This window comes from Carex rostrata, chromosome 8 (assembly GCF_964058835.1).
Source record: "Carex rostrata chromosome 8, lpCarRost1.2, whole genome shotgun sequence".
Classification (NCBI taxonomy): Eukaryota; Viridiplantae; Streptophyta; class Magnoliopsida; order Poales; family Cyperaceae; genus Carex; species Carex rostrata.
Window position 1 is genome coordinate 12,627,995 of NC_135925.1, and position 69,781 is coordinate 12,697,775.

Sequence of the window (69,781 nt, forward strand, 5' to 3'; positions counted from 1 at the left end):
CAAAGGTTTGGATTCGACATTTGATGTCGATCTCATATACTTTTGAAGTTGTGCTCACCAAACTCTCTTGATGAACACATCACACCATAGCTTTACTCTAAGTAAAGATTAGTTTCTGTTATCTAAACATGTAAAATAAGAGTAAAATCTATTTCGTATTCGTTATTCGATCAGGTATTATAGAAAAAATTATACATATATAAATTATATATGTTAATAAGTATTGAAAATAGTACTTTAATTAATTTACTTGCATTTAATATGATTATATTTTTTTCAATAAAGTATTATTTATGTGTGAAATGAATGTGTATGTTTTAATATTTTATTTAATAAGTAATACAAATAATTATTATATTAGTATTATACATTATTTACCCGCTATTGTTTTGTTATCCAACAACTATAACGGGTAAGGTAAGGATACGGGTAAGATAATTAATCTGTAACAGATAAAAGTATGATACGGATAAGGACATATAACAGGTACGGGTATGAAAATGCTTCCAACTGATCCTTACCGTACCTGTTGACATTCCTTGTTTTAACGGCCTCAGGTAAGGGTGTTCAAATGGTTCGGTATAATTGGTTTTGGACCGAACCAACTTAGTTCGGTTTAAACAGTTCAGTTATTTCGGTTTATTGGATCAGTTCGGTTGGTTTTCAAAACTGAATAATAAGTTTGGTTCGGTTCGATTTTAAAAATTTCAAAACCGAATATACTAAACCGACCGAAGTTATTACCCTAGCCCAATCCAATCCCCTGGCCCCTACGATGTTTCACTTAAGTCATAACCCTATACGACACTCTAGCCGCACAACACTCGATAACCTACCTCTCCCACGCTTGTGCAGTACACCACGAGAACCTGACCCCGTCCTCTCTGGAGTAGTCGCGCACGTGACAGCGGCACCGACGTACCAAACCCCTCTCTGCACTATCAAATCGCCGAACTCCTCTCTCTCACGGTTTCACCAATCCCTATCAAATCACTGCGATGTCCTCTACTCCTCTCTCGCACGCTTTTTCAACGGTTCAATCTTTCTTATTAGATAAGTTTTCATCTCTCTCAATCTCTGAACAAGGAACTCAAGCTGAACAAGGGTCTCAAGCTGCCCTAATTGAAAGCAGTACGATAGACAAACAAGGGACTCAAGCTACCGAAATTGAGAGCTCTAAATGCAAAAGGAAGAGGAAATCAATATAATCAAGGTCTCAGGTATGGACAAAATTCACTAAGTTTAAGGATCAAAAGGGTAATGAAATTGGATTGGAAATTCACTAAGTTTAAGGATCAAAAGGGTAATGAAATTGGATTGGAGAATGCAACAGCTCCAACTAATAATTAGAATTTTCTGAATTTAGACTTGCTTTTGGTTTAAGTCTATATTTTTATGCTAAAACTGAAATTAGCAAGGTGTGATATGAAGTTTAGACTTTCTTTTGGTTTGTAGTAATCTATATTTCTATGCTAAAACTCAAATTAGCTAGGTGTGATATGAAGTTAAGACTATGGTGTGATCTGATTATGCTTTACCAACAATTAGGTGTGATATGATGAATCATGATATGCTCCACAGCTCACTTACAAGTATATATTCTTTTCCTTTACTTTGTAATTTATTATTTTTGCAATTGTACGTATGATAAATACTAATCAGGTTTTTAACTCTGCCTATGTTATATTGGACATAGCCGGTCCCAAGCTCAGAAAAAAAAGAGGAGGATTTACGTAAAAAACTTAAAATATTGATTTCTTCTCATATTCAATTACTCACAGATTTTTAGTTTTTAATTCACTTGTTCTTTTCAATTATATGTTGATGAAATGCTTCATGCATGTTTTCTTTTTAGAGTTTTTGGTACCATGCTGGTACGAGGTACAATGAATAGCTTTAGAAAAAATTGCTTTGATTATGTATGATTTACTTACCCTCTGTTTGGATAATATATGGTATGTATTATGATTGCTTTGATTATGTACTATGCGTTTTTATTGTTTTTATGTTTCGTTTCCGAATACTTATGCTAATTGCTGGTACTACTGGCAATTTCTTCAACTTATGGTCATTGATCTGTACTATGTTTGGATAATATATGGTATGAATTATAATTGGATAAGATATGTTGGCTATGCAACATTTTTGTTATGCTGGTTAACTTGATATATATTTCTATTCGGTTCTGTAATATATGGTATGTACTAAGGTCAATTTCTTAAAAACAATAAGTCAATTGCTTAAAAAAATATGTGTATATATATGTACTTCGGTTTGAACCGAACTAATAAAACAAACCAAAATAAAACTACGGTTTGGTCCGGTTGATAGGTTAAAACGTACGGTTCAGTTCGGTTGTATTTTTGAAACCGAAATTAAACTATAGTTTGCTTAGTTCGGTTCGGTTTCAACCAAACCGAACCGATGAACACCCCTAGCCTCAGGGGCGTCAATGCAAATTATGCAATTGAGTTTTTTTACCAATAATTATTATGGAGTCCGCCTAGTATGACATCGGTGTCATATGACACTAACTCCAAAATTTATTAAATAGATTTCAAACGACAAATCCAAACAATTCAAATCGATTTTCTATATGAGTGATGTGTTTACATCAGAAGTTTATATTTTATTTCGAGTTATTTTAGTACCAAATCAAGTGTCAAAAATATTGAAATGAATGCATTAAAATGAACTTAAAATCTCCCACATACACATTTAACTACTTGACTTTATACTAAATATAAAATGAAATTTGAAAAATCTATCGAATTGACTTAAAACGGTGAATTCAAACTATTCAAACAGATCTACTTCATTAGTTATGCGTTCACATACAAAATTTATAATTTATCGAAAGTATTTAGTATATATCAAGTTATGCGGTCAAATATGGGAGTTTTAAAGTTAATTTTAAGGAGTAAAACTAGGGTGTGACGTGCTCACCAAGAAAGTTTGGTGAGCATAATTCCAAAGGTATATCGGATCGACGTCAAATGCTGAATCCAAACTGTTGAAATCTATGTACTTCATGAGTGATGCATATACATGCAAAATTTTGAAAGTTTCGAGTTTATTTGCTACACGGTCAAGTGGTCAAAGAAATAATAAAAATTAAATATATAAAATAACTTATAAATTAACTTATAAAATATTTATTTCTTGACCGTGTAGCAAATAAACTCGAAACTTTTAAAATTTTGCATGTATATGCATCACTCATGAAGTACATAGATTTCAACGGTTTGGATTTGACATTTGACGTCGATCCGATATACTTTTGGAGTTATGCTCACCAAACTTTCTTGGTGAGCATGTCACACCCTAGCTTTACTCAATTTTAAGACATTCATTTTTTAATATTTTTTATCGCGTGACTTGATACTAAAATAACTCGAAAAAATAAATATTTTGCATGTAAATACATCACTCATAAAATAAATTGGTTTGAACGGTTTGAATTAGTTATTTGAAATCTATCCAATAAGTTTTGAAGTTGATGTCATATGACACCAATATTATATTAGTCGGACTCATCAGTAATAGACTAATAGTTATTTCATATCAGTTAACTGTACGGTAAAAGTAAATATAATAATATATATATTCATAATTTGCACCTGTTTATAATAAAAAAAATTATAAACTAGGATTTCTGCAGTATATATGTTTAAGAGTTTGAAATATACAATTAATTTGAATGCACATTTTGCTCGTCCTATCCCAACACACTGTAAAAACCTCATTTCTTTAAAATAATCTATCAATCATAAATTCATAATCATCAGTGAAATTAGTTATTAAACGACCAGAGAATTAATTTTTAGTCTTCGACCTTATCAGAGAGTACTGCTAACTGCATGTTTGAAATTTGTATGGAACGCTAGCTCTTATAGTATTTAAAAATGATCAGTTTAGTCCATCTCTAGCTTAAAAAAACAGCTGAGTACGTAGCGCTTTAAAATCTATATACACGAATCTTAAAATGTATCGGACGACTCCAATACCTATCAAATCTATCAAACCTACACCTTTTTTTTAGTAAAAGTTGAAGATCAAACATTTTTTTAGTAAAAGTTGGATTGTCCCTTCCGGATTTCAAACCTGCGACCTTTCATATGAAGAGCATTGCATTTGTCACTAGAACAAAGGTTGTTCTCCAAATCTACACTTTTTTCCTTGACACGAAACAATTTATAAACATTTAATGTTTTATTTTTCTTTTTGTAAGGTGTAAGTGCAAAGTTTTGCAGCTGAGTAATGCTTTTAAATTGTTTGTAGGATAGTTGTGACATGTGACCGGGTTTTACTGGCAGCCCGGAAACTAGCATTGTAGTTGGCGGGTGTCATTAAATCTGAAATTTTTACTAATAAAAAAATATTAATAATGGAGAAGGAATTCGAGAAAATTCGACATAGAAGAAAAACGTGATTGTCTGTAACGTTGAGAGGACGTTATAGATCAAAATGTCTAGATTAGCAAAATCAAATTACCACTAATTAACAAAACTGCAGACTCTGAACGTTTTGGTGTACCACGTCCAGAAATTAAAAAAAAAAAAAAATTATCTTAACGTTGGTTTGTACAACGTCCTCATTTTTTCTGTATAATAAACCAAACATTTCCACCAAAAATCATGTACAACCTGTGGCCTTTCCTATATAAATGGTACAACTTAGTATAGAACAATTATTCTGCTACTTTTGGGCTTTCCCGTAAACCAGACATTGCGAAGTTTCCATATATTTTATCTTTTTTTTTAAAGAGATCAGGACGTTGTACAAACCAATGTCCCGATAAAAAAATAAAAAAATAAAAAATTCAAAATGTCTGGACGTGGTAGACCAAAACGTTCAGAATCCACGGTTTCGTTAATTAGTGATTTATGTGATTTTGCTAATCTGAACATTTTGGTCTATAACATTCTCTGAACGTTACAGACAATCAGTGGCGTAATTAGGATTTTTATCAGGAGTAGGCAGAAAAATATATATTAGAAAAATAGTTATTATTTTTAACCATTCTTTTAATAAAAAAATAAAATTGTCAATCCACGCTTGCTTAAAAATGAATTTCTTTTATTTCTAAACAATTTATTTAAAAATGGTCATGTTAACAATTTTTTTTTTTCAGTACTTTGTAATTAAGATAATTTTAGTGATAGTTTAAAAATAAATATATTCACTATATGTTAAAATTGTCAAATAACAAGGCATAATGGTATGGATTGAATGTTAAGTCTCAAGTCTCAAATAATTTTTAGATGCTCCTGATTCTCTGTTAAGCAATCATTATTCTTTTTTTTTATACTTAATAGAGCAATACATCAAGTCTATTTAGAAAGAATTATCTAATTATCTTTGTTCTCCAAAGAGCCCTTATTCACTTTCTTCCCAAATCAACAACACTCATTTTTGTTAAATTCAAAATTGGCACAAAAAAAGACCGAATAAAGCCACAACTAGAAGAGAATCGCGGCAATGACCTAATTTTATAAACATTTATAGGTAATTTTCAAAATGCAAGGGTAGGCGGTTGCCTACTCCTGATCCATGCTAGTTCCGCCACTACAGACAATCATGTTTTTCTTATATATCGAATTTCTCCAAATCTCTTCTCCATTGTCGATATTTTTTAATTTATTTTCTATTAATACAAATTTCGGTCATTAAATTCTGTTTCTATTATCTGATATGGACAAGTTGCTTGCCAGTCTGGAAGAAAGAAAAAGAAAAATGAAAGAAATTAAAACGCACATAGCATATATATATATATATATATATATATATAGAGTTAGGCTGGGGTGCTATGGATAGCATAGTGGCCTCTATGCTACGGCTCAATATTCGAGTTTTCAAAATCCAAACGGTCGATCCGAACCGTTCATCTTATTCTCCATATTAATATCTGCTTGGAGACCAAATTTTACATTTTTCTGAATTTTTTTACTATTTATTAAGTATTTTACAAAATTGTTGATCCAACGGTGGCTGCACAAAACAGTAAAACCGTTGGATTAGCGATTTTCAAAGTGGCTTAATAAATAGTAAAAAAATTCAGAAAATTATAAAATTTGGTCTCCAAGCAGATATTAATATGGAGAATAAGATGAACGGTTCGGATCGACCGTTTGGATTTTGAAAACTCGAATATTGAGCCATAGCATAGAGGCCACTATGCTATCCATAGCACCCCAGCCTAACTCTATATATATATATATATATATATATATATATATATATTCCTACTATTGTGTTGTCTGAATTGTCTTTCTCTTTCGGTCATAAACATTTAATGAGCCATGTATACTTTAGGACCACAATAGCAGTTTCTTCAAACTTTAGGGACTATTCGGATAAAATTTAATCGTCAATTTATTTTTGTCATAGATCTACTCGGTCTCTCCAAATAAATAAACAATCTACTCAAGTCTTAAAAAAAAAAATTAGCTGGAAACAGGCAGTTTTATTGATAGAAAAAATTATAAAATAGCTGTTACATAGGATACAACCGTGAAAAAATATATAGCTCAATAAAATTAAAAACACACAAGGGTATGTGCATCCTGTGGACGCAAATTAATCATCCTTACTTGATTAGAGTGATATGAGTCTAGTGATGGTTTCGTCAGTACGTATATCATGGGCGAGAAGGCATTGAATCCAAACCAGACCGGAAACTGAATTGATTGGACATGGACAGTCACCCATCAGCAGAGAAGGCATTGAATCAAACCAGATTGGAAACTGAATCAATCAGTCTAGAACAATCACCTCTAAACAAAAAAAGAGAAAGAAAATCATAGGAAGAGGCAGAAAGCAGCACAAAACAACACACAACATCATCATCACAAAAATTAAACATTTATTTTCTAATTTACAGAAAGTAAATAAAGAAAAGTAGTGCTAAGTAGCGCCATTGTTTCAAGAGGCCGAGCAGCTGACGAAGCGGAGCAAGCAGCACAAGAGCGGGTGTAGGCGACAGAGCAAGGTCTTCAAATTGCTATGACAGAGATCTATGAGGTTCTAACATTTTAACCTCCATATTTAACTTTGGCAATTGTAAATAATTCAAAACAGAATTGTTTAAAATACAATATGATTCGTATGTGTGTGTTTTGGGATTTAAAACCCTGAATTTAATAATTTCAGAGATATACCTAATTAAGCAAAATAAAATTAATTCGGAAACGATACTAAATTGGATTATTTTATCATAACGAGTATGCATTTCAACAGCCATCAACAGGTATTTAGTGCGAGACTGTAAAAAGGTATATCTGGTATCAATATCATTGACTGACAAAATTGCAATACAAGCTACTTGAATGAACTGCAGAGGATTTAATAATATTAATGCTCTTTTTTTAAACAAAAATCTCTATAACAATATTCATCTATTTGATCACTAAATTAAGATTATTACATATAAAAAAAAATTAAAAAAAAAATTAATATAAGTTTATATGAAAAACAAGGTTCTGAATTGGATAGTAACTAGTTTAATTAAGAAGTTGTAGGAATTGGTAGCTAGATGATAAATTTGTTCTGCTAAAGAAAAAGTTACATCTGTAAAATAACTCTTTCATGAATATATATCCTGAAAGTGTGAAATGCATTTAAATATTTACTGCAAAGCAACTTAATAAAGTTCAAGTCCAGTGGTAACTTTGCGTGCGTCATTCAGAGACAATCAATTTACTGATAAAAAAAAAAATCACAATCACCATGACTTTACCTTTTACATTCTAGTACCCTTCAATACCCTTTATTGTAAACCCCACCAAAATTTCCAAGGAAAGAATTCTTGGATAAGTTGCTCTTTTCACTGAAAAGCACATGCATCAGGACCCAGCATGTGGACCTCTCTCTCTAGCTAGCTAGTCTTCATATAAACTGCTCTACATCTTATACATCTTCAGAGGAGCTAGCGCGCGTGCACACACACACACACCGCCCAAGCACACACGCAAAGAAGCTGGTTACCGACACCGATTTCACAGGGAACAAGGTACTATATATGACCTTTTTATTAATTTCTAGCTAGCATTTCTTGGTTTTAATTTGAGGCTGTTCCCCATAATATATAGTGTTTGGTCATAATTTCTCTAACAATAAATTTAGTCTCAAAGTAGCCACCAGTCACTGAGCTCCATGGAGTTGACTCCTTATTGTTACAGAAACAACAATTATGAAACTCTCTATTAAAAACAAAAAAACAATTATGAAACTCTCTGAAGAGTGCACAGAAGTACAAACCCAATCTTGATCAATTTAGTTTTACCAGAAAATCAGAGAGTGCACAGAAGTACAGATGCAATATTATCCTCCCTTTTTCTTTTCTTTTTTTCCGGTTACTATGCTTGAAAGTACACATTTATAACATATATAACAGAGTTAATAAACTTCCTTTTGTTTATATTATCATACTAGCGCTGTTCAAAGAGAAGCTTGAAATTTAAAAGTAGATGTTTCTGTTAATTTCAAATGTTTACAGCTTGGTATCAGAATACTTTTTTGTCTATCTGGTTTTATAAATAATAGGAACAATGTTCCTATTTCTCAAAAATAGTAGAACTACGCCTAAAATCTGAGAACATGTGTTTAAAGTGTTATATATGAATACGAGGAGGGTTCAAATGCACAATTATTTTGGTGCTCCAATATGCTCCACGACTCCATGTTCTTTATTTTCATTTTCAAAGTCCGAACAATCGATCCGAACCGCTCAACATGATCTTCATAATAAAATATACTTGGAGACCAAATTTTATATTTTTTAGAATTCTTTTACTATTTTTCTAGATGGAGGATGTTAATTTTCATTTTCCCGACCTAAAATTCCCGCCCAAATTTATTCAACTTTTACTTTAATCAATTCCATGACAGAGAGAAAAATTGCTTTGTATTATAGGTAGCCCCTTCAATCTTTTACTTTAAAAAGGCCATGCAGTAGGCCACTAGAGAACTGGAAAAACACCTTTGATTTGTAAATTGTTGAACGCAAAAATATAAGAAAAGAGTTTCCGCCTTGATCCAGCCCATAATTTCAACTGGGCTTTGGCCTTTATTAAATTCAGAAGTTGAATTTTTGAAGACTTCTTGCTGGAAAAATTACTTCATTATAAAATTAAGAAAGTGATAAAAAAATAATAAAATAATGGAAAGCAAAGATTAATAGAATTTAGTAGTGGTTTAGTGGTGAAGCTATCCTATATAATATAATTTCTCGAGTCCAATGAATTTGAAATTTTCAGCTTTTTACATGGATTTTTTGCTACATATTGAACTACTTGCTACATATTGAACATAAATGTTCTTCATATAAAAAACTTTAATACAAGATAAAACTTAGTACCTTCTGATTTTACGATCCTAAAACATGATAAGCGATTATATCATAGATATATAGCCGTTGTTTTAATTGAAATCAGTGTTTTTTATATGGCCGTAGTTTTAATTGAAATCAGTGTTTTTCTTAATTTTTTATTATTTTTTTATTTTAAAAAATCACTGATTTTGAAAAATTCTAAGAAAATAGTAAAAAAATTCAAAAATAAAAAAAATAAAATTTGGTCTCCAATATGAAGAACATGTTGAGAACTTTAAAACTAGAAATATGAGCGCAAATTAAAACACCCACTTTAATTTGATAGCTTATCTCTGTATATATTTCTTATATGTAAAAAGAGGAGGGTTCAAATGCCTCCATGTTTTTGTGCCTCCATCATGCCCCCATCTCTCTCCATCATTTTCAAAGTTCAAACAGTCGATCCGAACCGCTCAACCTAATCTCCATACTAAAATATGTTTGGATACCAAATTTTATATTTTTAGGAATTTTTTTACTATTTTTTTAGATAGGTAAGAAAATATTGTTTTTAGATGGTTCAGATTTATTGATTTTGTACCTATCTAAGAAAATAGTAAAAAAATTTCTAAAAATATAAAATTTGGTCTCCAAACATATTTTAGTATGGAGGCTAGATTGAACAGTTCGGATCGACTGTTTGAACTTTGAAAATGATGAAGAGAGATGGAGGCACAAAAACATGGAGGCATTTGAACCCTCGTGTAAAAATTATATAAAAGATGATCAATCTTAAGGGAAAAGAATAAAACAGAGATGACCGAGCGAGGCTTCAAGAATACTACTTAATTATTACCAATCATATAAAGTATTTATTTAACAATAGTATAATTGTTGATAAACATTCTCCCACGTTCTTCCAGCTAATACAAATTAAATGGTAGTATGGTACAGACTACAGACTATATAGAGTTGTTTCCTGGCCCCACTTAAAAAAGTTCAAACCCTTTTTCATTTTTTTAAACCACCAAACCATATATGTTTGTGATCCTACAATAAAATAAAATATAGTATATATACAGGTAGATGGTGTCTTTTTTGTCAACGAAAAACGATTTGGATCTCCGTTTTCTTTAGAGATTGGATTGGATGTTTTCTGAGATTGAATGTATAATATTGATTTTAGCATGAGTATATTATTTGTAATTGGTTCATACGAGGTGAAGGAGAAAAGGGTTACAAATAGGAAGAGAGATCAACATATTTTTAATCCAACTAAGTAAAAATTAATTAAGAATTTTTTTCCTCTCCTGTTGTCCTCTTCCTTCCTCTATACTCTCAATCCAAACAAGATGTAAAAGATATTTTCATAAACTTCTAAAACTAATTTGTATTTGAATGTTGCCGAAATTTTTATTAATAGTATAATAATAAAAAAAAACATTCTCAAAATTGGAGAATTTCACGTTTACCTGGCCCGCCAAGTCAATCAACAATCTATTTATGGGAGCACAGATTGGCTTGGTGGCCCCCTAAAAACCCAGAAAATACACTGTAATATTGAATATACTACAGTTTTTAGAGACCTCTGAGCTTGCTTCAAAATTAGTGCGTAGTTCACTCTTCAAATTTACAAAATTCTTCCTTTTTCAAAACAGAATTTTTCGTCACTGTTTATTTAATGTCAAAAATATAATTTATAGACTGCTATATTTTCTTAATGTGTGTCATAAAAAATACTAATCCTCATATTACTTTTCCCAATCTGTAAATAGATATATTAGAGGTGCACAGTTGGAGCTGCTTATTAATTAATAATTATCATCCCTCTGATAAGTATTTTAGGTTCACCTGAGAATTAATTCAAACACATTAAATATGAATGCAAACTCATCTCACCGAATCTTGAAATTCTGTCCCAAGTTTGAAATTTCTCAAAAAATGCAAACGATACCCTTTTTTGGACATGTATATATAATCGTGCACATCTTGCATAAAATACAAAAAAATCATGCATTTTGCAGCTAATTTACTTAGTCTACTACTTTGAAAGCTTAATTGTCAGTGCCTTTGGTTGATAGGAGTGAATATTCTCTGCAGTATCTGACCGCATGAAGTTAATCAAAGATAAACTATTAGAAATTATAAATTATTCAAGATATAGGAGTTGACTTTAAAATTCATGCAAATTTATGTTAAATGGGTTGGATTTAACTTGACGGGCCGTTCGGCAACAAAGGATTAGACTTCCTTAAGGCTTAATCCGCTTTCTTTAGCTTCCTTAGCCGCTTAATTCTACTGAACACCAGTTCCTTAGTGTGGATTAAGAATACCTCCTTTATCTTTATTTTGCCCGGACTTTAAGGCACCCATACCCATTCCTTTAACTTCCTTAGCTTTTATCCACGGATTAAGACAACCGAACATCGGTTTCTCAGCGCTCCTTAAGCTCTTAATCCTTTGTTGTTGCCGAACATCTAGAGAAGGAGAAAAAAAATAATATGAGAATTAATCGAATTTAAACCCGTTAACTAATTAGATACTCGATAAAAAATAATGCTTTAACTTATACTTTCCAATACTTTGATTTGTAATTTCTGATTCTCTAACATATAATTATAATTACTAATCATAATTCAAGAAATTTATTTTAATTTTAACTCTAAATTTAACAAGAATTATAAATCAAACATCTAGAGAGAGACAAACAAAAGTTCAGGAGAAGACAAAGTCGATCGGAACGTCCAAATCTGTACTAAAACTCGAAATCCAGAGGCATTACATGGGTCCGCCCCTGCTTATATAATCTGAATTCGGCTTAGAAAGCATGACATATTATGTCAGAATTATTAGCTGAATGCATACAAGACAGCGCCCAAATGTCATGCATAATTTTTGTTATTCTTTTTTTCGAAAACAATTACATTATTAATTTATACATACAGAATTCGGGTGTAAAATATTTTTTTTCCAACGGACTAGGTTTTGGACACAGTAAAATATAAATTTAAAACAATTGAATTTTTAGTTGTTGATTGTTTTTCATAACGCGCTCTATCATGGAAGCACGTTAATGCCAGATGCATTAATTAATTAGTGGTCATATGGTTATTGAGAATTTGAGATTAATATATAATACTATCAAGTTTGTCAAACTTTTTAATTATAAATCGGTCGATTAAAATATAATTTTCTCCCGACTCACCTCCATTTCCTTGGACAGTCGAACTATATATGTTGTGGTTATAGGTACATTTGTCATTTGGAATATTAAGAATAATATACATACTGGAATAAGAAATGAATACCTCAGAATAAAAAACAATAAAATATACTTTGAAAATCTTATTTTTGGTAAAGGAGTTCAATGCAATTTGCAACATTTTCACTTCTTTTTTTTTTTCTTCTGTCTTTTTGCATCTCACAATTTACATCTGACAATAAATAGTTTTTTTAAGCATAAAATGAGAATCAGAGTCTAGTATGAATGTTTTTTTTTTAAAGCATAAAGATTATATTACAAGATATAACATGTATACATACAAACATAAAAATTGATACATATGGTATGAATACTGAATTTCTAAACTGTAATTTTTAGCACGAAGAACAATGTTTTAGTCACTTAGGTCCGTTTGTCTGACAAACAAGATATAGTTGTACTTTAAAATAACACTTAAGACATAATTTATTTTACAATAAATTCAATAAGTTGGCTGAAGATTATGTCACAATTTTTGGTTTAAATAATTAAAAATATTTAAATCTGTATAACATGCAACTAACAATTCCACATCCAATACTAACAAGTAAGATTTAAAAAAAAAAAAAAAATAGAACCAAATTTAATATTTTTAATAAAACAAACACCATTGATTTGGATTCTACAAAACACAACTCCACCGGTACGCAGGATCAGTGGTCGGTGGAGACACAAACATGTTTGCTCCATCGATCTGCTAGATCGGTTGAGCCATTTTATCACTCATCTATACAATATGACCATATAAATCAAACATGTTTATGTCTCCACAAGTAAAAATTAATGGAGCTGTTTTTTTTATAAAAGATAAAAAATAAATTATCATAGAGCTTGTTATGTTATTATGGAATTTGATCGGTGGAGCTGTTTTTTATAAAAATCAAATAAACGATGCTTGTTATGTTAAAATATTTAAAAAAAAAAATCAACAAGTAACAATAAACAAAGAGTGAGTTTATGGTACTATGCATATTACTATTTGGCACCGTGCTACGGCTCTATATTCGAGTTTTCAAATCCTAACGATCGATCCGAACCGTTCATCTTGGTCTCCATATTAATATGTGTTTGGAGACCAAATTTTATATTTTTTGAAATTTTTTTACTATTTTTTTAGATTTATTGAAAATCACTGTTTTTGGATGGTCCAGAATTTTCAGATCAAGTGATTTTCTAAATATCTAAAAAAATAGTAAAAAAAATTTCAAAAAATGTAAAATTTGGTCTCCAAACACATATTAATTTGGAGCTGTTTTTTATAAAAATCAAATAAACGATCCTTGTTATGTTAAAATATTTAAAATTAGTTATATTAAAAAAGAAAATCAAAGCAGCTCAACAAGGGACGTAGTTGTCCTTTAGAAAAGATAAAAAAGTGAATAAAGAGAAAGGAAGTTGGACCGAATTTCAACGAGCCATACGCAAGGCAAGTATTTTTTAGGAAAGAAGCAAAGTCCCATAACGGATCTCCATCTTCCTTTTTTTTTATTAAGTTTATTTTTTAGACTTTATTTCGGATAAAAATATGTATTGTAAAATTTTTAATTGACATAACTACTATTATATAATATGCAAGATAAAAAATATATAGTTTATTTTTAATAAATTATCATAGAATTTGATCAATTTCATACATGAAATTAGATATATCTCACAGAGAAATATTAAAATATTTTAACTTCATGATTAAAGTTATATATAATTAATAATTAAATTCAACGAAAATATCAAATATCCTTCTAGGTTTGGAAAAAAGTAAAAGAAAAGAAAACTAAAAAAGGAAAAAGCAAAAAAAAGGAAGCAAAATGAACTGTCACCTTCCTCCTGTTACGATCCTCTATAAACCGTGAGTTGAAATATCTGTGTGTGTTCATGTAGCTAGATCATCTATGCCTCCAAATTGAACTGCTACATGATTTTTATAAAGAAGTACTTCGCAGAGAAACTTAAGTTCAAAACAAAGTGTCTTCTCTCTCTTGCGCATTTTCAGTTAGAACTTGTGACTGTTGTCTAATGTGGGTGCGTATCCTCTGAGATATCTCAACTTTTGCGTGACCGACGTGTCCGGTGCCTATTCGGGGGTGATGTAGGGGGTCAGTATTATGTGTACTTTGAGATTCGTGTATAACGTATTTAAACAGTTGAGATTTTCCATAATGTCACGCAAAGTTTGAGATATCTCAGAGGATACGAATTCGTCTAATGTCTAGTATGACGGGAAAAGAGCGTTGCACAATACGGCATAGAACTATCAAACGGACACGGCGTACGCGTACCCGTATATACTCGTTTTGAAACCTATTTGCCTTAAACGGATACGGCGTCCGTGTAATTCTGAACATATTGCATACATCTAAAATGATAATTTTCAATAATTACCATAAAATTGTATCAAATTCTGTGATCTACAGATCTATGTATTCAATGCACAGTATTTCTTTCTATACACTGATACAATAGTTGATAAAAATACCCTATTTTACTTAAATAAAAAAGAAACATACTAGGTATCTCAAATTTAAATTTAGCAATAAAATTTAGGTAATGGAATGATTCTATAAATATAGCAATAATAAAATTATATTTATTAAAATAGGAAAAAAAAGAAAAAGATAAAGTGTACCAAAGTGTTAAAATTATAAATTATTCCACGCCACCTTCTCACGCCTTCGGCATTCTCATTTCTCTCTCTTGAGCAAACCAGTTGGTGCTCTCTCTCTGCTTTCTGCCTTTTCATTTGTCTTTGTTTTGTTTTACATTCTACATTACTAAGTTAATTCGACGGCGCAGATTCAGGCGAAGCGGGTGTCATCTCTCCTGCGACAATGGAGAAAATGGAGGCATCGCCGCTGCGGAAGCAGGATTCACAGGCGTCCGTCGAAACGATAGCAATCCAAGAGACCGCCCGAGCTGAGGACGATACCTTTGATATACCTCCCAAGGGGGCTTCCATTGAAAGGCTTCGCCGATGGAGGGTAAGTCTGTTATTTCTCTCTTAGATTTTGCTCATGTACCATCATTGTTTTTGAAAATTTCTCTGGAGGACCTGGAGGTCTTTTTTGCATATTCACTGAAAGGCGCATGCGTTTGGTACTATTTGGGAATTTTGGTTTGAATTTTAAATGCTGGTGTGGACTCTTGACTGTTTTAAGAGCGCATTTTATTATTATCTTTTTTTTTTTTTTTTTTTTTTTTTAAAAAGAAAAAGAGCGCATTTATGTTTTGAAAAGAGAATGCACTGTTTGTTTTAGAGTAATGTAAATTTGATGATGTTTGGCAAGCTTCACTATTTATTTTTAGGTCAAGATAAGGTTATCCGAGTTTTAATTTGGAAAAAAAGTGCAATATCTCTGGGTTGCATATTAGATGATATGTTTTTTTTTTTTTTCAAGTAATGTTGTAAATTTTAGCTGTGCGAATTATCTGATATTATGTTATATAATCTAGAAGAATTTGGACATGGAGATGCCTATGATTAATGATACAGAATCCAAACATTTTAACGAGATTGAATGTTTTGTTAGTTTTAGAAATTGCATGAATTTTCTCTCATTTTCTTAATTAAGAGAGCTCCCAACATTGGCAACTTTGTATGTAGTGTGAAAATTACTAAAATGACAAACAACTTTTGATTTCTTATGGTATCTCGACAACATTTCAATATGCATTGGTTTTTTCTTTTCTTCATATTTTTTTTGAGTGCATACAGTGTACAATCTGAATTTGCTGATTGCATATTTTTAGCTCACTGTTATTACGCTAATGTACTTTTGAAACATTTTTTTTTTCTTTTCAGCAAGCGGTGCTAGTTCTTAATGCCTCAAGGAGGTTTAGATATACACTGGATTTGAAACAGGAGGAAGAAAAAGAGAGAATCAGGAGGAAACTTCGTGCTCATGCCCAAGTTATACGTGTATGTGAATTTAGGACATGTAATTGTTTTCATGTTGAAAAAGGGACCAGGGATATTCCTCATGAAATTGTATTTTCATTACTAGGCTGCATTACTTTTCAAACAAGCAGGGGAAAGACCTTTTCAAACAACAGAATTACCAGGTACTACCCTTAACCAATGAAAAAAAAAATCAACCAAAGCAGCAATTTCTTATGTTCCTATCCAAAGGTGCAAAGTAGCATGTATATCCCTCCAATACGGGAAACACTATGTGCATATTTCTAAAGGACATTGAAAGTATCTTGACATTCTGTGTTTCCATCTTTCCCATTTACTTGGACACAAGTCAGATGAATCGTTTTCTCATAACATGCCTTTATATTAAATATAGAAGATAAAAGGCAATCAGGGTACTTTTGAAGTAAATAAAATACAATGGCATTGGTAATAAGTGCATATATAATATTTTTGGTTTTCAGATGTAAGCATATATATGATGTTTTGTAGGGATGTATATGAACTCACTTTAATAAAGATGTAATATGAAAAATAACAAATAATATTAGTGTTACCAACTTATTTGAAATGACATAGATACCAAATATGAAATTCATCATTGAAAAGGACCATTTCAATAATATATGGTGAAGTTCAAATACATACTATTCTTTTAATTTGTTATTCTTATTGTGGTTCTTTATTCTATGAAGAGGTTCTGCCATGCGGTTATCGAATTGGAGTAAAAGAGCTGACGGACATGACAAGAGATCATAATTATTCTGCTTTGCAAGACTATGGAGGGGCAAGTATAATTTCACAGCATTTAGGAAGGAGTTCCATTTTTACAATTTAACCCAGCAGAACCTCAAAATATCACATCCGATCCTACAAAAAATAATAGTATAGCATTGTCTAACCTTATGTGCCTCTGCAAAACATTAGAAATGTCTTTTTCACCTTTGATCCTTAATTTTTCCTAAACGAAAGCTCGACTATTTTTGTACCATCTTTTATTGAATAAGGTGTGGTTACTTTTTTTGGAAGAACGACGGTGTTCTGTGTAATATATATTATGCCTTTAGGAGTATACGACTGTATTTATGATTTTTTCGTACATCAGAAGCCCTTTACTGAAGATGTCCAAATATTTTTTTTAGGTGAATGGTGTTGCTAAGTTTCTAAAAACAAACATAGATGGGGGCATCACTGAAGATGATGCTGAGATAATTAGTAGGCGTAATGCATTTGGATCAAATACATATCCTCTCAAGAAAGGAAAGAGCTTTTGGGTCTGTTTCTTTCTTCCTTTTTATCAACTTTTAGTTTCTGTTAATGGTAGATTAATGTACATCAATCATGGTCATGCCTATTCCATTTGTTTGATGACTTGTTGGAGTTTCCAATTGATTCAACAACATCTACTTCTCATACCCCACTCTATGTATTGTTGTCATATATTGTTTTAATAGAGCAAATGGGCCGTTTTCATCCTTTGTCATCTCCAAACTGTATGTTTAACCAAATCTTGTTGCAACTCTTGACTAATATATGCAAGATAAAATTACCAAAATTTGTCGGGCATGTATTTTTATTAGTGGTGTAAATGAAGCATGGCGCTGCTTCTTTCTTTTTCTGACTGTTTGTCAGATTGACTCTTGTTGGAGTTGCAACTAATTGGTGCATTCAGGTTGGTAATTAAGCATATGCCTGATGAATCTACTTCTGTCCATGTACACCAACAACACATCAAATATATGTTAACATCTATTGTTTGTACTGTTTTGACAAACTTCTACTTGTCTGTGATAAAAAGGGTTTTCTGTGGGAGGCTTGTCAAGACTTAACACTAATCATACTTATGGTGGCTGCTGCTCTATCTCTCGGACTCGGTATAAAGACTGAGGTAAAACATTTTTATACATAAAAATTACCGAAATTTATGCCCCTTTGCAACATTTTCTAAGGGGTGAACTTATTCTTTTATTTGTGTTTGTGAAAGTAAATATGTTAATTTCATGTAGGGCATCAAAGAGGGGTGGTATGATGGGGGAAGCATTGCTTTTGCTGTTTGTCTTGTCATTGTTGTGACTGGTATGACACTCCTATTGTATTTAGTTATCTACTTAGCAAGAAATATGCATCCACCAAGGAATGTACTGGAACTTACTAGTGGTGACCTATGGCTTTATGTCTTGACGTGTTTGTTTCAGAAAAGAATGTTTTTATTGATTATGAGTTAACTCAATTCTATTCTAGTACTTCATGATCTGCGAATTAGAGGTTCGTTTCATTTATTGATTACTAACTATTTTCTTTATGCTTTATCATAGCTATAAGTGATTACAAACAATCCCTCCAGTTCAGGCACCTTAATGAGGAGAAGCAAAACATCCGCATTGAGGTTTTGTTTTTGTATTTTAGCTAACAATTTGTTATTTATGTGAAAAAACATCAGCAATTTTTTCATCAAAAAATATAAAACAAAATTAAAAAATAAATTAAGGGGAACAGATGGACAATTGGTTAAAGCTAGTTAATCTGAAATATTCTCTCTCTTCTGATCCTTTGTGTTTTTTCTCTCTCCATATATTAGGTTATCAGAAATGGTAAAAGAATAAGCATATCAATATTTGATCTAGTGGTGGGTGATGTGGTCCCTCTCAAAATTGGTGATCAGGTAAGACAAAGTTTCTATCACCTGTAAATATTAATTAATATTAATTTTGGTTTCTGACACAGCTTATTGGACATTTTTGTTTAGGTCCCTGCTGATGGTTTGTTAATTAGTGGCCAATCACTTGCCATTGACGAATCTAGCATGACAGGAGAGAGCAAAATTGTAATATCAACAGAAATGAAAAATTCTTTCCCATTATTTCATAGCTTCTTTGGTCTTTAATTGCATATTTTGGGGGTTTAGACGAGGCAAATTGCATAGCTAATGGGAGCTATCTTTTTTCCATCAATCATGATAGCATTGATTATTAGTAACAAGGTGATAATTCAATGCAGGTTCATAAAGATCCGAAGTCACCATTTTTGATGTCGGGTTGTAAAGTTGCTGATGGTTATGGTATTATGTTGGTATGTTGTTTCACTGAGCTGTTGTAGCTTATTTATAACAACAAACTTTATTTTGTTTGCATGTTTTTTTATTTCTTTTGCTATGAAACTGTTTGCAACATAAATGCTTTAGTTTTAATCACATTAAAATTACTTGCTTCTTGCTTTCACGCTATATCAGAATTAGCTTTATTTATGAGAAAATATGTTAGATGCCCTCTCCAAAAATGAAATGGTGAGAGAGTGTAATGGAAAATTAGGGAGGAGTATTTTGTGGTAGTTATGCCTGTGTTATAGTTTACAAATGCTTCCAGATATACTTATTTCTTGTTTATGTTACCTTTTTCAGGTAACAGCTGTTGGGATGAATACTGAGTGGGGCTTACTCATGGCCACCATATCAGAGGATAATAATGAAGAAACACCCCTGCAGGTTCTGTATTCTACTTCATTTATTTGTGGCCTGTATGTACCGCTAGCCAGCTTTTAATATGGTACAGTCCAGAAGTCACCATTTCAAAATAGCTTGAATAAGTGACTACGGAATTAATAATCATCTCCAACAGAGGGTCAGTACAGTTGTGTTGTACTGTTACCAGAGCTAATACTTATATAAGAATCTGTATTCTTATCCTTGATTGATCTGGTAGTTAGGCCAAGTGTAGATAAACAATATCCAGAGGAGGTTGTAGTGTACAATAGTGGGCTGCGTATTATATAGCTCATTGGTCTGAAAAAATATGATTTGTATGTGGCAGGTGCGTCTGAATGGTGTTGCCACTATGATCGGAATGGTTGGTCTGGCTGTTGCCGGTGTAGTCCTAGTTGTTCTTTTGGCAAGGTATGTTTCCATTTTTGTCTTTCATTTATTCTTTTCTTTAAAATAATAAACTATATATTTTCCCCAAAAGCAACAATATGCCAAGTGAACCCTTACAAAAAGGTGAAGCCTTCCTGCAACCTTAGATTGCATTAGAACTATTCTTGTTACCACTCTCCCTTTGGAATTTTGTTTATAATGCCTAAACTACCCTCTCTTTCCTCATTGATATATAAAAAAAATTTGTGAGGAAAAGTAGATTTTTGGGTATCTTTTGAAGAAAATAAGGTAACCCAGGAGCTGCAGTTGATCACATTTATTTACTCGTTACTTTGTTTTCTAGGCTTATAATTGAAATTAGACATTCTTATAAGATTCAGTGTTCTTCGACGTTCTTAGTTTCTGTTTCAATCTGTACTTCTGTGACCATTTTTCTATAGATATTTTACTGGAAAAACAACCAATGCTGATGGAGTGGTGCAATTCATAAAAGGACAAACAAGTGTGAAGTCTGCTATTGATGGTGTCATCAAAATTTTTACTGTTGCGGTATGTGTTCTTTACATTTTAGTGATGCTTCTCCAGGGTGTCTTCTTTTAAATTTAAATATTAAATATCAAATCATAACATGCTAGGTGACTATTGTTGTTGTTGCGGTGCCTGAAGGCCTTCCCTTGGCTGTGACCCTAACGTAAGTCTCCATTTCTCTCTTTTTTTTTAAAAGAAATGTTCATTTAGTTCCTTGCATGTTGAGCCATTCTTCAGAAAAGTTCCTGTCAAAATTCTCATTGGATATACATGTGCAAATTGAACCAAGCAACCTGCTCATATGAAATGTCATTCATAGCGAAGGGTTGAATAAAACATTGACTCCATATTTCCTGGTCTTATTTTTCTGGAACTTACACTCTTTTGAAACTTTTTGGGTACTTGTAGTCTGGCTTACTCAATGCGCAAGATGATGTTAGATAAGGCTCTGGTGAGTTTGTCCTCACTATGCTTTGATCTTCTGAAACTTCATTTTTCTTCATCTTACTTGTTATGATATTTCATGAAAATACCAACTCATTGGTTTTTTATATTTGAGAAGTTCCTTTCATAATAAATTTGTCAATTTCTCTCAGGTGAGGCGGCTTTCGGCATGTGAAACAATGGGGTCAGCTACAACTATATGTAGTGATAAGACTGGCACTTTAACATTGAATCAGGTGAGGCATTGCATACCAAGTTTCAGTCAAGATTCCTTGGCTGATGAGTAATTTCTATACTGTTTAGTTAGATTTTGTACTGCATTCTATTCCTTCCGAGTCATATATTATGTTAGTGCTTATTCATTTTTCATATCGGGACTTGTGCAAAATCTTTTGCACAAGTTTATAAGAATTTACAAAATCACCCTTAATTAATGCTAGTATTAACTGGGACTTAGCAGACTGACCGAATTTTCCCTGGTTCAGTAATCCTAACATGTGTCATCAATTTTGACGTCACATGGTAAAATGATTTTCTCCCCTAAATTGTCTTTTCTCCTTATAATTGTTTCTATTTTGATCAATGATCCTTACTGTTTAACAACGTAAACATTATATACAGGCCCTATAAATGATTTCAAGTCCAAGTTAAATTTCTCTCTTCCCATTTGTTTGTTCTTCTTATCATATGTTCATTTCTGTATGAAGTTACAAAATGACTGTTGAAATAAGCTACATTTATAGATGGATGATTTTGTTTGAGAAAAATAAATCAAGAAAAATCCATTGGAATATTTTTTGGCTGGCAATTCAAACTTGGGTCTTTTTTGCAAATGTCATAACTATGGCCCTTTTTTTTCCAAGGGTACATTGTATTTTCCTGCAAAAAGGTCCTTTTGTTTTTTCTTTTTTCTTTGGGTTTGTGTGGTCTCTTTTCTGTTTAATTCTTGCGTAAATCATAAAGCCATTTGATAAATAGAAAACCTAAAGTATTAGTGAAAAGTTTGCTTTTGGAGTTATTTTTTCCCTCAATTTAAAATAAAATATCCATCTACAGATGACTGTGGTTGAAGCGTATGTCGGTGGAAAGAATATAGCTGGGGCAAGTAATGCCAGTTCCCTTTCACCTACTGTTAATTCACTTATATTGGAAGGAATTGCACAAAATACTATTGGGAATGTGTATGAGCCTGAGGTAACTCTTTACACCTCCTTATATTTTCGCTTCTTTTATGGGCGGATTAGAATTTACACCAAACCTAGTGACTTCACAAATTTAATTTTGTCAAGTACATCGATATTTATTTTTGCAAATTATACCCAATCGTTGATCCCATTTGCAAACAGCATTCACTGTTTCTCATATTTGTAATTAGCAGCGACCATTTTGAGTTATGTGACCCCACCATTGGAATATGTCAAGCAAAAATGACCAAATTACCTCCATACTTACTAGATTTGGCAAATTTTAGAAGCCAACGCTTAAATTTCTTTGCTTCATTTTACTTTGATATGTTTATTTATTTTTATATATAGTGATGTATAATATTATTTATTTATTGAAGTCATCAGGTTGGAATTGTTGTCCTTGATTAAGTTTTTAACTTGAGCAGCAATCTTATTGTCAGAATGCAGCTGTTGAGATAACTGGGTCACCTACTGAGAAAGCCATACTTGGCTGGGGTGTTGAGGTATAATTCATTCTTGTATTTTTTTTAAAAATGTCATTTTATCCTTTAGGCATAAGGATTTCAATAACATTTCTGTCCCCTAATATGCACATTTCTTGTGAAAATTTTCTTTCTACAACTGCCTAAATTTCAATTGTACAAGTTCGATCAGAAGCTTTCAGAGTGAAACTTATAGCAGAAATATTCTATAATGGTGTAGAGTTTTAAATTGATGGTATAGTGGTGTAGAGTTTTAAATTCTGTACTATACTTTGACAGGTTTTAATATTTTAAATTCTAAACATTGCAGTTAAAAATGAAATTCAAGGAGGTTAGATCGAAATCTGTGATTGTTCATGCCTCACCTTTCAACTCAGAAAAGAAGCGCGGTGGTGTGGCTGTTCATGTGGTAAGCCTCTGATGCATTGTTATGTGCAGTCTCTATTACAGAAACATTAGGGCAGTCTACAGAAACTATTCAGGTTAGGTTTGGTAGGGCAATGGGATCTGTATACAACAACAACAACAAAGCCTTTAGTCCCAAACAAGTTTGGGTAGGCTAGAAATGGAACCCAACCGGAGTCTCACCTGCATTTTACGTTGGCTCGCCACGCCTTTCACAACCCTCTTTTTTCCTGGCATGGGATCTCTATATGCAGGCTTTTATCTGGTCCTGTCTGGTACTGCTGAATCTCATTTAGTTATTGTATCAGTCAATTCTGTCAACCACCTACTAGCACTTCTTTTAGTTTTATTTGAGTATTATATTAAAAACAAAGAAAATAATAGAAAACACTGACGATCAATTGTTACCAAACTGAAACTTGTGAACATTCTGTGAGTACCAGCAGAGACCAAATTTGTACATCATTTGCATTCTTATGTATACGTTTTCTTGTCCTCCTTGCATGTCAACTCTTAATAATTTAGGATGGCTCGGATGTACATGTGCACTGGAAAGGAGCAGCTGAGATTGTACTGGATCTTTGTACCAGTTGGATGGATGCAAGTGGGAGCAAACATGACATGACTCCTCATGAGGTAGGTCTTGTCCTAGACTAGTTATCATGTATAGTTGCACTGGCCGTCAGTATATCTGTCAGGATGGAAAATGTTTATTTTCAACATCTTGCTCTAGAGTCATTTACAGGGTTGTAAAACATTTGCAATTTAGCGTCAGTTAGCTTGGGTACTCAAATGCACATACCAGTACCAGAAGTTTTTGGTGAATACTGCTGGATAGTATAAATGGACCATCTTCTCTTGTTCATTTTTTTTACTTGGAACCTACTGACAAGACTCAAGTTCAATCACACAACTCTTAATGAATGCAATTGACCCAACAAAACAAAAGGAACAATTAGAAGTACTGTATTTTCACACCCAACAACACTGGTTCAGGAAAATGGAAGTTAATATCAAATAGTTCTGTATTGGCTAGTGTGATATACCATTTATCAGATGTTTGTCTTGACGCATGATGGAAAATACTATGCTGGACCTCTGATCAGTGCACCGGCACACATATATCGTGCTCTCTGATTCATTCTCTCCTTAGCCAAAAATTAATTTAGGGTCCAAATTCAACCCCAGTACCTCCACAAATACTAGAATCAACCACTATTAGCAATAATGACATCCCAAAAGCAAAAACAATCAGCAATGAACAATATCCTACACTTCCAGACCTTGAGTAGTACAATAGTATCTTTAAATCCTTAAGTTTCTATTTTTTTTTATAAAAGTTTTTTATTATTAGGTTGAGAAATTTCAGAAGCAAATAGAAGCCATGGCCGCCAAGAGTCTAAGATGTGTGGCTCTAGCATATAAGCCTTTTGACTTAAAAAAGGTCCCGAATGAAGAACAAAGGGTCACTTGGTCTTTACCTGAGGATGACCTAATTCTTCTTGCTATTGTGGGTATGAAGGTAAAGGTTTAGTCCCATTTATGATTTTTTTTTAAAATTGTCAATTTCTCTCTTTTGCTTTTAAATTGACTAGAAAGTCTTGAGGTATTGCTCAAATTTTTCCCAAATGATACTTCAAACTAAAATCTGTACTGTTAGCTAAAGTGAATGTTTTTCGTAGTTACAATTCATTCTTCTTAGGGGGTTTGGAGATTTGAGATTTGATTTATGGAAAAATTCTATCAACTTCTGCGTACGGGAGTGTTACTTGAAAGTAATTTTAATTATTTTTTGGATACATAATACAGTTGTGCACATGGGAAATGGTTTTCTTATAATTGCAGGGTATTTTATTGGTGTGATAATTATTTTGAATAAGATATCCTATAAGAAAACAACATACAGAATTGAAATTTAATCCAATGACTTAATAACTACTATCTCGATTTGTGATGACAGTTTTTGAAACACATCTGTGCAACTTTTGTAGGATCCATGTCGTCCTGGTGTGAAAGATGCTGTTCTTTTGTGCACTAATGCAGGAGTAAAGGTAAACTGCCCCCCTCCCTCAAAAATAAGGCTGTCCTTATTTTGGGTCTGTTTGTATGTTCTTTCTCTGACTTGAGAAGTGCAAAGTCATTTTTCTTATGTTGTGTTTGATTTGTAGGTACGCATGGTCACAGGAGACAACCTTCAAACAGCCAAAGCCATTGCCTTAGAATGTGGTATACTATCAGAAAATGACAAAATGGATGAGGTAATTATCGAGGGGAAAGTTTTTCGTGCCTTGAATGAGGATGATAAGGAGGGGATGGTGGAGAAAATCAAGGTACATGGTAGTAACTAATCTATTAAGTTCTCCCTTCTTTTCATTAGAGAAAAAACATGCGTGGCAGTATCACACATCAAAAGTTCATATATACTCCAGCAAAAAGATGTATCTAAATGTCTTATAACTTCCCTTTTGGAACTTGCATAAATATCACGGAAATTCCTCCTCCCTTAATTTCTATAAAAGCACCAAAAAAATACCCATATTTTCTTATGTCACAAGTACAGAAAAATAGGCAAGAAAGAAGGGGGCACTTGGGACATATTTCGTGGTAAATGGGAAGAAATGTTACTGAGTATGATGTTTTAATGACCTGATTTGCTAAGACTGGCAAGATGGGGTCCTAGCCTGGATTTAATTGACCTGCAGTACGACTGGTTGAGTCTGGGTCAGCATATCATGGTCTGATCAAAACTGACCTGCTTTGAACAAACCCACCCTTTGGAATTTCTCGAAATGCTCAAGAATTGCATCTGATCTAACTTGATTTTATGTTTCTGTAAAATGTCACAGATCTTAAAAGTTGTTGTGTTCTTTTAATAACTGTCTTTTGTTTATGCATGTAACTGTTGAGAAACCTAAGTATTAAGTTGGTCTGTAAAATGGTTAGGTGATGGCAAGGTCTTCTCCAAATGACAAGTTGCAGCTTGTAAAGGCATTGAAAAATAAAGGCCATGTAGTAGCTGTCACTGGAGATGGCACCAATGATGCTCCTGCTTTGCATGAGGTTGGTTTTGTCTTTTCAATCCCTTTGATTTCTCAGATGGAATAAACTTATATACTAAATAGTTATTTCATTTATATTCTGAGGCCTTGCATTGCTTGATATTTGAACATTTGTGAAGGCTCACTAAGTTTATCCTTTCAAGTAAATGCAATTTCTTCTGTCAATTATTCAGGCAGATATTGGTCTAGCTATGGGGCTTCAAGGAACTGAGGTGGCCAAAGAAAGCTCAGACATCATTATTCTGGATGACAATTTCTCTTCTGTTGTCAAGGTACTATTGCACTCTTCTATTTTATATTTCTTGCTATTATTTTAATTTTCAGAATTTGTTTAATAAAAATTATAATGCCAAGGCTTTTTTTTTATCATAGTACTATAACACTCAAAAAGTTAGGGAAATTTGTATTAAGTGCTAACTGAAGCGTTGGAATATACTCCTTAAACCTGCAATATAATACAGAGCCAAATATAAGGGTTCTGAAGTATCTTGATACTATAGTCTTTTGTACAACTTACAAATTTGTATTGTTTTGGTCTGTTTCTGTAGGTGGTCAGGTGGGGCCGGTCAGTTTATGCAAATATACAGAAATTTATTCAATTTCAGCTGACAGTGAATGTAGCGGCTCTTATTATTAATGTGGTTGCTGCTGTTTCTTCTGGAAATGTCCCTCTTAATGCTGTCCAGGTAAATAAATTGTAACTTCCATGAAAATAAAAAAAAAGAAACTTGAACAATTTGAATAAAGCCCAACTAAGCATGAGGTCATCATATTATAAAATAGAGCATAGAAATATTTGATATGCAATGGGAAGGGGATCATCAAATTAGGATTATCCCCAATTAAGCTCCATGTAGAAGCCATTTGTGAAAGTTTGCTCTAGACTGGGTCCATTAGAGCTATGAACTACAAATGTTCTTTGGTTAGTAACTTTATGACCCATGGGCTAACAAAGCAGTCTCTTGAGTTTTCAAAGGTGGACCTTTTAATTTCCATTAGGATTGAAAAAATTACCTATAAGTGACAAAAGTTTATCAAGGGGATAGAGTTTGCTCCACCGAAGAATATATATTTCATTGTAACCTCGTTGGAATGTACATCTCTCTTGGTGTATATCTTGATTTCAACAACTTTTGTGGCAATTTACAACAGCAACTATGTAGGATCTCTTACAATAAAGAATATATATTTGGACTGTACATCTCTCTTGTTTTATTTATGAATTTTGTTGATTCAACGTTTCTAGTTGCTATGGGTGAATCTAATAATGGACACGCTTGGTGCTCTTGCATTGGCAACTGAACCACCAACAGATAGTCTCATGAAGAGGTCACCTGTTGGTCGCAGGTTATATCTTCAACTATCCCTGAATAAACTGCTACTATTTATTATGTACATCTCCTTTGAAAATTGTTCACATAATAGCCAATAGCATTTCAATTGTTAAGCATTTAGAAATCTTGAACCAAAATTTCGAGGATTTTTCTTAGAAAGTTATATGAACTAGTTCAAAAAAGGAATTGCCTAGTCTTTATGAAAATGTTATAGAGAATTTGTCATGTTCTGCCTTTTGAAACCTTGATTTAATGGTGTAATGTTATTCTTTTCTTTTTTCTAAAGAAAAAGGACCAGTAGGTCCACTGCATTCCATTTTTAGCTAACATAGCCTTTTTGCAGTGAGCCACTAATTACAAACATAATGTGGAGGAATTTGTTAATTCAGGTAAAACTTCAATTGAAGTAATTACTTATAAAAGAAGAACATAAATCAGGACAAAAACTAATGATTTAATTTTTTTAAAAAACAAGGCCTTCTATCAAGTGGCAGTTCTCTTGACACTTAACTTCGATGGGAGAAGTCTTCTTAAACTGGAGAACTATTCAGCGGCGAAAGCAAATAAAATAAAGAACACCTTTATTTTCAATACTTTTGTTCTCTGCCAAGTAATTTCTCATGTCTCTTTTATTTTCTCCTTTATTTAACTATTTTGAAATTTTTGTAACTATATCCTCTTTGATTTTCATTATGTTTATGTTCTCTTTGATTTTTTGTTTGAGCCTCAATTAACACAAATTTACTCTTGTAATTAGCACTTTGTCAAAAGCAATTCCTCTTCAGTTTTCCTATATGGTGTCATTAAGCATTTAACATACTAAGAAAAAGAAAAATGAAACCCAAATAAAAAAAGAAGGGGAACAAACCGCCAACCCCTTCAATGCTTACCGCTGCTCACAGATACCCTCCCATCCACTCTGTTCACATGACGGGTGAAATTGAAATTGAAAGTAGAAAGTGTGTGCAGGAAAAGAAGTATTATTGGCATTTCATTTGTTTTTTAATATATATATTTGATGAAATTTAAGTTTGTGTTTTGCATTAGGTATTTAATGAGTTCAATGCAAGGAAGCCAGAAGAATGGAATATTTTTGAAGGGGTGACAAAAAACCACCTCTTTATGGGTATCATTGGCGTAACTGTTGTGTTGCAGGTACTATTTAGAAAACACCTTTTCAATGTGTTCTGTGACTACATAAAACATTTTTTCAAAAGAGATGATTTAATTTTATTTCATAATTGTTTTAAAATTTTGGAATGTCACAGGCCATGATTATTGAGTTTCTTGGGAAATTCACTTCAACTGTTAAGCTTAGCTGGCAGCTCTGGCTAGTTTCTATTGGCATTGCTTTTGTAAGGTAAAAATATTTAAGTTTTACCATTTTCACACTATTCATATTGTTTAATGCTTGAAGAATGTTTCAGATTTAATATTTTGCTTCCCTGGAAACCTCAGATTCTTTGATAATTTGACTATGACTATTTACTTCTGGCAGATAAAATATAGAAATTTATAGAACTTTTGTTGTTAATTTGATTCAGAGAATGTTAATTTTTTTTGGCTGACCTGTATATTTGACCAAAAGATTGGCCGCTTGTTCTTGACTATAACGTTTTCATTTTTTGATTTGCTTATTGAGCAGTTGGCCCCTTGCATTTTTGGGGAAGTTTATCCCAGTCCCTCGAACTCCCTTGAAAGAGTTGATTTGCAAATGCTGCCCCCAAAGCAAATGCTGCTCCCAAAGAAAAAAAGGTACATGACTTTTACATTTGTCAGGTGAACATTAATAAAATTTCTTTGGTCATTTATGCTGAAGTTATGGATAAACCCAGTTTAGTATTAATGTCAGCTAAACAAAAATTATATAAAGAGCTAAATTAAATCAGGAAGAAAGGGTATTTGATGGGGTTAAAGGCCTGTACAGGTTTCTTATATCAGTCCTGACCCTAGTCAGGGCTGGAGAACATATGCATTACCGTGTTTGGTACCTACTTTAGGGAGATAATGCCGTGACAGTACTGTTAGTTTTGTGCTTTCTGTATTATGTCTGCCACTGTACTGGTACAAGGGCACAGAATAACACCGATGGCAAGATATTTTCCTAAAAGAAATAGATGCCACTAATCCAAATTTATATATTCAATTTTCTTAGCAGCTACTGGGCAACCTGATGAAGCCACGAATTCCACTGTGGTCTAGAAAATTTGTATAGTTAAACAAGAAAGAAAGAAAGACTTACTGATGATATGAAGGTTTCAAGATGCTAACCAGAGTAGTGTTTATCTTAGCATAACTTTGTTTTGTGGATTTCCCAGGTCCTTTTTTTTCAATTTTTTCTCCTTAATCATGGGCATGAAAAAAGAAATGAAATTGTAATTAGCTTTCCATTGTCGTTTTTGTGTGAACATTGCTTGTATCCTGTTGGTAATGTTGCTATGATTTCCTGATACTTGATTGTCTTGTGGTTTCTATTCTTGGTGAGTGCTCAATTGATTCTATGACGTGGGGAACATCAACATTGAGTAAATTTTGTTGTGGGTTCAGTTCTTAGTGGATGATGGCTCTATATGCTTTTAATTTTGTTCACGAGAGAGTACTAAACTACTAACTATCATCTACCAAAATTTGTCTATCTGATTAAACTTTTTTTCTTAAAAGTCGTACATGATTTGTCCTTTCTCGAGTGAGAAAAAGATAAATTCTGTACCGAAAGAAAGTATTTCCAGAACGACTCTACTAAAAGCTGAACGCTTGAGGCTTGCTGATATCTCTTTAAATTTTCCTTTTATATAGAAATAAAAGTTAGCAGTTCCACAAAATGTCCTTAATTTAAAGGGAGCACTTAGCTATCCTTCCGTAACAATCTCCTATTTCATTCTCAGTCATTAACTACTTCAATAACTAATTATTTAGGAGGATCACTTATTATTTGGGGACCACATAATATTTGAAAGATTTTACAATTGGCGCGCGCTAGTATTCATCTATAATGCATCAAATATTCATCTATAACAGATCAAGTATTCATACCTAATATATGAAGTATTTAAAAAAAAACTGGACACGTTTTTAGAGGTGGAATTTTTTTTTTCGTTCAATCTAATCAATATTTTTGACAATCAGTGAGAAATTTTGCAAATCTAAAACCATGAATGTTTTATCTTTAAAATGAGATCCATAATGATATACTTTCGAGTTGCCCGTTGTACAAGTATTCATCATTATCGAGAAAGTATTCATCTTCGTCGTGCAAGTGTAAATATAAAAACTGGACACATCACTCATCCATCTTTTACACGTTTTTAGAGGTGGTTTTTTTTCTCCGTTCAATCTAACCAATATTTCTGACGATCTGTGAGGAATTTTGCAAATCTAAAACCACGAACGTTTTCTACACAATTTTATCTTTCAAATGAGATCCATGATGACATACTTTCGAGTTGTCCGTTGCACAAGTATTCATCTCTTATCGAGAAAGTATTAATTCTCGTCGCGTAAATGCAAATATAAAAACTGGACACATCACTCATCCATCTTTTACACGTTTTTAGATGTGAGTTTTTTTTCTCCGTTCAATCTAACCAATATTTCTGATGATCTGTGAAGAATTTTGCAAATCTAAAATCATGAACGTTTTCTACACAATTTTATCTTTCAAATGAGATCTATGATGACATATTTTCGAGTTGTCCGTTGCACAAGTATTAATATCTTGTCACGCAAATATTCATACCTAAGATATTAAGTATTCATTTATACACATTGAAGTATTCATTCATATATCTCTATTTTTTTTTCAAAATTTGTTTTTATGTAATTTATTTAATACGCAGTGGCCTAATTCACCATTAATAAAACTTTGTTCTTTGCAAAACTCGCTACTTCATGAGGAAGGAGAATATAAACATGAAAGGGATTAATTGCATATACATATACAAAATTATTTTGATACGATCGACAGTGACGGATCTGACCCGGTAGAGACGTGCTCTAATATTCATTCATACACATTGAAGTATTCATTCATACACAATGAAGTATTCATTCATACACGTTGAAGTATTCATTCCTGGCAGAGGCGTGCTTGATTGGGATGGAGTGACGGATGATCTCCGACAGAACGTTCGCTGGAGCGAGAGCAGCAAGCGTAGAGGGAAAAAACTGAGGCGAAAGTGTAAGAGGGAGGGAGCTTATTGTATTTACCATTTCGAGGTGGGAGAGGGAGGGGAGCTTATCGATGGAAAAACGGAGGCGGAGGAGGAGGCGGGATGCGGAGGTGGGAGATGGAGGTAGAGGCGGAGGTGAGGTGAGATGTAGGAGGCGAAGGTGAGAGAGGGAGGTGGGAGGCGGAGGTGGGAGAGGCAGAAGTGGGAGGCGGAGGTGGGAGAAGGAGGTGGGAGAAGAAGATGGAGGTGAAAAAGAAAAATGGAGGTGGAAGAGAAAGAGAGAAAGATGAAAGAAATAAAGGTTGTTAGAAATAGTAGTTATAGTTATAGTTAAAATAGAAAGTTGAGGGATGAAATGGGGGATGGATAGGTGGGGAAAATTATAATTACCCTAATTTAAATATGTACACTTTATTGGAATGAAAATGTCTCTAGGGGTGTTCAAACGGTTCGGTTTTCAATCGAATCGAAAAATTTCGGTTTAAATGGTTTGGTTTTTCGGTTTAAATGGATCGGTTCGGTTGAATTTTTGAATTATTACGGTTTAGATGGATTGGTTCGGTTTAATCGGTTTAAATTTTATAAAACCAATTAAACCGAACCAACCAAATTACATTGGTTCAAGTATGATTTATATTTTGTTTGGTTCATCATTGTTTCATTTCTTTCATTTTAGTTTAAATATTTTAAAACATCTACATATTTTGTATGGAATTGAACAACTTGTGTATGAACATATGTAATTTTCGTTAATAATGACACTAATAGGTTTACTTCGGTTCGTTTCTTAATCGATTTATAAGCTTAATCGGTTCGGTTTGATTATATTTTTGAAAACTGAATAAAAGTTTGATTTCGTTATTTTAGTTCGGTTTCAACCGAACCGACCGTTTGAACACTCCTAATTGTCTCCATTGCTGCAAAAGACTGCGGATTGGATAATTATGAATGCGTTGAGATTTGTGCTATCCCAATTCCACCATAATTCTCTATAAAATCGGAAACCTCTGAGATTGCTAAAAATCTTGCATCGTTCATTGCAGCTATAAAGAACACATATTTTGCTAGTCCGGAGTAAAAAAAATGAATTTTGTACATTTAAAGAGTGACTTTTATATGAATTTTAAAGGAAGTAATAAATCTTGCACTAGAAAAAACCTGAACGATTTAATTAACTTCGACCCCTAACCTAAAACTATTTTTCAATAGATTCTGTGGGTTTATTTTGATTTCATCTCATTGAAAATCAAAATAAGGGAACAACTCTGTTCGTAAGAACGTAATTTAAAAAATAAATAGGACGTTTCTTCTCCCTTTGTGCCAAATCTCTAGCGGCACTGTAATTAATGAGCTGTGTTTGTATCTTCCACTGGTTACTATTGAGATCTTAGTAGGGCTGCTCATGAGCCGAGTTGAGGACAATTTGGATTTAACTCGCTAACTCATGTGAGTTAAGTTTGAGTTGCTAATCTAGTTCCGAGTAAGAAATTCCAAGTTGTAATCAACTTGCAAGCAACTCGAGTTGAGGTGAGTCGACTCGTGACTCATAATGTAGTACATAGTGAGACAATCTAATTTAATTATAACACAATAAATATTACATAATTTACTAAAATAATTGTAATATCCCGAAAAATTGAGTTATTTATTTTATGCATAAAAGATTTTATTGATAATACTTAAATCAACATTTCTCCCCCTAACAACCTATTATCATTAATATGCAAAGTCAATTGTGCAGGGATGGCAGAAAAGCCCGATTAGCCCGGAGGCCCGTTAATATCCGCCCGGCCCGCCCTTTACCCGGTCGGCCCGGAGCTGTGATGGGCCAGGTAAGGCCGGGCCTAAAGACGGGTCAGGTCAGGCCTGGGCTTAACTCTAAGCCCAACGGGCTGCCCGTGGGCTTATATTTTAATACAACAAATTGAATTTTAGGGTTTTTACTGCTGAGCCGCTGAGACTGTCCCTCATTCTCTCAATCTCTCTCGATCTCACCTATCCCTCTCCTCTCCGTCTGAGAGACTGAGACGGCTCCTCTCTCAGTCGCTCTCTCTGTCCACCAGGTGCCGCCACTAGTCACCGCTACCACCACCAGATCTCTCTCCGTCTATCAGCCACCAGATCGCCCTTTCTCCACCACCAGTTCTCACTTCTCCTCCGTCAGCACCGCACCAGACTACTCCTCCGCCAGCACCGCCACCACTACTCCTCCGCCACAGTGCCACTACTCCTCCAGTCACATATACGGTTAGTTTCCTCTCTCTTCTCACATATACGGTTCTCTAACTGTTGAAAGACTGCACCCAATTAATTTCGCAATAAATCCAACTTGTTATTATTGTTGTTGTTCTATTCTCTTCGTTAGCTGATTTGATTACTGTTCTATTTTTTGTAGATGAAATTTGTACCAACATTTTTTTATTAATTTGATGTTATTGAAAAATTGAATGATCTCTAGATATTTGATGAAATGAAACCAACATTTTTGTTGATGAACTGAGTATATGGTTTCCCTTTTGAAAAATTATAATGCTAATTATAAAAGAAGGTAGCATTTCGGAAAAATTGCTAAAAAAGATTGTGCCTATAGTTGGTTCTGTGCCTATATGGTATTAGATATTGAGAAAATAATTGGATTTGAGAGGTTTATCTGGACTGCCTTCTATGCCTCCTATATACCAATTTCGTTTCATATATTTTTTTCTAAAAAATATTATTATGTTTTTATTTGCAGCAGAAGGAAAGATGATATAGGTAGCTGTGATTTTATTTAATCTTGCAAGATATAAAAGAAAGTGAATCAAGGTAAATAAATTTCTTTTTGATGATTTTAGAGTAACCCAGCAACTGGGATCTTTTTCATTATTTTAGTTTGTTTCCAGTTGATGGTCATATTTGAACCCTTTTGCAATATGTGAAGTTGAATTTCCATGCGTTTATCTTTTCTGCTTCAAATTTTTATATAGAGTGGTTTTGATTTGATGATGCAGGAATGTCCATTGCTAACTGATGGTAGGTTCTCTGGTGGGTCTCATGGATTTGTTGTTGGCCACATTTGCCCTGAAGCACAGGTAGTTAGTTATAACTTGTCTTCAATAGTTCAATCTTAATTACCTTTGATTTTTTCAGTTGAAATTGACCAATCAGATTATCAAAAATTATAAATCTCAATTTGCAGGAAGGAGGTCCTATTGGCTTAATACAAACAGGTGATCAAATCACCATAGATGTTGCTAAGAAAAGAATAGATGTTAATCTGACTGAAGAGCAGTTGGAAGAGAGATGAAAAAGGTGGACCTCACCATCTTACAAAGCCAACCGAAGTGTTCTTTATAAGGTACCTGGTTTAGCTCAATCCAAAATTTACTATGGTTTGCTATGTTAGAACCTGCTGGCACCAACAAACAACCAAGGCCAAAGTTATTGTTCAACCAATACCATATCACCTTGTATCACGATGTACCTGCCAGTACCAAGGAAACATGGTACACTAGATCACAATTTCACAGCTGAAAACTAAAACAAGGAACTAAAGTAAAAAGACAACTAAAACCAAGAACAGAAAATTATGGCTCCAATATTGGCGCAAAGGGATTTTATATTAAGATGTAATGTTGGCTCTAAATCTTGATATGTTTTTTTTTCTGAATTTAATCTGCACAGTATATAAAGAGTGTGCAATCAGCGTCACAAGGATGCGTCACAGACGAGTAATGAAGGGAATAATTTAAGTGCATGATAATTAATTATTGGGGCATTTAAGAGTGAAATGCTCTTGAAGCATCAAGTGGATGTCTGATGATGATCTGCGTTGGCTTGAACAAAATAAAATGTAATAATTGAACTAGACAATTTTGTGAATCCAATTTTTGTAGTGGAACCAGTCTGGTCTACTTGTTATTTTTCTGTCGTCATGTCAAGCTTATGGTGCTATTTCCATGATTGTAGAGCTAGAAGTTGTGTAAGGCTGCTTACGGGCCTCTGTCTTGTCTCTAATTTTCTCGTCGTAAAAATTATCTTTACAGTTATACTTGTATTTGGAATTAATGCAACAGCCAACAGGCTATAGTTTCTGAAAAAGAAAATAAAAAGTTGGAGAAATTTGGCCTCAAAAAATGAATTGGGCATGGCCGGGCCGGGCCAGGCAAGGCAGCCCATGGGCACAGGCAGGCAGGCACGGGCAGGCCTGGGCCTGGAGAAAAAGCCTATGGGCAGGCTGGGCCTAGATTTTCAAGCCCGTCAGACTGGGTCAGGCAGGCGGGCCATTAATTTTTTACGGGCAGGTCAGGCCTGGGCTTGACAAAATACCCGTGGGCTAGGCCCATTGCCATCCCTAATTTGTGCTTGACTCCTCTCTCTCTTCCGATAAAAAAAAAAGCAAAATCATATTCACGCTCTTCACGGCCTCCGCCTCTTCATGTCCTTCACGGCCTCTGCCTTTTCTCTTTCTCGGCGTGGTGCACCGTCGAGATCCGGCGAGGAGAGCGTGGTGCACCCTCGAGATTCGACGAGGAGAGCGTGGTGCACCGTTGAGATCCGGCGAGGAGAGCGTGGTGCACCGTCGAGATCCAACGAGGAGAGAGTGGTGCACCGTCGAGATTCGGCGGGAAAAGCGTGGTGCACCATTGGAGGGGGTCCATGCTAGCCCAGCGAAGGTTGTCACAGTGCAACATATGAATACTTTATTAGTTAGATATGAATACTTCAGTTGTTAGATATGCATACTTCATGTTACAAATGAATACTTCTTGGAAGAGGTGGGGTGAGAGAGATGAATCTGACTTTGAATTTTGAATTGTATAAATTATTTCGAACATGTATGAATACTTCGTAATCGTCAGTATGAATAATTCTTTAGTTAGATATGAATACTTCATTGTTTTAGATATGCATACTAGTCTGTTGATAATATTTCTTGGTCCCAATCTGGGCAGGTGTGAATATTATTAGTGTCAGATGTGAATATTGTTATTGTCATGTGTGAATACTTCATTAGTTAGATATGAATAGTTATATATATGAATATTTCATTTGTTAGATATTGAGTACTTCATTAGTTAGATATGAATACTTCATTTGTTAGATATGCATACTTCATGTTAGATATGAATACTTCTTGGAAGAGGTGGGGTGAGAGAGATGAATCTGACAATGAATTTTGAATTGTATAAATTATTTCGAACATGTATGAATACTTCGTAATCGTCAGTATGAATACTTCATTTGTTTAGATATGAATACTTCTTTATTTAGATATGAATAATATATAGATTCGCTGTAGTGGTCCCCAATCTTGGCAAATGTCACTTTCAGACGATTGCGGTCCCCAATCCAGGCTGTCACAAGACGTTAGCGGTCCCCCTGGTCGTTACTGGTCCCCTCCAGCATGTGTTTACATATGACGAATGGTTCTGATAATAAGTATGAATACTATAAATTCGTAGATATGAATACTATACGTTTTGACTATTAATAAAATAACATTAATCTTGTTCTTTGGTGGTAGTTAGCACGTTTTAACTATTTTTTTTGTCTTTTAGTGCGGGAGACAGATAGGAGACTGAAGTAGGGGGACTGTTAGTCAATCCCTTTTAAATAAACATTTCATCTAAAATAACAATTAGTCATTATTTTCAATTATAAATGTGTTTAATAATAACCAATTCAATTAGTCGTCTATAATAAATTTTATTTTCTCCGTTAGTTTTCCATGTAATTAAATTAAAACGTTTTTTTTAAATAATTATTAAAATGTGAGAAGATGCATCTGTTAGTGGCAGAAGAGGTGCCTATTAATTGGTTCACTCTGTTCACTATTATATATATATACTAATATGATTTTGTTTCCTCCGCATGGCGCAAACTTTCCATTTTCATAACCGTTCAAAATCTCATAACCAATCAACGCCTCTGATTGGAATTGATTCTTTATATAAATAAATCCCTCTATTTATATTGAGTCCGTAACCCTTTATTTCATTTCACTAGTGCCGCCTCTCTGTTTTATTTTAAGGGGAGTGCTATACTAAGAGCAACAATTCTAATTTTGAGAGCTGAGAGAATTTTTTGTTTCTAAATACTCAATTTATCCTTGCTCTTTAAATGGATTGCTTAATTAAAGGATCCACTTCATCTCTCTCAATGATAGAACTTATTTAAGGAAAGTTTCTTTCATTAGAAAATAAAAAATTCTTTCTTCTTCCGTGAATTCTATATTTCCAAAAATATTGTCTCATAGATATATAGTTATATTCCTAATTTTTTAATGATTTTAGCTACTTCTAAATTGGTAGAAAAAATAATAGCTTGACCATTTAGCATTAAAATGTAGAGTAGAATATACATAAATTATCTCTAAATATCAACTAAGTTGGTTGACTAATAATACTAAAAAGGTCCTTTAAACTTCTCTTTTTATTAAGAGGAGGGTTCAAATGCCTCCATTTTTTGTGCCTCCATCATGCCTCCATTTTTAAAAACTTTAATAACTCAAAATTTAAAACTTAAATGTCAAAATAAAACCGTTAGATGTGATCTATGTTATTTTCTCTATGCGTCCATAAAAAATTATCACATTTTGATTTTGCTTTTATATGAATCAATAAGTTGAAAAATCAACGTCTAGAAATAATCCACATTAGTATACATTTTTATAAGCTCAAGATGATAACCAAACCAAAGTTGAAATGCCATAATTTTTTACACGTGCATAGATAAAATGATGTATTTCATATCCAACGGTTTTATTTTGAATTTTAAGATTTAAATTTTAAGATTTAAATTTTGAGTTATTAAAGTTTTAAAAATGGAGATATGATAGAGGTACAAAAAATGAAGGCATTTGAACCCTCCTCTTTTATTAATATGGGTCTCCAATATTAAATAATTTCTTATAGGACAAAATATGCTTGTCCTTACATTCCTGGGAAATCCTCATGCTGTCAAGGACAAAACTTTCCTTTAATTAGTTATATTATTAATTGAGAGAGAGGAAGTGGATCCGGTGATCAATCAATCTATTAAATAAGCAAGGGTAATTTGGGTATTTATAATCAAAAAATTCTCTCAGCTCTCAAAATTAGAATCGTTGCTCTTAGTATAACATTCCCCTTATTTTAAGCGCTCTAATTTCAATCTCTCTGTATCAATTCTCTACCGAATCCAAATAAGTCATCTCTCCTCTCTCCTCTTTTTCTTGCACATCTTATCGAGAAGAACTTCATTTTACGTTCGATTTGAATTATGACTACATCACAGTGATTCTAAGTTGTTGCTAAAATCCGATTTCGAGTTCTGAAAATCTCGCTATCAGGTAACCGGACTTCTCTATAACTGTGTTTTCGTTTTGTGTGGTTGTTTTGAATATTGGTATTGCATATTGGATTATGATGGCATATTTAACGGGATAACGGGTCTGAGGTTGGAATTTGATATGTGATTGTAGCCTCTCACTGTTGGATGGATTTCCCAGTGGGTTGGCGGCCTTCCAATGTTGGATGGATTTCCCATTGGATTGGTGGTTTAAGGAATTGTGTTATGAGAATGTGGGAATCGCCTGTGACAGGGATTACATATGTGTGAATATGATGTGACTTGTTTTATGGATAACCTAGACTGACGTGCTATTGCTGATTAAATATGCGTGCATAATTTGATGTGAATTTGTGTGGATTAATCTGGCCTATTTGAATGGTTGTTAAATTAAGCCAATTATAGAGAAGCGCGTCGTTAAATAATCGGTTATTGAGCTTTGTAGCTGACTCCGTTTTGTTATTTTGTTTTCATTTCTGTTGGCGACGTAGGTTGACGGGCCAAGGAAAGATGTGAAGATGCATGCTTATATAATCACGCTCCGGATAGTCAAAATCTGGGATGTGACAATAATATACAATTAAAGACAATACATAATGAGACAATAGTCAATACATAATTAAAAATTACTAAACACATAAGGTTTAGTCGTTTGAGAAGCAATGATTTTTTTTTTTTTTTTAGTTTCAAGCAGCAATACAATAAATTGCGGAAAACATGTATAAGGTTTGGGGACGCAAAATTAGGAATATATGGATTTGGATTTGGTGTGAGTCCAACCGAGTTAACCCCGGACCGAGTTGGAGTAAATTGGATTTAACTCATAAATCAATCGAGTCAGTAAACTCAAGTTAGTTTCAACTCGAATTATTAGCAAGTTGAATCTGAATTGATTCCGAACTGAATTTCGAGTTGTGAGTTTTTTGTGCACCACTATACCTTATTGAGCCAAGACGTTTTTTCTTGTGTGAATTAATAGATGAACACTCATGTTACCTCCATGACATGATCATGATAAGCATATGCTTCAAAAGACCCCGCCTAATAGTGCCTATAAAGTCAGAACCTTGGTTGCTGTTGAGCCTTAATTTTTTTATATTTTTTATCGAACCAAGGTCTATATCTCCTATATATTCCACGCTATAATCTGAGAGGCAAAGAGAGAATGGATCTTAAGTCGGATAAAATCGAACGACTCAGACAACTTGGTTATAAAAGTCACAGCCAGCGGATGCTGACTCAGCACTCTTTTCACGAGGTGAAGTCAATTCGCGCTCAGATTGCACTCCATGCAAGGCACTAATCATCAATTCATCATGTACTATGCATGTAATTCATGACTCAGCTGTCGGATTTCTCCCGTACAGCTTTTCTTCAGAACCTGTCCCATATCAAAGAGAATAATAAGAGATTGTATCCTTTTCCAAGGAATTATATCCTTTCAGAAAAGCAATACAGAGATTTAATTAATTAGGATCAAAACGATTTTTCAAAATTTTATGCTACGTAAAATCGGAAACATAAATATAACAGATCTTATAAGAATTGAATCCGCACTCTCTAATAATAATTTTCATTTTTTTTTTTTTTTAATTTTGCCGGGTTTTCTTGCTCTCTGGTTTTTTCCTTCTTATATATTCTAGAAAACAAGTGAGGGAGATTAATTAAGAAGTGGTAATTAAGCGGGGTGAACAGAGACAAAGAGACACGCGTCAGAGGAGGGCAAGGGTGGAATGTTTTGCAAATATCACCCAAAACTTTCTTAGAATTGAGTAAAGATCCAAGAAATAATTTTTCTTAGTTCACATCACCCAAAACTTTCCTAAATAATTTTTGGGATGCCACAATTTATAATGAGAACTAGGGGTGCAACCGGATCGAATACGGATCGGATAGTGGTAAAACCATATTGTTTTTGTTTTTCAGATACGGATACAGATCAGATATTTGACGGATACGGATCGGATATCAGATATTCGTAGATATATACATAAATATTTTCATAATATATATTAAATTATATGGTATATACTACTATTCGGATACGTATAATTAAAATTCAAAACCATATCTGTATCCGTACAGATATTCGGATATCGGATATTTGTATCTAATTTTCAGATACAGATCTGGATATGGTCAGATATTATCGGATCTGTTTGCACCCCTGATGAGAACTGCTTGATAAATATTTTCAATATTGAATAGAGCAACTGCTTGTAGCTGCATGGCTTGCATCATTCATTAATGCTTCAGAAATCAAAATATGGACAATTAATTAAACAAAATGAAGATGAGAAATATGAATTTTGTGAGTCCGAGTTTGTAAATTATTTATATAATTAAACACCCATAAACATTATGAAGAGCCTAACACGCCAGTTTAGATTGGAAGGTAGATCTTTTACTGTACTAATATACTAATTCCATGTTGTAGCATGTGCATTTCCAAGCAAAAATACAAAAAGTCCATGGTTTAGACATTTTTATAATAATTTGACTGTTTGATGCCTCATTGTCTAGACTCACAATCTTGGACAAAGGAAGAGATAAATGGAAGATACTCTTTTGTCATGTGCACCCCCTGTTTCTTTATTATAATCTGTACTAATTTCTGTTCTTTCTTTTTCAATTCTTTATTTACAACTATTTGTATTCTTCAATAGCATCTTTGAACCATTTTTCACAAAACGCTGCCTATTATTTCTTTTATAGCACCACAATTACTTTATTTTAGTTAGAATCCACAATTACTTTATTTAATTACAAGAATGAGACAATATTCGCGAGAGTAAAAAGTGACTATTTACAAGAGTATACCGATTTGACCACCAACTTTTACTAAAAAAAATATTTTTTAGTAGTTCAGATTTGGATATAAAATCTGCTGCTCTCCTCTTCTCTGCAAAATCTGAACCGTTAAAAATATTTGAATGGTTAGATAAAGAAGATCAGATTTATGCTTTTCTTGAAGAAGAGCAGCACATTCTCGCCCGGTTGGCACAATGGGATCCAAATCTGCTCCTTTTTTCGAGAAAAAGAGCACCCTCCTTTTCTTTAAGTGCTTATATAGATGAATCAGGTACTTATATAGATCAAAATGTTTATATAGAAGAATTAGGCCGCTGCTCTTCAATGATCTCAGTGGACCCCGCTTTTTAATTTAGCATAGCGGATCCCATTTTCTGTTATTTTTGAAGAGAGAGAAAGAGGAAAGGAGAAGAGGTGGATCTCCTATTCTCAAGAATATAAGCAGATTTGAATCCAGCACAATGCATCAAGTTGCACAATTCACTAGGATTTCAATTAATTAATTGCAGTCCGTGCAAAAGATATACAATTTATTTCTATGTTATTATGACTTATGAGAACTTCCATGTCCAAATCCAGATGCACAACACTTCTTCGTAAAAGAACCAAAAAATAAAGAAAATTGCATTGAAAGATGAGCAAAAAGAAATTGAATTATGATTCCCCAAACTCTTAATTAATTTGGGAGCTCAATATAAAATTCTAACTAGATTCCAAAATGGAAAGAAAAACAGAACTGAACCTAACTATTATCTTACCTGCCAAGAATAATTAACCCTACTCTAACCCCTTTAGAATATCATTCATAGCTAGGGAATAAAAACTTTATGACTTTCATGATTATTTTCATTCCCCCTTAAGAATTTTCACATTATTCGGTACAGTTTTTTTTTTTTTTTTAAATTACCATGCAAGATATGTAGGTCAGTAAACATTCTCTCTCTGCTTTTTTTGGGGTCCTATTTGTAGCTTTCTTCAAGTTCTTTACAGACCAAGAAGTATATAATACAGAATTGTGATTGGCAACGCAATGAGCATTCCAAATATAACCCTGGAAAAACAACAGAAAAGGAATCTGATAAATCAAACTGAAAGTATTAATTGTGCATTGATTAATTTGGAAAACTTGATGGGGGTATATTGAAATTTGCTTACGCTGTGCTAAGGATTTGTGGGTGGCAATTGTACTCCTTGGCAAAAACAAACGGTACGATTCCTTGGGGAAGAGCTGCCTGCTTCAATAACATATTTTATTAGCTGGCTGTTCTTATAATTTATTCAAAAAATTTGGTGTTCTGAAGTTTCCTGACAAATACAAAATGCAAATAATATGTTTCTACTTGCTTTATATATTCTTAATTTGTTCAAACCATTTTAACATTGTTAGCAGCTGCCAATAAATATGTAATTAGGAAGCCTGCTTTATACTATTATTTTCGCCATTGCCTCAGATATCTCAGAAATAATTTTAACTCATTCAGCAAATTGTTTAGTTGGCTTGCACTAACAATTATTTTTTGCACTAACAATTATTTTCATGGATTAATTTTTTTTTTTTTTTCAATTGGCAGACAAAATTAACCAGACCTGAACAATAGCAACATGGAGGAGCGTCCCACGAAGGCCAACGGCAATGCCTGTTGCCGTTATCACAGCCGGTCCAGTGAGAAACCTAACCGCCATTGAAAATGCAGCAACGGATTTGCCGCACGAGATAATCTTTGGTTGCAGTGCCATGAAGAGACCTATTATACAAGCGCAGCTAAAGTTAATTAGAACTATCCATTCTTTAACCAATTAATGTTCTATTTGCTAATATATGCGGATGATTTGAAATTATGACCTTATTTCCCATGGTAACATATATATACTCCAAAATAGGGAAAAAAATGTATTTTCTCTGTTCTACTCATTTTAATGAATTTATGCATTTTTTTTAAAGAAAATAACATACCTAAACTGAACATAGCCATCCCAAGGCCTGCGTCAGAGAGAATTGATATGGAGCCCTTGATTATTGTTGGCATCTCAATGCCCCACCTGAAAAAAAAAATGTAATTATATATATAGTTAATTCAGAAATTTGTTAAAGGAAATTACTGTTGTTTCCAATAAATTATATTGTGTTACTTACATAGTCGGCATGCAATTATACAAAAAGAATGTATATGTTGATGGATCATGAAGTAATTTAGGGAATAAGAAAGCATTGTAACATGATACTAGACAAGTTTGCATGTGAACACATGAACTGCTAAAAAATAACTCGGTTTGTACCTACTTGTTATTTAACTAAAAGAAGTTAATTTAACCACAAGTAATCTAGCATGGAATGAAGAACTAGATTTGGATCTAAACACAGCCAACCCAAGCACAAATAAATTATTCTGAGGTTTAATTTACTCATGTGCTCTCATGACTGAAAATTGTTATTTGAATACTAAATAATCCTCTTGCAAAACATTTCCAGCCGTTGTTGCACATCTGATAATTTTTAATATAGGATAAAGAAAGTTTGGTTCCAATGCAACAGACTAACTTAGACATAAAAAATTAGATTTGGTATGGTCTTATTTAGATAAAAAAAGAATAAAAATAACAGAAAAATAAAAATCAAGAAGCCATTGGAAGAAGGAAATATTGCTACAAAAACCTGAACACAGGTATCACATGAAAAACACTTATAACTATTAACTAAGTTGTAAAATTAATTAGTCAGCAAAATCACATACCTGAAAGATACTAATGACCATATTAGACCGATGAGGCTTGAGTAAGTATTAGGGTTTCTGATGAGCTTTCTCCAAACCATGATTAATATGAGTCTAGTCATAACACTGGTTGGCGGCATCTGGTGGTTGGTCTCTATCAGACCCGGCTGTGCTGCTATTCCCTTCTCTAGCCCTTTTTTTGGTGCCATATATGGTGATCCATTTGTTGGAAATTTTGTATTGGGGCTTTTAGACCCATCCTCAATATCTACCTCCCCATTCACACCCGTCTTCTTTGTCGGGCTATTGTTTCCGCTTGATGCATTGATACCTGATGGTTTGCTCAAAAGAATAGGAGTTATAGTTAGATTGAATCTTCTAACAAAGTCATAACTAAGTAGTAGTAACATCAATGATGTCAATATATATAAAAAAAATGTTTCTGAAAGATTGTGTGTCTTACCTTTGGGAGTTGGGTTATTATCAACAGCCGCGAAATCAGTTGAAGCTGCTCTATTGACAGCATTTCTCATGTTAGCCTCAGATACAGGAGAAGCACTTGAGCTCCAAACAAACATGTGCAACTCCTTGTTTGAATTTGAGTTAGACCCACCCAACTCCTTCTTCTTGGTGGCCCCCATTGATAAGCCAGAGACCACCGGATTTGGTGTCGGATACGATGATGTAGTAGTTGTGGTGTATAATTCACTGCTTTTGCTATTAGTTTTATTTTTCATCTTTTCATCATCCTGTCCTGATACAGCCATGGGGTTTGGGCTAGCAAGTTTGTTAGAGAACATGGCATAGAAATCGGTCTGGTTGAAACTAGAGGCACGTGGGGTCGGTTCACGAGAGGTTTGGAGGGAGTAGATCTCGACACCAGTCAAGTTAGAGGCCCGAGGGGTCATGGACATGGCAGAGTTCATGCCGTGCAGCTTGTTATTGTATGAGTTGACTGATCGTCCAACTGTAGAGTTGGTAGCCGACTTCCGGATTACCACATGAACCTTAAATTGGATATTTCAAAAAAATTTAGATTTGTTCTTTAAATCCTTGGAACAATAAAAAAACAAGCAATTGTTTTTGTCAAATTATTACACATGAAGCTTCAAGGGTAGAGCTGTAGATGCTATGTTTCTGTACGTAGCATACTAGAATTTACAATTTTCAATTTGAATTAGTAGCGCATATGGATGCCTCACATGCTATTCTTAATTTGACAAACTACAAAATCACTAAGCTTAATCAAACCTGTAATATGTATTAAACAACGGTGTAAAATGCAAAGTCCTATTAAGTAGAAATAAGGTTTATCAGAAGACAAATATACCTTGCCATCACGGCCGACCTCTGCATCAGCCTGAAGTGCTTCTCTTCCATTGAGAGAGACAATATCTGAGTCAACACGGAAAGAGGAGATAGCCGCACCAATGTCAGGTGGGAATTGCTCAGAGATTAGTGTCTTGGCCCCACGGTACTCGAACAAAAACAGCATCAGCGTGTACCTATATATTGAGGCTACCAAAATTAATAACAATTATTCTATTTATATATACCAAATTGGTATTAAACAAATACTGTGGATTTTTAATCAGACGTTAAAATGACGCACCTTATATGAACTTTTGTATTATTGTTATTTGATCATTTAAACTGAGAAAAATTAAAAGATCAACATTCAAAAGCAACTAGTCAGTTGAAAATTACCAGATCACACTCTGGAGCACGACGATCTGGACCATCAGATCTCCTGAAAAATTACCATACATAGCACGAAGCAACGGGATTCCCATTACAAGTGTGTTTGGCAGCGTCGACAGTGAGAACAGAGTGATCACCCAATCCAAACTGTATCCATAAATTAAACACATGCAAATTAAGCGAATCAATTACGTACATCGAGACCTACGTACATTTGAAATTGCTTTCATGAAACAAATTATATACTTGAGGGGCTTACTAAATTATTATACACGAGCTTCCTTCTGTAAGTAATTAAGCTAAACACAATAAGATTTCCATTAGGAACGATCTTTCTTTCAATAATTGGTGAGGCAAATGGCAACATACAAAAGGGCTTTCAATTAATGCACCCTTAAAAATGGACCTTCAATTATTAGCGCAAAAAACTCTTTTCATGGTTTAGCAAAATAAATATAAGGACCTTAATAAAGTACTAAAATTTTAGAACTTGTCGAACTGAAGCATAATGAAAGAGGCATAATCTCCCTAGCAGAGACCCATGCATGGACACGTGCATGATTTTTGCATACCTGCTTCCTTTGCGAGGTGAGAAGTTATGCCAAAGAAATAGCGCCGCAAGTATGATCAACTTCTGAAGTGAATCGGCCGCAAGAAACCGGTAGCTCATGGTATAAGGGTTATTCATCGAAATAAAATGGAAGGACAAAAGTGGTACTGCAAACACAGCAACAAACCGGTTTATGCCGGCGCACTGCTGAGGTGTGAAAATGGCCCACCACCGCACCGACCCAAATGCAAGAAACATCGCCACGTAAAGCGGCACCATGGCGGCCAACACGTCATATATGTCTTTGCCGGTAATCATCTTGTCTTTCGATCTATTTCTTTTTTTCTTTTTTCTTTTTCTCTGATGTTTTGCTTTTGTTTTTATCCAACTCAGTGCTGAGAGAAGTGGAATGTTAGCAAAGAGAGGAGGATGAGAGCTAGAGGCTTTTTTTATTGTCCTTGGTGTGGGGGACTAATAGGGGAGAAAAGATATATAGAGAGAGAAATGTGGCTAGTGGCAAGGTATAACAAGACATAAGAGTATTGTGTGTGTGTGTGAGAGAGAGAGAGATCAAGGTTAAGGGACTGAAATGGGTTTAAATTAAATTAAGAGCAAGGGAATCCAAGGAAGCAAGTTGAAATTTTATTTCTGTGCAGAGTGATAAATTTCTCAGCTAAACCTAGACAGCTGAGGAGACACATGCTGACCAGCCTAATAACTTAAAGGTGATAAAATTAAGAAGAAGCATTAAATTAATCCCGACAGAAAGAAACTTGATCGGAGTTCATATTACCGTTGTAAATTGCAAAGAGGTTTTTTTAAACCCAATACAGTTGACTTTCAGTATATATAGTATACCAAGAAAAACCGCACACAATAAATTACGTAATTGCTGGTGAATATATGCATCCTGCACACAAAGCAAAAAAGACGAACAAAGCAAAAAAATATTTCTCTAAACAAACAAACAAGCTATGAATATGTAATCCCAAACTAAGATAGACTTGCATGCAAAAATCAAGGCTGATGCATGGCTTATCTCAAAACAGTATCAATTAAAGGTAAAGAATGTCATCAGTCCCCACAAATATAGAACAAGAGAAGAATATTGCAAAAGAAATTGGATGGGGCCACAAGGAAAAAGTGCAAAAAGACGAGAGAAATTGAATGTGGGCCTGAACCTAAAGACTATAAACACCTTAACATGTGGGCCTGAACCTGATCAAAGAAGAGCTTTTTGTTTGCTGTTGGCAGTGCAAAATCCAGGTAATAAAGGAACCTAGGTTACATATATTTAAATGCTGAGACATTGTAATGTGCCAGGATATGATACAGAGAGGCCCCGAGTCTGTTATAATAACAAACAATGAAAAAAATAGGTTACATTTTTTGGATTTTTTTAACTATATTTTCAGAAAATTTTAAAACAGTAATAAAAATTATTAAAAAAATATATATATATATCAAAAATCCTGTTTTGAAAAATTCTGAAAAAAATAGTAAAAAAATTCTAAAAATTGTAAATTTCGGTCCAAACACATTCTAGTATGGAGAATATATTAAGTACTTCAGATCGACCATTTGAACATTATAAACGCAAAAATAACTTATAAACATATGTCCTCAATTTATGGTATATCTTAACTTCTATAGAACTTTTATTTGAAAACAAAACATTCAAATTAAAAAAAATAAAATTCTAAATGTGTTTACAATCATTTAGATATGGTGTGTCTCGAATATGAGTCAATTTGAAATTTGATGATCATTCATCATAAAACAATAAAAACTATATCATTAAGCTTTTAAATCATTTGATGAAATACAAACACTACTACAAAAAATATTTTTGTCAGCGCCCCTTTACCATCAAATGTGCTTCTGCATAGATGGTCAACGTCACGAGTGGCAGCACTGTAATTACTTTGAATTTTTTACCGTCTGTTTGGTAAAAACAACCGATGGCATTGATGGATCTCCTCCTTTTTCATCGGTTAAATTTTACGAACAATTAGTAATGAGCGACTCTTCAACATCGATTTGGTTAAACGGCCGATGGTACTATATAAGGGGGTTACTTTTACCATCCGCTTTGTACATGATCCGTTGGTGATAGTACAAAATAATAACAACTTGTTACCATATTAAACCAATGGAATATTCTCAGGGGCAATGCTTTGTAAATAATTAGAACCTCGGATTTAGTACACTATCTGCTCTATATGTTAAACCGATGGTGATGTTGCTATATTATATATATTTCAATAAATCCTAGGTCGATCGATTCATCTCTCCAGAGCCTTCTAGTATATTCCCAAATTAAGTATTGTGCTATATAGCTCGCTGTAAATTTTAACTTCCCAAATCGATGGACAAAGATCAGCATTTCCTCTTTCGGAGTCATTAATTTGTATGCTAGACCACTCTTCTCTCCTTTATTTTCTTTTTATTTTAATTGTTACTTTGAATGGTTTCTTAAATTAGGGAACAACTAATTTAAACTAGGATTTAGTTAATTAATATTATTTTTTATTTTGTATAGGCGAAATGAGTAGCCGAAGTAGTCGTTACTCATCATAATCTTATAATTACAATAGATGTCTTAAGCCGACTGTTGTGATACTTTCGAAGATAAAAAAGAATCCAGGGAGAAAATTTTATACATGTCCAGAATGTAATCAATGGATGGGCTGGTGCGGCAACACTACCAATTTAAGTAACGTAAGTTTAAATCCTCATATGCAATCTTGCAGACAAGTTGCAAGATACCGAAATGAGAAAAAAATATCTTCGATTCTCAAGAAACAACTAGCAGTATTAATTGTACATTGTGTGTTGATGTTTGTGATCTGTTTTTTAATTGTTGTGTTGTTGATTCATGATGTAAAGTAGTTGATTAAATGAGATGGGTGTTAAGCTATCTGAAATCCATGCAAAACATGTTCTTAAAATTAAATCACATTTTGATCCTGAGTTTTCTGAAGTGTACGAATAACACATGACAGTGCATTGTTGTTTAATCTCTTACACAAACTCCCTTTGAAATAAGTGGTGCTTTGCGAAAGAGTTTAAACAACAACGTAAGTCCACTGTTGCATGTCTATTTTTACATCGTCGAAGACTCAGGATTAAAACATAATTAATATTTAGAACATGTTTTGCATGGATGCATATTGGCCATACAGCTTGTGATAAATTTCATTTTCTTTTGATTTTCACTATATTTTATAAACACTAAATTTATAAGAACATTATAAATTATCTTGGTTAGGTTTCAAAAAAATGGGTCAAACTAACTTTCAAGCAAGCTTCTAAATAGCGTTTATAGCGGTATAGCGGGGAGACAAAAAAAAAAAACTTTAGCGAATAGCGGAGCTATAGTGAAAGCTATTATAAATAGCGTTTTTTTATTTCAAAAATTATATTTTATATTTCTACTAATAGTAAAAATGTCTCATGAAGAAAAAAAATATCAAATTAATTAAGAAGTTCTAATATTCATATTAAACCAATACAAAGTTCAAATTGTCATTCAAAATATCCCTAATTCAAAAACTATCGATATATTTTATATTCAAAATATACCACTACCATATATTAATGCATGATACAAAATTTAATTGATATAGCGGTATAGCCCGCACATGTTCCATTGTATTGATATAGCTTAATAAAGTAAAAAAAAAACCAATCTAGATATTAAGGCCCATTAAAATTGCAAAATCATGTTTTCAAAAGAAAAAAATTGCAAAATCATAACCCATGTAGCATAGCGGACCGCTATTGCCGCTACGCGCTATAGCGGTCGTAGCTTGATTAGCGCAGTTTTAGCCCGTAGTTTAGCTTTCTGGGTCCAAAACCGCTATAGCTTCGCTATAGCTAGCTATTTAGAAGCTTGCTTTCAACTAATAAAACATGTTCTTAAAATTAAATCATGTTTTGATCCCAACTCTTCGGCAGTGTAGGAATTGTAGGGTTTTGAGTCAACCCTTTGATTAGGTTTAAGATGCGGAAAGACCGTAAAATAAAAATTTTACTTCTAACTCAAGCCGTGGATTAAAAGAGGTATGTCAGAAAGACCATCGAAAGTTCCTTTTCCAGCCTTTCCTTGAAAAAACCTTTTTAATCATTTAAAGTGTTGGCTTTTGGAGCCCTCGACTTGCTCGTTTGACTGGATTTGCAAAACATACATAATTACATTTTACAGTTTTCCTTCTTGGGACATATGCAGGTTCATGACAACTGGAGATACAATAAACACACATCGAGGATGAATCAATGAACTGCAATATAACATCAAGGATGTGGTCATGAAGCACAAAAGTATGGATAGCAAAAGCATAACTCAAGAATAAGGACAATCAATATGTAAAATTGGTAAGCTTGAGACTGAACTAAGTGAGGTCTACCGTTGCAATGGTCTAGGAACTATTGCAACGGAATAAATAAAATCGCAGAAATGACTGCGCCGCATTAAATCGAAATCAAGCGGCTCCAGCTGGAAGTTGAGACAGAGACTTTCATTGTGGAGACCGTTACAATGGTCCTTGACCGTTACATATCCAAACTTGTTCGAACTACCCTACCATTGTAACAATCCATGTACCATTGCAACGATCAGCACCACTTACTTCTTTTTTGACAGGTCTCTATAAATAGAAGCTATTCTAAGGTTTGGATTGACACTCTAGCCGCCCCCAACTTCAATATTTCGTATTTACAGATCTAGAGAAAGACATTGTTGCTTGTGTACTTAAACTTCAATACTCATAATCAATCTCAAGTTTATTCAATAAATTAAATAACTCCTAGAGTGATCCTGTGTGATCAAACCATTTATTATTTCGAGCCGTTGTGCTCGCCCAGCAATCCTTGAGTCCTCGCGAATCATATTATCTTCCTTGAGCCTTTAATGCTCCTTGTTCGGGCCGTGTGACTTTTCAGAAAATTGTAAGGGCTCACCGGTTCCACTTTGTAATCATTTCTCATTGGGTAAAGAAAGGCGCGCCATCTCGAAGGTCACGAGCCCTGGAGACGTAGGCGTTAGTGTCGAACTCTGTAAACAACTCTTGTGTCAAGTGTCTCTAAACTGTACTCTTTACTTTATTTATTTTATACTTTTTAGTTTAGGACTGTCACACCCCGCGGCCACGGGATGCGACAGTCTCCCGCTGTAAGCATACAACGCCGTGTATACTTACAAGGCTTATCCAAATTATACCCAGCAATTCAAAATCAAAATAATATAAACCAAGTTTATATATACACAAATCAGAGTACACAGTCTGGTCAGCATATAATACAACAAAAGTATCTCCTCCGGATACCAACCATGAGGTCTACCCTAAACTATACAACAAAACATAACTATGGTCATGAGATGGTAAACTATAAGGCCCACTACTCGCGTGCCTCTCCGGAATCCATCGCACCCGTACCTGTAAAAAAATAACTCGGAGGGTGGGGGTGAGAATAAATTCTCAGTGCGAATTTGCCACAGTTCAGACTATTGGACTTGCAATCAAACTCTATATTCAACAATGAAACCCAAACAATAATAGTGCAAACAGATATATATAATCATAAACAACAGAATGCCACTACTCGACAACAGTTTATTAGATGAATCACAGTTAACGGAATTTCCAAGATGAATTTCAAACACAACATATATTCTGGCTTAACTCGATTTTGTAGCAATTACAGATGTTCTTTCGAGCTGAACCCTTTATCAAACCCACATCTGTAGGGTTACTGACACCTACAGATGGCCAACCGCTGGACCCTTTATCTGACACCCATCTGTAATCGCTTGGCTTAACAGTTTATTAAGGTCTGGTTCGAATCATATAAAAAAAATCCTCTTTGGAATCATTCCAATAGTCGTAATATTCAATTGACCTTCCAAATGCATTAACACGTAGGAGAATGCCACCAAGCCACAGACGTTACACATGTCACCCACGATTTCCAATCACATCTCATAACATAATCACCCTCCCTCGTCCCAACCGGTACTGGGAACATCGAGGGTCGTTCACCTAAGGCCATTAGGATCCTTGGAATCCAAGTCAGCATACAGCCCAACTTGGCAAATTCATTGGATCCAAGTGCTTAACTTCGTAAATCCATTCACATACATATCCAAATCGTGGTGACTTTCAATCAAATCAGATCATAATAGATCGACACAACCTACAACCATACCAGCATGCAAATCACTCAAGTCATATCAATTCGAGTTTAATTTGATTGGGCTATGCAAATGCTTTACACAATTCAATGATGCAATCAATGAGATTCAACATGACAAACGAATAACAGTTTAATTCCTGAAAATAAAGTATCAAACAAGTCCAAGAATCCCGCACCTTATTATGACGAGCGTACCGCTTAGTTACGGATCAGGCGTCTCGAATTGCCTCGTTAAGTCTTGCTCGACCGAGCCTACACCTATATTATACGTATACTTGGTTTAATTCGGGTTCAGTGGTCTATACGTTTACTTTTAGTTTACCAATGGTTTATACAGTCCTAATTCAATTCTTATGCTTTGGTATTGGTTCTTTTCGGTTCCTTCTTTCTTACATAAAAACCTTTAAAACTCACACAATTTACTTCTGGGTCCTTTAAACCCTACACAATTCCACTTAGGTTACCATTCATTCACCGTTTCACTACTTTGGTTCTCGGTTCAATTCAATTTACCTTTGGGTTAACCCTAATTTGGTCAAAACCTCAATTCAGCCGTTAATTGTTCTAGAAATTCAGGATCAAAGGGTAACCTTTCCGATTATAAGTCTAATCGGTTGGATTAAACAGATCAATTCACGATTATGCTCGATTTGGATTTTGGCACGAAACCCTAGAAATCCAAAATCAACGAATCGGGAGAAATCGGGAAAAAGATTGACAAATAAACAAACAAGGAGTGTAGAGGAACTAATCCTCGAGCAATTCAAACACAAATCTCGAGTTTAAAACGAAAACCCGAGAAATTGAGAAAATTCGAGATTTAGAGAGAAACGGGAAGAGAAAAGAATACCGAATAGGAGAGCTAGGAGAGATCCACGGGCGCTTACTCGGTTCCAGCTTCGATTTCTCGCAACAATCGGGAGTTAGAGAGGAAAGGGAAGCTCTCTCACTCTTTTTCTTCTCTCTTGGCGAAAATCACAAAATAATGGGGAAAGGGGCGGAGGGGAAGAGAGAGAAAGAAAGAAATTTTGGTCTTTTATGAAAAGATACCCTGAGTGCGGACGCACTCAATTCAGTGCGGGTCGGTCACCCGCACTCAGCACTTAGAACATATTTTCAGCAGTTGAAAATATACAGAAATATACACGAGTGCGGACACACTCATTTTCAGTGCGGGTCGATCACCCGCACTCAACACTTAGCATAATTTTGACAGCTTGAAAAACACAGAAAAGAATACTCCAGTGCGGACGCACTCAGTACTTAGTCAAATTTTCATGAAAACGGCATTGAACAAGGGAAATGTCTGAGCGTAGTGCGGACGCACTCAATTTCAGTGCGGGTCGGTCACCCGCACTCAGTACTTAGACGGATTTTGGAAAGAAATTCAATCAACACAGAAGAATACTCCAGTGCGGACGCACTCAATCCAGTGCGGACGCACTGAGAAGAAATTCAAAAAACAACTAAGGAAAACAGAATCCAGTGCGGGTCAGTCACCCGCACTCACCACCAGTGCGGACGCACTGGACCTATAAAGGTTCAGAACTTTGAAATTCCGACGCGGTTTCGATTCATACTTAATTTACTTATTTAGGGGAACCTTAATTAAGGTTTAACTTCCATTTTGTTAGCACGATTTTTTATTCTTGCCTTTAAATCATTAAAAATTAATTGTAAAAGTTTCGTAACGTAACAAGGACAAAGTTATTCTAAGTTTTCGCCAATAATAACTTTATGACACACTCGAACTTTATAACTTAGATTAAAATTTAAAAAGACCCTATTCACCCCCCTCTGGGTGCCTTTGGGACCAACATAAAGATCTACTCCTTGATTTATTTCTAAAAATTAAATCTATTTAACAATTAAATAAATTAATATAACATTTATACCTCGTTTCTAAATTTCAATTGGAATGAAGACTGACTCGTTTCGGAGCACCAGACTTCTGATGCATTTATAGGTTATCCACTAGGACTAACCAGAGAGCGGTTTATTTCTTTTGTCAGAAATACCGTAAATCACATAAATATGCAAAAACACTATTCACGGGAGACGTAAAAATACTATTCATGACCCGCATAAAAACTGATTCACAACAATGTTCAAAAACAAAAATACCGCGACTTTCGCAAAAATACTATTCACTAATCTGGCAAACACTATTCAACAACCCGCAAAATTATACGTGGATTACGTATAACTTTCTTTTTCTAACCGAAACACTATTTGGGAGAGAAACCGAAAAAGAGAGAAAATAGATTACCGAATCAATCTGATATGATATCAAGTGAATTAGTGAATTTCTCTCTCACACCCCATGCCTTTATATAGGCCATAGGGTCGGTTGATCAAATGACCGAAATGCCCTTGGTTGTGGTAGTTTTAAGGGAAATGACCAAATTGCCCTCGGCCCAATATGATTTGAATTGTTTTGGGCTTTTACTTTAAGCTTTTAATTTTAATTAAGGTTTTAATTCTAATGGGCTTTAAGCCCAAAATTTAAATCCATAATTAACATTTAAAATTCAAATCAAATCTATATAATTGTTCTGAACAATTATATTTCTTGCGGTTGTTGTTTCGGTAACTTTTATACAACGTGTCGTGCGCGTTTATAAATTAACCATTGTTTTTGCTTGTCATCATATATGATATTTATAATTTAATTATATCACGTATAATTAATTATAAACATCTTATTATTAATTATAATAAATTTATAATTAACGATAAGATTCTTCGATTACATCCTATACAGTGTGACCCGATAGGATCTGTGTTATGTTGGTAAATAGAATTAAAACTGTTTTAACTTCTACAAATCATAATAGGCACCTGACATAATGCATTATGACCATCCAATTACACAGATGATGTTGTACTGTACAATATCACGATCTAGTAAACTATTTACTCGTGTTAATTCTTTTGTCTCATAGCTATCAGATCAATATCAAGGTAGGTGCGTGTCATCCCTGCAAACTTAATTTTTTCTTGATCTTAAGCAGATTATCAAATATGATTACTCTTGTAATCATACCGCTAGCAGACAACCTTACTCTATCAAAGGGCCCAGTGATACTATTACTCGATAGAAATATGAGGGACAATAGTACTTTTGGTAAACCATCTCTTCCTCCGCACAAGTTATGTATACCGAAGTGCCACCATTATATCTACCTTTTACGGACAACGTTAGATAACACTCACACATATACATCTCTTATGTAGGATAGATGAATACCTCATACTATAGAAGTTAATACTGAATGAAAGCATTAATGACACGAACACAATTCCATTTAATGTTTCATTCGGGGTTTGTCAAATACCATGTAACAGAAACATGTATCTATGTGATTAAAATGACATCTCTTCTAGTAGTGCCCCAATAAGGCAACCCTAATACAACACTCCAATTGAAGGTGTTTGGAGCACATTAGTAGTGTCTCCAGATGATAAGATAATATGACATTTACAACCCTAATACAACACTTCAATTGAAGGTTTTTGGAGCACTCTAGTAGTGTCTCCAGATGGTAAGATAATAGGGCATTTACAACCCAAATACAACTGTAACGTTCTGTCACGTTCAGGAAAAAAAAATTGAGTAATTATTAATCATAGTTATAAAGTTTTTTCATAATATAATAAAGATTATATGTCTTTTTGTAACATATTATATTTATATTGTTAGCACTAGTATGTTTCTTTAAAAAAAAAAATGTTACTAAACCAATATAATTATTAATATAAAAAAAGAATAAAATAGTAGAGTTCTTATACTTGAAGAGAGATTTATGCAACTCAATTAAGGGAATTAATCGGCTTGATTTCATTGCAATATTGCCCTGTCTAAAGGATGAACAATTCACGCATATGATTTGATTAATTATCATTATATCAATATAATAGCTAACAACAAAATAGGGAAGTATATATATGCATTTATCAATTAGGCACATGATTCGGAAACTTCTTTTCCCATTCCTCAATTCCATTCAACTAGCTGCTATCTTAAATATAATAAGGAAAGACTCATTCCTCATTCTCATTTATATCTCTGACACCCTGCTTCCATATTTCTTCTTCATTTCTTCACAGCCGCCGACCCAAGAAAATCCAAAGAAATCTTACTCTGGCAAATTTGATTGAAGTTCCCTCTATGGTCTAAAAATTCATGCTTTAAGGTAATCCAAAATCATGATACTTTAATTATAATTGTTGCATAAATTTTATCGATTTGGACATGATAAATAGATATTAATTAGAGTAGATTATAGTTCTTAGATTGTAGGAATTTATGATTTGTATGTCTGTAATATAATCTGAAATATTTTTCATTTAATAATAATTTCTTTATTATAATAAAATCTAGAATTATTCTCTTTAATTTAATATTTACTTCTAATTATATAGTTTGACACATAATTTATTATAACGTGTTTTTTTTATCAAGTTAATTATCAAGATCTTATTTCAAAATCAATCGGATTATAATGTATATTTTTGTATTTGATAACTCTAAGTAGAATTTTGTCTGAACCCACTAATTATTATTATTAGCATTATAGTAATTCCAGAAAATATAAATTTAAGAACTTCCTTATTTAAAAATAAATCCAGTAAATAGTTTATACTAAGTTGTCAAATTATAAAGTTATATTACTACATTAGAATCTCAAATTTACTATATATTGAATTAGTGAATACATTAACTGAAAATAAAAATTGAGAATAATAAACATGTTAATATAAATATAAGAAGTATTAAGAAATAATAAGAATACCAGAGCAAGTAAACATTTCTAAATAGATCAGATATGTTTATTCATTAGGTTGGACGTTTGAAGATTTAAGAGACGTAAGAGACGACCAATAATTTATTCAGATATTAGGTGCGGGTTTCCTAGAGTTTATAAAACTATTTTACTTTCCTATTGTCATTTAACTGCTTGTTATTGTTGCATTAGTTGGATTTATGCATGTTGTTTTCGAACCATTCGTATGACTTCAGTAGACACAAATAAATTGCATGAAATGATAGGATTCATATATTGACAAAGAACTTGCATGAATAGGATGTGTTGAGCATGGCATGAATTGTATGATTGAATAAATGTGGTTGAAAATGAATGAATAAGGAAACTGAACAGGGGCCGATATGCTTGCATATTGGGATGTATACATTGGGTCTAGTGTTCGACTGGACCCCTCGTTAACGTGATTGTAGGCGAAAGCGGTCCTGTCACGGGTCTAACCCTAGCGTCTGGCGGGAGTTCCGCGGTTAGGGTGATAGCCTCCCAGTGTCAGGCGGGAGTTCCGCGGTTGGGTTGGCGATTTCTTTCGGCGTCGGGCGGGAGTTCCGCGGTCGAAGAAACAAGGAAATTAAATGGTTTCTTCCGACGTCGGGCGGGAGTTCCGCGGTCAGAGAAACAAGAAATATAAGAAAAGAAAATGAAAGAATGATTAAGTACATATAATAGTAGTAGATGCATTGCTTTAGTAAATACATATGCATTTTATTTCTTATCATATTTGTGAATAATGTAAAGGTTTTATAAATTATGGGCTGGAACTGAATCTCTCACTGAGAGAAGGTTCGATCTCTCACCCGTTCCACTTTTATGTGGGTTCCAGGTAACGAAAAGGAAGGATTCGAGCAAGGACAAGAGTGAGACTAAGCGGGAAGACATATGAATAATGAATTACCACATGTTATTTAGTTTTTGCTTCCATAATTCTATATTGATACATTGAGTGGGCATGGCAGTGTCGGCATTACTAGCCATGTCCGCTATGATCGTTTGTGAAAACTCTTTTGCTTATGGAATAAAATGTGGTTTTAATATGTTGTTATTGATAATGTATGTGATGTGAATACGCCTTACGTAGAAATACGTGGCGGGTTGTCTCGGGGTGTGACAACAAACCTCCAATTATAGGTGTTTCGGAGCACCCTAATAGTGCCCAAATATGGCATGATAATATGGCATTTAGAACTCTAATACAACACTCCAATTGAAGGTGTTTGGAGCACTCTAGTAGTGTCTCCGTATGGCAAGATAATAGGGCATTTACAAAACTAATACAACACTTCAATTGAATGTGTTTGGAGCACTCTAGTAGTGCCCCAAAATGTCAAGATAGTATGGCATTTACAACCCTAATACAATACTCCAATTGAAGGTGTTCCAAGCACATTAGTAGTGTCTCCAGATGACAAGATAATATAACATTTACAACCCTAATACTACACCCCAATTGAAGGTGTTTGGAGCACTCTAGTATGTCTCAATATGGTAAGATAATAGGGCATTTACGACCCTAATAGAACACTCCAATTGAAGGTGTTTGGAGCACTCAAGTAGTGTCTCTATTTGAAAAGACAATAAGGCATTTACAACTCTAATACAACACTCCAATTGAAGGTGTTTGGAGCACTCTAGTAGCGTCTCTATATGGCAAGAAAATAGGGCATTCACAACCCTAATACAAGACTACAACTGAAGGTGTTTATAGCACTCTAATAGTGTTTCAAGATGACAAAATAATAGGGCATTTATAACCCTAATACAACACTCTAATTAAAGGTGTTTTGAGCACTCTTTTAGTGTCTCTAGATGGCAAAATAATAGGGCATTTGCAACCCTAATACAACACTCCCATTGAAGGTATTTATAGCACTCTAGTAGTGTCTCTATATTACAAGATAACAGGGCATTTATAACCCTAATATAACACTCTAATTGAAGGTGTTTTGAGCACTCTCTTAGTGTCTCCAGATGACAAGATAATAGGGCATTTACAATCCTAGTACAACACTCCAATTAAAGGTGTTTGGAGCACTCTACTAGTGTCTCTATATGGAAAGACAATAGGTCATTTACAACCCTAATACAACATTATAATTGATAGTTTTTGGCGCATTCTAGTAGCGTCTCTATATGGCAAGATAGTAGGAGATTTACAACCCTAATACAACACTCCAATTGAAGACTTTGGAGCACTCTAGTAGTGTTTCCAGACGGCAAGATAATAGGACATTTACAACCCTAATATAACACTCCAATAGAAGGTATTTTGAGCACTCTAATAGTGTCTGTAGATGGCAAGATAATAGGGCATTTACAACCCTAGTAAAATACTCCAATTGAAGGTGTTTGGAGCACTATAGTAGTGTCCCAATATGACAAGATAATAGGGCATTTACAACCATAATACAACACTCCAATTGAAGGTGTTTCGAGCACCCTTGTAGTGTCTCCGGATGGCAAGATAATTGGGCATTTAATGACAACGCTCCAACTGAAGGTGTTCGGACCTCTTGTAATACCTTGTAAAATACTAATGAAAATAGTTAAATTTATCTTGTTATTATTTTTTTAATTTTTCACTAAATATTCCAATATTTCATTTTAAGTAATGAAGTATTCCAATAATTTGAAATTCAGTTGTATAGCAAATTTAAAGATATTTTGTATGTAAATAAAGAGGATTTAATTGAATCTAAGAAAGCAACTGAATGTAATAACATGAATCATTTTTTTTTCTTTTCTCTCTTTAATCTTGTAGTGATTCTAAATAAATAAAAATAATAATAAATAAATATCAGCACAAATTTATTCACTTAACAATCAGAAAAATATATACATACATATATATATAGGCTGTGGCTAATTTGCTGCCGGCAGCATTTCTGCCGGCAGTGCTGCCACTATTTTTTCTATTTTTTGATGTTTAAACGACAAATCTAAACCGTTAGATGTTTAATCTATATTATAATCTACTTGGATACCAAATTTTATATTTTTTGGAATTTTTTTACTATATATTAAGCTGGTTTGAAAACTGCTGATTTCAATGCTGCAGAAATTTACTGAAATCAGCGGTTTTCAAACCAGCTTAATATATAGTAAAAAAATTCCAAAAAATGTAAAATTTGGTCTCCAAGTAGATTATAATATAGATTAAACATCTAACGGTTTGGATTTGTTGTTTGGACATCACACGGCTAAATATAGTCCCGGCAGCACCTCTGCCGAAATGCTGCCAGCAGCAATTTAGACAGACCCTATATATATATATATATATAAAGGCTGTGGCTAATTTGCTGCCGGCAGCATTTCTGCCGGCAGTGCTGCCACTGTTTTTTTTATTTTTTGATGTTCAAACGACAAATCTAAACCGTTAGATGTTTAATCTATATTATAATCTACTTGGAGACCAAATTTTACATTTTTTGGAATTTTTTTACTATATATTAAGCTGGTTTGAAAACTGCTGATTTCAATGCTGCAGAAATTTACTGAAATCAGCGGTTTTCAAACCAGCTTAATATATAGTAAAAAAATTCCAAAACATGTAAAATTTGGTCTCCAAGTAGATTATAATATAGATTAAACATCTAACGGTTTGGATTTGTTGTTTGGACATCACACGGCTAAATATAGCCCCGGCAGCACCTCTACCGAAATGCTGCTAGCAGCAATTTAGACAGACCCTATATATAAATGTGTGTGTATATATATATTAGATATAATTAAAATTTAACATACTGATTTAGAATATATTTCTAAAGTCAAGTTGTACGATTAGAGATTAGTAACATCTTTAAATTAGTTTATAAAATTTTAATGAGATAAGTTAGTAATATTAGAATTAAAACTCAACGATACAACCTACTTATATGCTAAACCATATACTTTCATGAATCTATTATATATCCAAGTAAATCAAATTGCTATCCAGACATCCCTTAAGGCTTTTCTCAAAATTAATTCTCTGTTCATACTTTACCGACATAAAATGAAATCATTACACTTCCACGTGGAGGGCAAGAAATTCATGAGCTATGACTCACCCATTTTTTAGACCGACTAAACGTTGTATAATAGAGTAGGTATGTTCCCCTTCATACCCTGCAATACGGAGAAGCTAGGAAAGAAAAGGAGAAGGCCGGTACAAGAATTTCTTTGCACGACCTTGCCTTTACACGACCTTGCGTTGCTCGTTTCGGAAAAACTCAAGTCGGAAACTTGGAAAAATCTCCGCTAAATTCAGGTGCGGATTTACGTGAATTTTTACTAAATTTTGTAAATTAGAATTAAATGTTACATAGTTCATTTGAACTTAGAATTATGTAATTTAACGTACTTGCATATTCCAAGTTCGTTTCGGCATACTTAATAAATACCCCAAAAATATCAAATAGCATTTCTAAGAATTGGTATCCGAATTGAAAATTTGTCATAAATCTGACTTGGTAAATTAACCAATTTATCCAAGTATTTGATATAATTTTTTACTAAAACCCATATAAATTGTTGATTCAAACTTGACCATTGAGTATAAATCCGTTTGAATATCAATTAGAGTCTGAATAAAACTCTGATCAAATCAGAATTTTTATGGAAACATTTATCCTCGACACTTCCGAAAACGGTTGATCCCTGATTTCAGCCAGTCTTTTAGTGCTAAACGTTCTGGATATTTTCCTTCTGACCCTTGCTGGACGAGGATTGAAGGTCCTCATGCGTCCCGAGGCAGGAAAACTCATTCTGACAATCCGACTAGTCAATAGATCATGAGATAGTGACTCTGACAATGATAGTATGTGAGTGATGACTTGGGCCAGATGATGGTGATACTGATATTGATAGATTTACATGTATTTTACATATGGTGGTTCTTCTGTACTAACGAAGTGTCGTGCTCAATTGTTTCAGATTATGCCTACTTTCAATGTTCCGATAGATTTGTTTCTTCGGGTAATATTTGCATTGACACTTAAAATTGTTAAAAATTCTTTTAATTATATTTCTCTTAATTAATTTTAAAAACTAAATTTAGCATAAATTCATGTACTGGAACTAAAACCTGCACTGAGAATTTATTCTCACCCGTACATTTATTTTGTATGTGCCATATTGCACGTGGGTTCCAGGCGGTTTCCCAGAGGGTAAGCACTTGGGCTCAGGCAATACGTCGCCAGGAGAGGCACATGATGATAGTTGACTACCTCGTTTTACATGTTGTTGACACGACCACTGGTTGTGGTACTTTTGTATACTTGTTCCTCACAGACCTGCCAGATATATATATGTATGTGGTGCATATGCAGAGGACCAGGTTAGGTAGATCTTAGACCTTTTTGGGTTTGGCCACTTTTTGTTTTGTACGGTTGGCCTTACCACTTTTCTACCCGAGTAAGATTTTAGATCTACTCGGTGGTCTAGACAGTTGGATGGTAGTATCTCCAGATGGCAGGATAATAGGGCATTTACAACCCTAATACAACACTCCAATTGAAGGTGTTTTGAGTACTCTAGTAGTGTATAGTTAGAAATATAATAGAGCATTTACAATCCAAATACAATACTCTAATTGAAGGTGTTTGGAGGACTCTAGTAGTATCTCCTGATGGCAAGATAATAGGGTATTTACAACCCGAATACAACACACCAATTGATAGTGTTTTGAGCATTCTAGTAGTGTCTCTACGTGGCAAGCTAATATGACATTTACAACCCTAATACAACACTCCAATTGAAGGTACTTGGATCACCCTAGTGGTGTCTCCAGATGACAAGATAATAGGGCATTTACAACCATAATACAATACTACAACTGAAGGTGTTTGGAGTACTCTAGTAGTGTCTCCAGATGGTATGATAATAGGGCATTTAGGACCCTAATACAACACTCTAATTGAAGGTGTGTGGAGCACTCTAGTAGTGTCTCGAAATGGCAAGATAATAGGGCATTTACAACCCTAGTACAACACTTCAATTGAAGGTGTTTGGAGCACTCTAGTATTGTCTAACGATGGCTAGATAAGAGGGCATTAACAATCCTAACACAACACTCTAATTGAAGGTGTTTGGTGCACTCTAATATTGCCCCAATATGGCAAATAGTATGGCATTTACAACTCTAATACAACACTCCAATTGAAGGTGTTAGGAGCACCCTAGTAGTGTCTCTAGATGGCAAGATAATATGGCATTTACAACCATAATACAACACTCCAATTGAATGTGTTTGGAGCACTCTTGTAGTTTCTCCAGATGGTATCATAATAGGGCATTTAGGACCCTAATACAACACTCTAATTGAAGGTGTGTGGAACACTCTAGTAGTGTCTCGAAATGGCAAGATAATAGGGCATTTACCACCCTAATACAACACTCCAATTGGATGTGTTTGGGGCACTCTAGTAGTGTCTCCAACTGGCAAGATAATAGGACATTTAGAACCCGAATACAACACACCAATTGATAGTGTTTTGAGCATTCTAGTAGTGTAAGTGGCAAGATAATAAGGCATTTACAACCCTAATACAACACTCCAATTGAAGGTACTTGGAGCACCCTAGTGGTGTCTCCAGATGACAAGATAATAGGGCATTTACAACCATAATACAATACTACAACTGAAGGTGTTTGGAGTACTCTAGTAGTGTCTCCAGATGGTATGATAATAGGGCATTTAGGACCCTAATACAACACTCTCATTGAAGGTGTGTGGAGCACTCTAGTAGTGTCTCGAAATGGCAAGATAATAGGGCATTTACAACCCTAGTACAACACTTCAATTGACGGTGTTTGGAGCAGTCTAGTATTGTCACCCGATGGCTAGATACTAGGGCATTAACAACCCTAATACAACACTCTAATTGAAGGTGTTTGGTGCACTCTAGTATTGCCCCAATATGGCAAATAGTATGGCATTTACAACTCTAATACAACACTCCAATTGAACGTGTTTGGAGCACCCTAGTAGTGTCTCTAGATGGCAAGATAATATGGCATTTACAACCATAATACAACACTCCAATTGAATGTGTTTCGAGCACTCTTGTAGTTTCTCCAGATGGTATCATAATAGGGTATTTAGGACCCTAATACAAGACTCTAATTGAAGGTGTGTGGAGCACTCTAGTAGTGTCTCGAAATGGCAGGATAATAGGACATTTACCACCCTAATACAACACTCCAATTGGATGTGTTTGGGGCACTCTAGTAGTGTCTCCAACTGGCAAGATAATAGGGCATTTAGAACCCGAATACAACACACCAATTGATAGTGTTTTGAGCATTCTAGTAGTGTCTCTAAGTGGCAAGATAATAAGGCATTTACAACCCTAATACAACACTCCAATTGAAGGTACTTGGATCACCCTAGTGGTGTCTCCAGATGACAAGATAATAGGGCATTTACAACCATAATACAATACTACAACTGAAGGTGTTTGGAGTACTCTACTAGTGTCTCCAGATGGTATGATAATAGGGCATTTAGGACCCTAATACAACACTCTAATTGAAGGTGTGTGGAGCACTCTAGTAGTGTCTTGAAATGGCAAGATAATAGGGCATTTACAACCCTAGTACAACACTTCAATTGAAGGTGTTTGGAGCACTCTAGTATTGTCTAACGATGGCTAGATAAGAGGGCATTAACAACCCTAACACAACACTCTAATTGATGGTGTTTGGTGCACTCTAATATTGCCCCAATATGGCAAATAGTATGGCATTTACAACTCTAATACAACACTCCAATTGAAGGTGTTTGGAGTAGTGTCTCTAGATAACAAGATAATATGGCATTTACAACCATTATACAACACTCTAATTTAATGTGTGGAGCACTCTTGTAGTTTCTCCAGATGGTATGATAATAGGGCATTTAGGACCCATATACAACACTCTAATTGAAGGTGTGTGGAGCACTCTAGTAGTGTCTCGAAATGGCAAGATAATAGGGCATTTACAACCATAGTACAACACTTCAATTGATGGTGTTTGGAGCAATCTAGTATTGTCTCCCGATGGCTAGATAATTGGGCATTAACTACCCTAATACAACACTCTAATTGAAGGTGTTTGGTGCACAGCAACCCAATATGGCAAATAGTATGGCATTTACTACCCTAATGCAACACTCCAATTGAAGGTGTTTGGAGAACCCTAGTGTTGTCTCTAGATTGCAAGAAAATAGGGCATTTACAACCATGATACAACACTCTAATTGAAGGTGGTGCACTCTAGTATTGCCCCAATATGGAAAATTGAATGGCATTTACAACTCTAATACAACACTCCAATTGAAGGTGTTTGGAGCACCCTAGTAGTGTCTCTAGATGGCAAGATAATATGGCATTTACAGGCATAATACAACACTCCAATTGAATGTGTTTGGAGCACTCTTGTAGTGTCTCCAGATGGTATGATAATAAGGCTTTTAGGACCCTAATACAACACACTAATTGAAGGTGTGTGGAGCACTCTAGTAGTGTCTCGAAATGGCAAGATAATAGGGCATTTACAACCCAAGTACAACACTTCAATTGATGGTGTTTGGAGCACTCTAGTATTGTCTCCCGAAGGCTAGATAAGAGGGCATTAACAACCCTAATACAACACTCTAATTGAAGGTGTTTGGTGCACTCTAGTATTGCCCCAATATGGCAAATAGTGTGGCATTTACAACTCTAATACAACACTCCAATTGAAGGTGTTTGGAGCACCCCAGTGGTGTCTCTAGATGACAAGATAATATGGCATTTACAACCATTATACAACACTCCAATTGAATGTGTTTGGAGCACTCTTGTAGTTTCTCCAGATGGTAGGATAATAGCGCATTTTGGACCCTTATACAACACTCTAATTGAAGGTGTGTGGAGCACTCTAGTAGTGTCTCGAAATGGCAAGATAATAGGGCATTTACAACCCTAGTACAACACTTCAATTGATGGTGTTTGGAGCAATCTAGTATTGTCTCCCGATGGCTAGATAATTGGGCATTAACTACCCTAATACAAGACTCTAATTGAAGGTGTTTGGTGCACTCTAGTAGCAACCCAATATGGCAAATCGTATGGCATTTACTACCATAATGCAACACTCCAATTGAAGGTGTTTGGAGCACCCTAGTGGTGTGTCTAGATTGCAAGATAATAGGGCATTTACAACCATAATACAACACTCCAATTGAAGATGTTTGGAGCACTCTTGTAGTGTCCCAATATGGCAAGTTAGTATGGCATTTACAACTCTAATATAACACTCTAATTGAAGGTGTTTGGAGCACTCTATTAGTGCCCCAATATGGCAAGATAATAGGGCATTTACAACCCTAATACAACACAACAATTTGAAGGTGTTTGGATCACTCTAGTAGTACCTCGAAATGGCAAGATAATAGGGCGGGCATGTACAGCTCTAATTCAACACTCCAATTGAAGGTGTTCGGAGCACTATAGTAGTGTCTCCATATGGCAAGATAAAAGGGCATTTACAACCGTAGTGCAACACTTCAACTGATGTTGTTTGGGGCACTCTACTATTGTTTCCCGATGGCTAGATAATAGGGCATTAACAACACTAATACGAAACTCTAATTGAAGGTGTTTGGTGCACTCTAGTATTGTCCCAATATGGAAAATAGTATGACATTTACAACTCTAATACAACACTCCAATTGAAGGTGTTTGGAGCACCCTAGTATTGTCTCTAGATGGCAAGATAATATGGCATTTTCAACCATAATACAACACTCCAATTGAATGTGTCTGGAGCACTCTTGTAGTTTCTCCAGATGGTATGATAATAGGGCATTTAGGACCCTAATACAACACTCTAATTGAAGGTGTTTGGAGCACTCTAGTAGTGTCTCGAAATGGCAAGATAATAGGGTATTTACAACTCTAGTACAACACATCAATTGATGGTGTTTGGAGCACTCTAGTATTGTCTCCCGATGGCTAGATAATTGGGCATTAACAACCCTAATACAACACTCTAATTGAATGTGTTTGGTGCACTCTAGTAGCGACCCAATATGGCAAGATAATAGGGCATTTTCTACCCTAATGCACTCCAATTGAAGGTGTTTGGAGAACCCTAGTGGTGTCTCTAGATTGCAAGATAATAGGGCATTTACAATCATGATACAACAGTCTAATTGATGGTGTTTGGTGCACTCTAGTATTGCCCCAATATGGCAAATTGTATGGCATTTACAACTCTAATACAACACTCCAATTGAAGGTGTTCGGAGCACACTAGTTGTGTCTCTAGATGGCAAGATAATATGGCATTTACAAGCATAATACAACACTCCAATTGAATGTGTTTGGAGCACTCATGTAGTGTCTCCAGATGGTATGATAATAAGGCTTTTAGGACCCTAATACAACACTCTAATTTAAGGTGTGTGGAGCACTCTAGTAGTGTCTCGAAATGGCAAGATAATAGGGCATTTACAACCCAAGTACAACACTTCAATTGATGGTGTTTGGAGCACTCTAGTATTGTCTCCCGAAGGCTAGATAAGAGGGCATTAACAACCCTAATACAACACTCTAATTGAAGGTGTTTGGTGCACTCTAGTATTGCCCCAATATGGCAAATAGTGTGGCATTTACAACTCTAATACAACACTCCAATTGAAGGTGTTTGGAGCACCCCAGTAGTGTCTCTAGATGACAAGATAATATTTCATTTACAACCATTATACAACACTCCAATTGAATGTGTTTGGAGCACTCTTGTAGTTTCTCCAGATGGTAGGATAATAGCGCATTTTGGACCCTTATACAACACTCTAATTGAAGGTGTGTGGAGCACTCTAGTAGTGTCTCGAAATGGCAAGATAATAGGGCATTTACAACCCTAGTACAACACTTCAATTGATGGTGTTTGGAGCAATCTAGTATTGTCTCCCGATGGCTAGATAATTGGGCATTACCTACCCTAATACAACACTCTAATTGAAGGTGTTTGGTGCACTCTAGTAGCAACCCAATATGGCAAATCGTATGGCATTTACTACCATAATGCAACACTCCAATTGAAGGTGTTTGGAGCACCCTAGTGGTGTATCTAGATTGCAAGATAATAGGGCATTTACAACCATAATACAACACTCCAATTGAAGATGTTTGGAGCACTCTTGTAGTGTCCCAATATGGCAAGTTAGTATGGCATTTACAACTCTAATACAACACTCTAATTGAAGGTGTTTGGAGCACTCTATTAGTGCCCCAATATGGCAAGATAATAGGGCATTTCAACCCTAATACAACACAACAATTTGAAGGTGTTTGGATCACTCTAGTAGTACCTCGAAATGGCAAGATAATAGGGCGGGCATGTACAGCTCTAATTCAACACTCCAATTGAAGGTGTTCGGAGCACTCTAGTAGTGTCTCCATATGGCAAGATAAAAGGGCATTTACAACCGTAGTGCAACACTTCAATTGATGTTGTTTGGAGCACTCTACTATTGTTTCCCGATGGCTAGATAATAGGGCATTAACAACACTAATACGAAACTCTAATTGAAGGTGTTTGGTGCACTCTAGTATTGTCCCAATATGGAAAATAGTATGACACAACTCTAATACAACACTCCAATTGAAGGTGTTCGGAGCACCCTAGTGGTGTCTCTAGATGGCAAGATAATATGGCATTTACAAGCATAATACAACACTCTAATTGAATGTGTTTGGAGCACTCATGTAGTGT

General features: G+C 34.3%; 2 protein-coding genes and 1 long non-coding RNA gene across 6 annotated transcripts; 2 read left to right on the forward strand and 1 right to left on the reverse strand.

Annotated features, from left to right (window-relative positions):
• The first annotated feature begins 15,224 nt into the window (after positions 1 to 15,224).
• Positions 15,225 to 30,241, forward strand: LOC144557747 (calcium-transporting ATPase 5, plasma membrane-type-like). Of its 3 annotated transcripts, none has more exons than XM_078306317.1 (34): positions 15,225 to 15,547; positions 16,369 to 16,485; positions 16,571 to 16,628; positions 17,178 to 17,273; positions 17,625 to 17,756; positions 18,281 to 18,370; positions 18,489 to 18,558; positions 18,798 to 18,868; positions 19,061 to 19,144; positions 19,229 to 19,306; positions 19,480 to 19,551; positions 19,880 to 19,963; positions 20,289 to 20,371; positions 20,791 to 20,899; positions 20,986 to 21,041; positions 21,287 to 21,329; positions 21,475 to 21,558; positions 22,379 to 22,516; positions 22,950 to 23,012; positions 23,302 to 23,400; positions 23,922 to 24,032; positions 24,751 to 24,918; positions 25,388 to 25,447; positions 25,565 to 25,726; positions 26,340 to 26,456; positions 26,629 to 26,727; positions 27,004 to 27,141; positions 27,702 to 27,802; positions 28,133 to 28,178; positions 28,265 to 28,399; positions 28,837 to 28,944; positions 29,058 to 29,149; positions 29,435 to 29,544; positions 29,945 to 30,241. In XM_078306317.1, exons 4-34 carry the CDS (start codon positions 17,262 to 17,264, stop codon positions 29,989 to 29,991), a joined length of 2,862 nt encoding a protein of 953 aa, XP_078162443.1. In that variant the 5' UTR covers positions 15,225 to 15,547; positions 16,369 to 16,485; positions 16,571 to 16,628; positions 17,178 to 17,261; the 3' UTR covers positions 29,992 to 30,241. The 3 variants fall into 3 exon arrangements, with proteins under 3 accessions (XP_078162443.1, XP_078162444.1, XP_078162445.1); XM_078306318.1 differs by having other exon boundaries at positions 29,948 to 30,241; XM_078306319.1 differs by having other exon boundaries at positions 15,255 to 15,547; positions 17,178 to 17,269.
• Positions 30,242 to 34,879: 4,638 nt separating this feature from the next.
• On the forward strand, positions 34,880 to 35,838 carry LOC144558370 (uncharacterized). Of its 2 annotated transcripts, none has more exons than XR_013512887.1 (3): positions 34,880 to 35,032; positions 35,141 to 35,295; positions 35,622 to 35,838. It is a non-coding gene; the product is annotated as an uncharacterized LOC144558370 (long non-coding RNA). The 2 variants fall into 2 exon arrangements; XR_013512888.1 differs by having other exon boundaries at positions 35,631 to 35,838.
• A 6,724-nt stretch (positions 35,839 to 42,562) lies between these two features.
• On the reverse strand, positions 42,563 to 47,612 carry EIR1 (Auxin efflux carrier family protein). The gene is made up of 9 exons (XM_078307275.1): positions 47,065 to 47,612; positions 46,499 to 46,639; positions 46,122 to 46,296; positions 45,255 to 45,798; positions 44,813 to 45,122; positions 44,035 to 44,120; positions 43,668 to 43,825; positions 43,236 to 43,312; positions 42,563 to 43,131 (listed from the first exon to the last, which is right to left on the reverse strand). Exons 1-9 carry the CDS (start codon positions 47,358 to 47,360, stop codon positions 43,065 to 43,067), a joined length of 1,854 nt encoding a protein of 617 aa, XP_078163401.1. The 5' UTR covers positions 47,361 to 47,612; the 3' UTR covers positions 42,563 to 43,064.
• Positions 47,613 to 69,781: the final 22,169 nt, after the last annotated feature.

Excerpts from the sequence above, each read along its gene's own strand:
- EIR1 (XM_078307275.1), bottom strand. The coding sequence starts at position 47,360 with ATGATTACCGGCAAAGACATATATGACGTGTTGGCCGCCATGGTGCCG. Across the intron at positions 46,297-46,498 it reads GTGCTCCAGAGTGTGATCTG|GTACACGCTGATGCTGTTTT; the intron begins GTAATTTTCAAC and ends CTCAATATATAG. Across the intron at positions 43,826-44,034 it reads GATGGCTATGTTCAGTTTAG|GTCTCTTCATGGCACTGCAA; the intron begins GTATGTTATTTT and ends CTTGTATAATAG.
- LOC144557747 (XM_078306319.1), top strand. The coding sequence starts at position 15,398 with ATGGAGAAAATGGAGGCATCGCCGCTGCGGAAGCAGGATTCACAGGCG. Across the intron at positions 18,869-19,060 it reads AGCAAAACATCCGCATTGAG|GTTATCAGAAATGGTAAAAG; the intron begins GTTTTGTTTTTG and ends TCCATATATTAG. Across the intron at positions 20,900-20,985 it reads TCAAAATTTTTACTGTTGCG|GTGACTATTGTTGTTGTTGC; the intron begins GTATGTGTTCTT and ends ATAACATGCTAG.